We start from the raw sequence: 71,004 nt of genomic DNA on the forward strand, positions 1-71,004 counted from the left end.
AGCACAACCACCTTGAGAGAGGAACATGGTGGCGGCTCTTCACAGTCACCTGGTTAAGGGGCTCGGGTTTGGTCCTGACTCAGAGGGAAATACAACACTGAGAGGCGCCCCGCACAGCACCTGTACACTCACAGCCAAGCCTGGGTTTGGTCCCAGTGGACATAAGAGAAAAGATGACTGCCAGAGCCACCAAGAGGGTGGGAGGCTTGCTGTTGCCAGGTCCACCCACGTGGATCACAATGACTGCATGAGGTCATGGAATGTTGAAGATAAAATGAAAGTGGGTCCTAAGTCATAAAGTCGCAGGTGGGTGGGCATCCTTTCAACAGGGCTCCCAGGAATAGAGCTGTACCTCTCTCCCTGATGATCCCGGGAAGTAGATTCCTCTCCCAGACAGAGTTGGGGTCAAATCCAGGCATGTCCCACCAAAGCCCACTCTCCCCAGGGCTTGCTGGGATGGAAGGATAACTATAGCACCACCCCCAGCTCCCCACCCCCACCTAGGATCTGTCTAGGTGAGGGCAGTGTATGCAAAGCTTGAGACAGAGGTGAACAGATAGGTAGCCTCTTAAAGAAGCAGCAGAAAGGTGGCAAGAAGTTGGCAGCAGCCCCCGAGAGGGCCCTAGCACCATGGACAATGACGAACCTCTTGAGCCTGAGACTAAAGGTGAAAATGCATCCCATTTCTCACCACTCAGGCCCTTCTGCCTCAGTGTAATGCCTAGTGACCCTGTAGACCCAGAAGCCCCCTTCCCTCCTCTCCTGGGACCCTCTAGAATCGGGATGATATGTGACATTGACTTCAGGGCTTGCCAAGCAGGGAGTGAGAAAGTTGAATGCAACACTGTGCTGGAACTGGTTCATATCAGCTCTGGCTGACTTTCATTTTCATTCTGTGAGCTGGTTGATGTCATGTTGGTAGTTGGAAATGAGCATGTTGGGAACATTTACACCACCTGGTTGGCTAACACTACAAATTGTTTTTCTAGAGAGCCAGTTAAACAGTTACCAACATTCCACTGGTTGGATAGAATTCTAAAATTGTTTATCTAATGAGGAAATGAAGACGTCATCCCTTTTTGATGGCTACATTTGATGGCTAAGCTGCTATATGTCTTCTAAGTGTCAGACCACTGCTACCTCCACCCCTTGTCACACAGACCTTGTCTTATAGGCTGGGAAATAAATGTTGGAGCTTGGGTCTATGGACAAGGGCTGAGAAAGACACAGACCTGCATGGAATCGTTAGGAACCCCACTATCTTAGCACCTGGGTGGTCAAAACTTGGGATCCCTGCCACAGATGCTCAGCCCACCGAAAGGGAAGGTTGGTTTCATTCTGAAAGGCCACCGGTGGTGCAGCCTGGCTTCCCCAAACCATTGCATCATGCCCATGTGGGAAGACTAGCCCTGGACTTTGTGTGGCTTTCAGGAGCCCAGGGTTGGTTCCAGATCAGTGGCCCAATGGCAGAAAAATCACATCTAGCAAGAGCAGGGGACTGGTGTGAGGGAAGCCCAGGGTATGTGTATTTAATCCCAGCAATTGGTTTCAATCCCAGGGAGATTTGCAAGCCCTTCCTCCTGCGTGGTCATACATTTGGATTGGAAGGAAGAGACGCTAGGTCCAATCCTTAGGAATCAAGTTATCCCTCTCACTCTCTGGAGCTGCTTCTGTTCCGTTTTATTTTACATTTGGCCCAAGTCACCTGCCCTGCCCCTTCCCCTCCCAGCATCATCTGTGCCTGCCAAGGAGGAAGTCTTGGCATCAGCACACGCCCCTTCCCTGAAAGAGCAAAGCAAATCCTGAACCCCACCCAAACCAATAAGAAGCAAAAGAGGGAGCGAGCAGCCAACGTCTAAGGCTGGCCCAGCCCAGGGGATGGGACGGGAGCAAGTCGCCAGAGAGCACGAAGAGCGTTTAGCACAGACGATTCAGCCAGGAGGCAGCTCTGTGTTGGGGAAGGAGGGCTCGTAGAGTGGAGCCCCCCGGTAGAGCCGAAAGCATGAGGTAGTCCCTTGGCACCTTTTTTTTTAATTGAAGTGTCGTTGATTCACAGTGTTGTGGTCATTACTGCTGTACAACAAAGCAATTCAGTTGTATACATATATATATATTCTTTTTTCATCCTGGTTTATCATAGGATATTGAATACAGTTCTCTGAGCTACACAGTATTGCATTATTGTTTATCCGTCCTCTATATAAAAACTTACCTCTGCTGACCCCAACCTCCCTGCAGTTCCTTGGCACCTTGATCCACGTGAACCTGGGGGACAGAGGCTGCAGCCAGGACCCGGGTGGCAGATGAGTGAAACAGAGGTGCAGAGAGGCCAGTGGTGGGCTCCACCTGAAAGGCCGGTGGGTTTTGTTTCCAGAATCAAGACGACGAGTTTTTCTTCCAGATGAGAGTGACGCTGTGTCAGTCTCGCAGAGCAGTGATGAAACACTCTACTGTGAGGCTGAACCCCCCACGGCTGTGGAAAAAGAGAAACCAGCCCGGGAGAGCTCAGAAACAGACCTTGAGATTGAAGGTGAACGCGGGTGGGCCTTTGGGGGATGGGGCGTGGCTCGCCTCCTTCCTCGGAAGCTGGAGATATCGGTTTCCCCAGTCGGCCAAGGCTTTGCCCGATGGGACGTGCTATGGAGGGAATCTGGCAGAAACACCTGTGCTCAGATTTATGCCACTTCCTCCTCGAGGCTGGCCCATGCTCGTGGCCAGCCTCGCGAGCAGAGGGAGTCCATCAGCTTGTTGAAAGCTGGACCAGTAAATGAACAGGGGTTTCTGGTGTTGGGAATGATTCCACATGTGGCATCTTATGTCACCTTTGCAATAGTCTCAGGAGGTGAGCATTATCACCTGCCCCTTACAGAGGAGGAAACTGAGGTTTGGAAAGATGGTTTGAGTTGCCCAGGGCCCACTGAGTTTGCCAATGTCTGTGGATCCCATGTTCGCCCCACCTTGTGGATCTACCATCCCTTTTCCATATTCCCGGGTCCCCTGAAGGATTTATGGCCCACCTTGCATCCTGGCAACTGTCCTCTGCTCACATTACAGTTCTTGTATCCGCTGCTTGAGAGCCCCGTGTTTTCCCTCAACAAGGCCAAGCGTTGTCTGGTTACGGGGAGAGGGTGATGGATGATCTGGAGCAAAGACTCCATGACTACAAACAGCACCTCCACCCTCTTCTCCTTTCCAGTTTCCCCAAGGAGGGAAGAGCCAAAAAGGACTCGGGAAGCAGGGCCAGAACAGTGCTGGCCCCACCCGATGGGCTGGCCTCAAACTTCCCAGGCTGAGGCCGACCCAGTGGTCCTTTCCCTCCCGTGTTCCGGCGCTGGGTGGTGGGCCGTGATCGGTGGCAGCAGAGATGGAGGGGAGGCAGTTGTGCCAGATTCGGCTGTGTTGCTCCTCTACGCAGTCACCTCCCCGCCCTGGTCAACACACAACTTCGCCCTCAGCACAGACCTCCTCCCTGTGACCTCCCAGGGATCCCGTTGTTGCTTTTCACTTTTTTTTCCCCACTTCAAGGCTGCAGCTGGTATTGCTGGCAACACTGAATTTTACCTGGTTGGAGGGGTGGCGGATAGAAACCCGGGTTGCTGTGTCCCAGGCTCCAGCTTCTATCTCATTCCCCCTCCCCACCTCCGCTCCCCCAAGTGAAAACACTGTTGCAACCTGCCTCTAAAATAGGCCCGCAGCGAATACAGCTAAAGGGGTCAGCAGAATCCATCCCAGCAGAATTAGTGCCAAGGACAAAGCTGGGGGTTACCTCCTCTGCTTTGGCAAACAGGAACCTCTAATGACTGACCCTGGCACCACAGCTCTGTGATGGACGGAAACTGAGGGCTCAGCTCCTGCAGCGTCTGGTGCCCCTGCAGCTGGTGCTGAGATGCCCGGAATGGGGCAGGAAGGGCTTCCTGGGATGGCCTGAGTCATGAGCCCAGGCAGGAATAGCCAGCTGGTTGCCATCACACGCTGCTCTTCCTGTACAGCAGACGATTTTGCATGCCAGGGGACCGTTGGCAAACGAGGGGTGGGGTAGAGGTGGGGGGATGCTACTGGAATCTCATAGGTAGAGGCCAGGAATCCTGCTAAATATCTTACACTGCCTGGAACGGCCCCTCACAGAGAATTATCCAACTCAAAATGCCCACAGGGCCGAGGCTGAAAAACCCTGGTCTACAACCACCCGGAAAAGAAGGCCAGCTTGTAGCTGTGCCTGCAAAATCAACTTCCTTGCAAAGACGTTGCCCTTTCACCAACAATGCTTTCATTGTCGGTCTTAGAAATGTTTGGGGTGGGTTGGCCAAAGGCCCTGGGATCTGAAGGAAAAACAGATGCCAGCTTAGACCCCAGCTGGCCATGGGAAGCCCTGCGTCAACAGAACTTGCTTAATGAGGACAGTGCTGTGGGGCGTCCAGAATCCAGGGAGGCACGTGGCCCACTGACCACAAGCCAGGCTGGTCTAAAGCCCAAGGAACAAAGGCCCCCAAGAGGTTAGAGGGGAGAGGAGCAGCCCCCATTCTGTTCACTGGTTTAAGCACTGATCAGCTAGCTGTGTGTGATCTGGGGCTGCATCTGTCATTGGTAAAGTAGGGATGACCGTCCTTTTTGTGAGGAAAAATGACATGCAAATCTGAAAGAAGCAAACTCACTCAAATGCAGGTTTATTTGCTCATTTCCGACGGATTTGGGGGTCTCTCCGTTTTGTACTGATCTGCCACTGTGTCCTACTTGGGCTTTTTCTAGTTGGTACTTCTGTAATTCTTTAGTAAAACTTTGTTTGTGGCTCACATTTTAACAGTGGTAGTGAAACTACAATTGCAGTGGAGACTCCCTCAACCATCCCAGATCATCAGCTTTTTGTCTGGTTGGCCTTTTAAAGCTACCCTGAGGTGGGCGAGGAGGTACTCACACATCCTTACACTCGGTCACTGGAGGCAGCCAACCTGGAGGGTGGGGGTGGAGCCTATTGTTCCTCCCGGGTAGCTTGGGACCTGAAACCAGGGGTCTTCTCTCTTACCCAAAGGGAGCTGTCCATGTGGGGGCTTTCTGGAGTTCGGGTCTCCTACCACCGCCCGACTTTCTAATTGGAGCTGGGACATACACGCATCGGGACAGACCCTCAGGCAGAGGGGACACCCGTCAGAATCACGTGGTGTGGGCTAGCAGGGAGACAAGGCAAAAGTAGAAGAGAAACTCTGCTTCATCCACTTGCATGTTTTTTTTTGCAGATACCGAAAAATTTTCCACCACTGGACAAAGGGAGTTGTACCTGGAGGCCTGCAAACTGGTGGGCGTAGTGCCCATCTCCTACTTCATCCGGAACATGGAGGAGTCCTGCGTGAACCTCAGTCATCATGGGCTGGGCCCCAAGGGTACCAAGGCTATTGCTATAGCCCTGGTGGTGAGCATGCCAGTGGGGGACACGTGAAGCCTAGCACCTGAAACCCAGCAGAGGTGGGGGCTTGACAGGGTGGTGGGCCCAAGAGTCAGAGAGCCCCCTGCCCTATGGAACCCTGAATTGCAACCTCTATGCCCACCTTGCCCTAGGCTCTGCTTGACTGTCAGTTGATTCCCCCAACAGGCATGAGTGCCCGTTAGCTCCTAGGAAGGAGGCTGCTAGAGACCTCGGCCTTGGAAGTCTGTGCTCTTTCCTATTCAGGAAGCAAAGGCACCAGGCTATGGGTCCCAGAAAAGTGACTGGTCTGGATTAGAGCCCAAATGCTAATGCAAAGACGCAATACGAAATGTCAGCCAGATCTCAATTCCAAAGTTCACTTTTGCGATAAATGAGTTCACTACTGAGTCATTCCATTCCATGTCTGCCTTTTGCAATATTATATGTAATTCTTCAAGATCACACTGTAGAATGGATCATGTTTTCCCACAGGAATAATGTTCTCTCTTGACTTGGCATGAGTGAACAAGGACTTGACCTTGAACTCATCATAGCTTTTAATATTATATTTGATGATGTGCAAAACTGACTCCATCCCAGGAAAACAGAAAATGTAACAGGTGTATGTCAGCACAACACTGTTTGTTCACAAAGGACAGTAAAGAAAAAGTTTGATTTTTTCTTTTAGAAAAGACCACTGATTTTTGGAACTATAACGACATTGGCACTTAGCTCATTCCCATTAAGAAGTCACGTGATGTGAGATTGGGCCTCTCTCTGGGGAGGGGGAGGCATGGGAGGGGAGAGCAGAGAAAGAACAAAGCCATCTTGAAATTCATGGAGTGTTGAAAGGCTGATTAATGAAGTGTTAGGAATACACCGTTACCTCATGAGCTTCACGGAAAAAAATGGATAATAATGAAATCCACTCAGGACTTGGGCCACTTGTCTCTCAAAAACAGCAGTTTCTGTTCAGGGGGAGTTTTTCTTCTCTGATTCTCTGTATCACCCATTTGACAATTAATCATTACGACATTCCAATGGACTGAACTTTTATTTATCTTCGGCACTGTTTAACTTCTCACATGCGGTATTTCCCTGGCTTAGATGAAAAGCGTTCTGTTACGAGGGGTCATTTTCATACTTCTTTGGGTCTGTCCCTCCTTCGCCCATCTCCATGCCCTTGGACCTGGTGGGCTATGGGTCCCTGGAGAGGAGGGATGGTATCTGTTTATCCCTCTTTCCTCAGCAGTTAGCACAGAGGGTGACAAAGAGACCCTCGCCCATGTGAAATGAATGTGGATGGACTTGGTGGTCAGGCCACCTGCCGCTCCACACACTGTGCTGGTCCCCGGGATGACTCGGGAGGTGGTCCTTCAGCCCCTGTTTCTGCTAAGTGACACCTAGACTGGGAGGTCCCCTGAGCCATCTCAACTGCCTTTGAGCACAGCTGAATTTTGCCACCTCCCAGAGAGCCAAGGCCGGGAGACACTTCACGAAGGCCCTGGGGGGCCATTCTGCGTCACAGTAATTCACATCAGCACACCTTCCCTTTGCCTGCAGCCAGAGCTCCTACCACTTGCTGCTTCTCCCGCTGCTTTGTTTTGTGTGCTTTGAAAACCCTCAACTCCAAAGACAGGTCTGTTCGCTGTGACTTTCTGCACAGGGAAGGAGGTGAGGAAGGGAAGGACCAAAGCTCTGCTTAGAACTAACCCCAGTCCCTCATGCTGCAATGCCAGTCATTTCCATCAGTCTTGCTCCATGTGGGGATGTAGGTATTTATTTAAGATTAAATTCCAGCTCTTTCTAAACAGCCTTGAGGCGACATCCTGACCCTCAGAGAGTACAAGACGAGCCTTAAGCCTAAACTAGAAGAAAGGCCTCTGAGGGATGTAGGCACAGTGAACGCGTTATACTTAAATATCCTTATTAAATGTATCACGTTCTCCTTAATCTTGGAGTAAGTCACAGGCCTCCCCCCTTAAGGCTAAATAGTTAAACTCTGTTCTGCTCACCCTTGTAGCTCATCCTTTTCAGGACTTTGTTTTAATGTTCCTCTTCTAAATCCCCCTTGGAAATTATTTTGGGGAGGAAGGTGCCCAGCATAAGCATGTCATCCTAGCAAAACTCATCGGGGTGGCTTGTCCCCTGCACTATTCTCCTGTTTCTAGCCACTCCTCCAGAAGCGCTAGCCTGCATGTCTGTGCCCTCTGACCTGGCCAGGATGTTCAAGGGGGGTCATGGGTTCTGGGCGAGGGCAGGGAACTGACTAGATCACCAACCACCTCTGTCTCTCTCCCCCGCCCCTTGGGGTGGCTGAAGTCCAACACGACTGTCCTCACGCTGGAACTGGCAGACAACTGTATCATGGAGGAGGGGATCTTGAGCCTGGTGGAGATGCTACAGGAGAACTACTACCTGCAGGAGATGGTACTGTGCGCTGTTCTGCCAGATCCTACCTCCACACTTAAAAGTCTCAGAACCCACTCGAGACAAGCCACAGGCCCCCGCCCGAGCCCAGGCCAGCCTCCAGGCTTCCTGCAATCAGTATGGGGGCTCCTCTCCCTTGGAAGTGACTTCTCAGAGGAAGTTCCACACATGAGAGCCTAGCTTAAGGGCACTGTGCTCCCCATGGCCATAGGAAACCCCGAGAAACCATTTGTCTGGATCTTGTAAGCCTCTAAATGGACAAACTTACTTCTTTAGAGTTGCCTTAAAGTGAACTTTCTTAAGGAAAATAAAGTCATGAAATAGTTTCATAAAATACAATGTGCCTGGAGACAGATGGTGGTGATGGTTGCACAGCAATGTGAATGTACTTCAGCCCAGTGAACTGTACACTTAAAAATGCTTAGGATGGTAAATGTGTTACATCTATTTTAACACAATTTTAAAAATTGGAAAAAGAAGGGGAAAGAACAATTCAGATGATAATGACTGGTTTATATATAGTCCCTCCCACTTGCCTGAAAGGGCGATGTGCATTTATACCCCTCCTTTTTCTGAGTACAGTGATTCATGCCTTGTGAACCAGTGAAGGGGAGTACAGTGAGGGCTTACTCTAAATTCATTTTTCAGTTGTTTCATGCTAAACCCTCCAAATAAAGTTGCATTTAAAAAAAAAAAAGTACAATGTGCTTGTCTAAAATACCGGAGCTAATTGGGGAGGTGGGGAGTCACTGAGGTCAATTTCAGAGAACTGAGACCTGTCCCAGGGCCTCACAGTGAAGCGTTAGAAAAGCCAGGGGTCCTTTCTTCCTCCTCCTCCCCTTTGCACCATCCAAACCCTTCCCATCCTTTCACCCCAGCCGTGCTCTCCCCACCCCACCCCTACTGCCTCAGTGCAGGCCTCACGTAAGCCCTCACCCCATCATTTGTTACTGAGGGCCATTCGGTGGGATTTTTACATACTTAGGTGTTCTCTTGCCTTTTAGAATATTTCCGACAATGATCTTGGCTTGCAGGGGGCCAGAATCCTCTCTGAATTCCTCCATAATAACACCTCTTCGCTCTCTAGTCTTCAGCTTTCAGGTGAGCCCGTGAAGGAGGAAGGGGAGGACATTGGGAATGTAATGGAGAGAAGGGTCAGCGCAGAGCCGTCCAGGGTCTAACTGAACCAGACCAGGTCCTGCTGATTTCAGAGGCCAGAGCACTGCGTCCACACCCTGCTAGATTCTTCCAACCATCCTCACCCCTCTCCATAGCCACACTGGCTTCACAGCTGTCCTGGGCAAGCGACTTCAGATCCACTTTGCAATATTCCCGCCTCTGCTTGAAAGTCTCCACCCCAGGTAACATGCACGGCTCCCACTCCCCGCTCATTCCCGTTTCTGCTCACCGGTCTTCTCCTGAGAGGGACTTCTCTGACCTATCAAAGCAGCACCTCTCCATCACCATCACTCTCTAACTTGTTTCTCTTCCTGGTTTTTCTTAACAGCACTTATTACTACATGAGCCCCTGTAGTATAATTAATTTTTAATTAGTTTATTATCAGTCTCTCTCACAGAAAAAAAGTGACTTGAGAATCTTAGTACCCACGGACTTGCCTTCACTCAGGTTTATGGTTTGAACTTATACTATCTGCAGGCTCCTGGAATCCCTATGGCAGGAAATGAACATGAAAAGTGGTCCTATGCTGGTAATACCTTGGGGTACTTAACAGAAACAAACATAAACCTCTTTGCAGAAACAACCCCTCCACCCCGGCTCCAGGCTGTTTGGGATTCCCATAGACAAAGTTCCGCTAAGGATGAACTCACAGTCCAAAGTTGCAAAACAAGGAAACAAAGCACCATGAGAGTTGTCAGACTCAAAAAGTGGTAGCATGGGACCCTCGAGAACTTTCAGGAAATAGCATTATCCTATGTGGACTATAAATTGAGTGACCATAGAATTTATCCTTCAAACTGCACAGCAACATTATCAATTAATTGAAACTTCTAGGAAGCAGATATCTTGCACCCAACTATAAATCAAGTTTGATATGATTAAGAACATAAAACACACGAGAACAAATCACTATTTTTAAATAGACCCTCCCCCATAATAGAACGTCTACAGATGAAAAATATGTAATTATTGAAATTAAAGACTCAATGGATAAATTCAACAGATACAGTGAATATAATTAGTTTCCTGGAAAATAGATAAAAGGATATTTTATCTATCTTTGCAGTATAGAAAGATAAAGATATAGAGAGTATGAAAGATAAAAATACAAAAGAAAGAATAGACTCAATGTAGCTAACAGGCGGTCCAGAAGAAGAGAATGGATGAACAACAATATATGAACAAATAATAGCTGACATGTTTCCTGAACTGATGAATTATCAGATACAGGAATCCTAGTGAGTCCTAAGTACAGTAAGTAAAAAGAAATCCACACCTGAGTATATCATAGTAAAAGCGCCTAAGATAAAAAGATCTTAAAAGTATCCAGAGAGAAAATAGAGAAACAGAGGTTATATATTTGTTAATGTAAGTGTTATTACATGTTAAATATTATTCTCCAATTTTCCTTTTTTCCCTCTAAAGTTATCTTGGATTTCTTTCTATGGCAGAACCAATAGATTTATCTCATTGTTTGGACTCGTGGGTAGTATTTCATGGTATGGATATAGCATAATTTATCTAACATCCCACTATTTGAAGAGGAGTGCATTTAGGTCATTTCCAGTTTTTTAATCTTCCAGATAATTTTTAAAGAATTTTCTTATCCATGCATCTTTGAGCACATGTTCTAGTATTTCTGGACAGACACCCAGGAGCAGAATTACTCAATATAAGGTATACCCATTTTTCTGAAGTTAAAAATAAATTTCCCTTAAGAAGACTGTACCAGATTTTTGTTGCACCAGTGGAATATCTGTTTCCCCTATATCTTCACCAGAAGGGTTATTACTAAGTTGTGTGTGAACCAGATAGTTGTGTGTTGAAGTCACAGTATTTGGGTTCAAATCCCAGCTTTGACACTAGGCAAGTTATTTAACCTTCTGTGACTCACTTTTCTCATCTATAAACTAGGGACAATTATATTACCTACCTCAGACAGTGGTTGTGAGGATTAATTAAAATCTGAAACACCTAGAACCGTAAACTAGGACATAAGGATTCAGTAAGTGTTCACCACTGTTATTATCTTTATTACATTTCCACTTTACTGTTGAAATAGAACATCTTTTCAGATGCTTATTTTCATTTTAATTTCTTCTTCTAAGAAATGGTCAATCGTTATATGGGATTGATTGTGTTATTAAGTGTTAGGCACTCTTTATATACTGCAGATACACATACTTGAATATTACACATGGCTGTATGGTGTTTTCTCATATGAAAGTTTGTGTATTTACTGTTTCAAGTTCATTGGTCTTTTCTGGATTTGATTGTTGTAGTCTTGCTTAAAAAACTCTTTCCTACTTCAGATTTAGAAAATTTTTCCTTTACTTTCTTCAAATATTTTTGTAATTTTGTTTTTTTCCATGTAGATCTTCAACATATCTGAAACTTATGTTTGTTCGTGGCATTAGGTAGGAATCAAACATTCTGTTTTCAAAACTCATAGCCAGGTGCCCCAGCATCATGAATGGAATAATCTATCTTTACTGACTGATTTGAATGTCATCTTACCATATATTAAATTCCCGTGTAAATATAGATTCCTTTCTAGAGTCTCTATTCCATCTCATTAATCTATTTCTATGTCAACACTGCACTGTTTTAGTGTTTGTTTAGAATATTAAAATTATAATATGCTATATGTTATAATACAGTAATTAGTTGTAATTAATGAAATATATTAAGTATGTAATATTTGATATATTAGTTTATAGTTATATGATATGCTGTAATATGTCTTATATCTGACCTTCTTTTTCAAAGTAATCTTGGCTATTCTTGTGCAGTTTTTCCTCCAGATGAATTTTAGAACCATTTTGTTAAGTTCCATTAAAAAAAAAAAACTTATTGGGATTTTGGTTGGGGTTATATTTAATATTCTAGGCTAATTCAAGAAAGAATCGACATTCAAAATATTGAATATCTTCATTTAAAGAACATGGTTTCTTCAGGTCTTTTTTTACGTTCTTCAATAAATTTTTATAGTTTTATTTCATTGTAAGTCATGCATATTTCATATTAACTTTATGTCTAGGTCTTTTATCATTTGATTCTTATGAGAATAGAATGCTTTTTCTATCACATTTTCTAATTAGTTATTACTGGTATGTTTGAGAGCTATTAATTTTTGTACCTTGAGCCTATTACCAATCCCTTTATTGAATTATTTTACTAGTTCTAACATTCTGTTAATTTTCTTGGATTATTTAGGTAGGTGATCATGTCTGCAAACAACAGAAGTTTTCATCTCTTCTTTCCACTATTTATAGCTCCTAGAGAGTTTTCTGGTTGTATTGGCTCAGACCTCTAATATAACACCAATACAGAAAGCTCTTTGCAAACATACAAATTTCCCAGCCCTATCCCAGGCTGCTGAATCAGAATCTTTAGGGGGAGGGGTCTAAGATTTCTTACAGCCGATGCACTGTTGGTAACCAATGGTGTAAACACAACAATTTGAATAACAGATTACCTAATTTTATACATTGACTAGATTATCTCATTTTATTGCACTGGTACCAGAAACAACCAAAAAAGTATTTGTGTTTCAGTGGATTCATTCATTCAGTAAGGATTTATTGAGCACGTGTAATATGCCAAGCATTTTTTAGGTGCTAGAGACATAGAGTTTATTAAGGTTTCAAAACAGAAATTGAGGATAAGAGTTTGTGTCATTTATTCTCCAGAAGTCACCAATGTTTTAGATTGCTTAGCAGGGCTGGGGCTAGGGTAAGATAAGGGAGGCACTCCCCTTGGCCACAAAACTTAAGTAACCAAGTAAATAGTATCATAAAGCAATAATTTTAAAAGCCAAAATTAATGTAAAAAAAAAATCCATGATCAAAAAAATATCAACAGTTTAAATAAAAAACAGGATCCAACAGGGACAGATTGAGGTGAGGTGAGTGAGGTCTGGCCATACACATACAGGGTCAGATCTTGCTTTTATTTAAAATTTGATTCATCATAGATTTTTTGCGTTGATTGGATTTTGAAATATTAAGATATTATTCATTGTGATTACTGAGATTTTCAGCACCTCTTAGATTTTACACATATGGCAAGTGCCTCAATCATCCCTCTAGTCCCAGTCGTGCTGCTCAGACTTGAATTAGCATTTTTATAACGTTACAGATTTTAGGCGCTAGGCTAGGGTTGGTGTTGTCAATGGATGTACAGGGTACGGTGTATTAACTCCTGGAACTCCCTGGACAGTCATGGCAGAGAGAGAAGGGAAGGAACATTAAAGAGATGGTAACTGGTTGCCTTTTTTTTCCCTCTGTTCTTCTGTGCCCAAACATTTGCTTTAAGCACTTGCCACCTTTTCTATGTCTGATTGTTCCAAAGGCAAGAGGCTGGCAGGGCTAGGATATGGAGGGTAAAGGAGGCTTAGTCCGGAGAACATCGCTAATGCCCACCCCCCTTCACTACAGGGAATAACTTCAAGGAAGAATCCGCAGAGCTGTTTTGCCAAGCCCTGTTGGTAAGAAGCAAGGGATGGGTACAGCCAGCCATGTGACAGATGCCCCTGGGAGATGGGTGGCTCTGAGCATAGGGAGGTGAGGCTAATTGCCTAGTTTAGGGAGCCCGTGAGTGTTTAGATTCCGCCAATCCTATCAAAAGCCTCAGCAAGTGATAGAACTGTTTGAATGGTGCTAAATTCTCCCAGTAGTCATCAACAGTTCAGCAGGAAATAAGAAATTGTCCCCGTTCTAAGGACACTAGCCTACTTAATGGTTGGCATATGGGGGCCCCCGTCACACTGTTCTGAGATAAGTGAGGTATTTGCAGTACATAGAAGACAAAAATCACCTCTCTCTCCACTGTTTCCTTCTCTAGACCAACTATAGAATTAAGTCGCTGGATCTCAGTCACAACCAATTCTCTGACAAGGCAGGAGAGTACCTGGGACAGATGCTGGGTGAGTCTTCCACGGAGGGAGGGGCCCGCAAAAGAGAGGGACGTGGGGTATGATGGCTTGTCAGAGCTACATCTCTTGCTTTTTATTGCTATCAGACGTTCTGATTATAAAGAGTGATGTAAACCACACCCGAAACACATTTGGAATGGAGCAAGCACCTGAATGTGGGAAGTAAAACTTTAAAAGGATTAGAAGAACGTAGAGAGAAGTAACTTGCTGACTTTAGGGAGGCTATAGATTATTAAAGGGAAATGGGCAGAAACTGTAGCAAAAACGATTCATGTGTTTGACAACAGTACGTTTAAAACTTGCATGTGATGAAAGACATTATGGGGCAATGATAGAAAACAAGCAATAGTTAGTAGAAATGTGCAGCATTTGTATACTATACAAGATTACTGTTCAGAATATTGATAAAAAATCCTGTAGTTCCATTAGGCGGTGATAAATACTTCCAATAAAACAATGGTCAGGGTCATGGACAGTGACCAAAGAAAGCCAAGCACCCACACTCTTTAGTAATTAGAAACATGCAAAATAAAACAACAAGATCTCCTTTGTCATCTAGCAGAGCTGTAAACATCTCCCATCAGAGAATACCAAGGGCAGTGAATACAAGCGAGAAATGGGAACACTCACAAGTCTGCTAGGTAAAGGCACTTTGGAGAGCGATTTGACAGTGTTTAGTAGCATTGAAAATGTATGTATTCTATGACGCAGTTCGCCTCTATACGCGTCTCAGAGAAGCCCTCCCATATACACACAAAGGGATGTATGAGGAGGTTCACTTCAGAAGTGTTATAAAAAAAAAAAACCACCTAAATGCTCATTCCTGGGGGAGTGAGTAGAAACGGGGAGGACTCCTAGCAGTGGGGGCAGGGCACTAATCTGGATGGGGCTCCTGGCCCACGGAAGCCCCACAGGGAAGGCGGCTCTTGGTTGAAACCTGAATATCAAAGAAGAAACAGCCGTGCCAGGGTCCGGACGCACAGCGTTCCGATGCGGGCAGGAAGAATGGAGCCGTGGCCTGTCCGAGGACCTGGGGGGAGAGCGTGGCTGGAGCAGAGGGGACAGGGGAGGAGAACGGAGGGAGAAGCGGTCACGCAGGCGGCCTGCAGCCCCTCACCTTGCGCTGTTCGAGCCATGACCTCCACGGAGCCTGGGTTTCATTCAGCGCACGATGAGGCGTCATGCAGGATGTGAGCGTGGGGACGACACGGTACACCTTGTAGGTTTAGACCTGCTGTGTGAAGCCTGCAGCTGAGGACGGCAGGCATGGAAGAGCGAGGCTGGTCTGGAGGTTGGTGTGGTGGTCCAGCGTGAGCTCAGGGAGGAGGTGGTTCTCGAGGAGTGGATGGATTCCGAATATATTTTGGAAGTAAAGCCAAAAGGACTTGCTGATGTGAAGGAGGAGGAGAGGGAGAGAGAAAGGTAGACTTACAATTCTTTGTTCAGGTACTGGTGAAAGGCAGGTGTCGTTTACTTAGAGGGAAAAATCCAGGGATTAACAGTATGGAGGCGCAGGGGTTAGGAGTCAAGGTTTCCGTTTTGGCCACGGAGGGCTTTCGATGCCCATTTGACACCTCCACGGAGATGTCAAGCAGGTGGTTTGCTGTGTGAGTTTAGAGCTCGGTGAACAGGTCGGAAATGGAAACATGCATTTGGGAGTCATCGGTATAGGGATGTATTTAAAGCCATGTGTCAAGACAAGGTCATCCAGGTAAGGAGTGCAGATAGAGTTGAGTAGGTGGCCATCCCACTGGCCCCTGGGTCACTCCAACATTTTTAGGGGTTGCAGAGGGGGAGGAGGAACTGGAGAAGGAGTGGTGAGTCAAATAGGAGGAAAAGTGGGATACAAAGAAGCCATGCGAGGGAGTATTTTCAAGAAGGGGAAGGTGGTCAACTGGGTCAAGTACTGGTTAGAGGTCAAAGAAGATGAGGACAGAAAAGTGACCACAGGACTTCACAACATGGAAATAATTGGTGACCTTGACAGTGCCATGTTCGTGAAGTGGGTGAATATGGAAACCCAACTGCAGTGGGTTGAGTTGAAAAGGGGATGCAAAGACATGTAAATGGCCACATAAGCAACTCTAGATGCTCCACTGAGACAAGGCTGGAACAGAAAGAACGGTGGCACAGAGTCCAGGAAGGTTTTTAAGGATGGAAAGTGCTGATCGGAGGAAAAGAAGAAACTGATGTTGCAGTAGAAGGAGATGATTAGAGGAGCAAAGTCCTTGGAAAGGCTGGAGGCAATGCCATGTAGAACAAAAACGGAGGGGTCACCTCTGAGAGCAGTGGGGACTAATCACTGACTGAAAGAAGAAGGAGGCAAGAGTGGGTGCGGAGGCAGGGGGGCTGGTAGATTGAACGTCAGAGGATGAAGCTCTCTCATTCCATTGCTGCTGTTTTCGCTATGAAGTATGAGGCAAGATCTTCAGCTGAGAGTGGGAGGAGGGCAAGAGTAAAGTGTAAAAGAATTGTTGGGCAGTTTGAGTCTCCGTTTGAAAACCAACTGTCAAACATTTTAAAATTAAATTTTAAAACAAATTTAAAATGACAGACTACATTCCGTTTTAATATGGTTATGCTCATAATATATACACAGCTTTAAAAAAAAACTTTATTATTATTAAAGCTACCAAATATAAGATGATTACTATGTGACAGGCATCATGCTAGGCTTTTTACTTCAATCCTCACAAAAAACCGTACAGGTTAACATCTCAATTCTATGCATAAGAACCTGTTTAAGGTCACGTAGCTAGTAAGTGCTGAGAACAGCATTAAAATTTTAATTTTGTAGTCATTTAAAAGAGGCAGGCGCGCAAGGTATGACTTAAGTGAGGGACATGGCACTGAAGAGGAAAGAAGGGTAGGAAGAGAATGAGGGAGACAGGCAGGGAGAGAAAATGAAGGCAGGAGAAAAGTTTGTTCTCAATATAATAGAAGGTATTGGGCACTTTGCTGAAAGTCTGTCCTGGTGGTTGACACAAGAGAGGGACACAATCAGTACAGAGCCCGTAAAAAATAAAACAGAATAACACATTTTGCCTGGGACTGAAGGTGATTCCTCCCACTCAGTAATCCTTCGAGAGCACTTTAGTCTCTCCTTCCAATGGTGTCCTCAGCACATCTGCCCTCTCCAAATAAAAATAACAATGATGAAGTGTTTAAATAGGATGCTTTCCCAACCCTATGTAGCATGTGAGCAAAAGCAACTTTAAGTTAAAAAAATGTGCAATTTCTGTGCAAACCCAACTTCTAGACAAGCCTGATGCTTTCCCACTTCCACCTGACTATAACCCTAAAGCTCTCCTGGATGGAAATCCTGGGGCCACCACTGCTCCCATAGGTCTTCATAAAAAAGATATCACGTGATATATATGGCACCGCCATGCCCATCGCAGTCGCCCTATGTAAATACAACCCCTGTTTCCCATGCTCTCTCCATCTATTTTAATGGTTGTGTAATTTTCCACCAGATGGATATTTATGTTTTGCTTTACCCTTGCCCTGTGAGTCACAAACCTTACTTTTATAAGTGATGCCATGGTAAACATCTATAAGCATGTCGCTCTTCTTAAATCCTGTACTGTCTCCTTAGGAAGAGTCTCAGGGGTGATGTTGCTGTGAGACAGAGAAAACAGGTTTTCATAGGAAAATGTCCGTGACCTGATAGTATCTACCAGAGTACATCATTTGCTTGCAATACCTGCAATGTATGAGTATTTTACTACATCATTGCCAGTATTGGGAATCATCTTATAATTTTGTGTTTAAACGAATAACTGACAAATTATCCCCTCCGTGATTCGCTTTGCGTGAGGATTGAGTGATCCTTATCCCCAATGTCATGGACCTCTGCCAACTCTGAGACTGGGTTCTCTGGGATGTGGGGGACGCTGAGATGACTCCCTCCCTCCAACAGCCATCAACGTAGGGCTCCAGTCGCTGGATTTGAGCTGGAACAGCCTCTGCCTCCGGGGAGCGGTGGCCTTGAGCAACGGTCTCCAGGTAAGCACTCTGGGAGTGGTGTGTTGAGCCTGGGTGAGGATGGCCAAGCCCTCCCGTCTGCTACCTTGAGCCTCTTCCCCATGGTCACCATGGAGGAGGGCATACTGAGCTCTCCTCAAGTGCTCTTCACACTGTTAGTTTTGCCTCCCACAACTCCTGGACGCATGCTATTCTTTAGTATAAATCCCTTCTAGGTAAATTCACCCTGCAGCAACCTAGCTGGCATCTTTGGAGGTACTTCAAGGGGACAGTTTAACTAGTGGGTAGGGAATGACCTCAGCCCAAAGGGAATGAGCCTGAAGAGTCCTTGCGCCTCTGAGCCCAGCTAGGAGGGATCTGGAGAGATGTGGCTCATCTCTCTCCCCGGGGACCACTGAGCGCCCTGTCTGGATGCCAGCAGGGGACAACAATTGGGGCCCGTTAGCTGGATGAGTTGCACGCAGCCTTGATACTGGTGCTATTCTCCTTTCTCCCTGCAGGCTAATGTGTCCCTGAGGAAACTGGATCTCTCCATGAACAGCTTTGGGAACGAGGGGGCTGCAGCCCTAGGGGAGGTCCTCAGACTCAACAACTGCCTGGTCTACATAGACCTCAGCAGCAACAACATCAGCAACGAAGGGCTGTCCAACATCAGCAGAGGACTGGAGTTGAACGAAAGCCTCAAAGTTCTGAAGGTAGTCTTTACCCGCGCTGGGAACGGGACATCCTGTGTGTGCGTTCCTGTGTGTGTGTGTGTGTGTGTGTGTGTGTGTGTGTGTGTGTGTGTGTCTGTGTCCGTGCGTCCATGCATGCGTCCATGTGTGTATATCTGTGAGTATCTGTGCATCAGTGTGTGTGTGTCTGTGTCCGTGTGTCCATGCGTGCGTCCATGTGTGTATATCTGTGAGTATCTGTGCATCAGCATGTGTGTCTGTATACGTGTCCCTTCATCTGTGTGCCCGTGTGTGTGCATCTGTGTATGTGTCTGTGTGTTGGGGTGGGGGCAGCAGGACGATGGAGCTGGATGTCGCTGGAGAGAAAATCTACCCTGTGCTTCACGTGTGTGTATGTTCTTGGCTGTCTCTCTGCTATAAACCCAGCGCCACCCTCCACTCTCACCTGGCACAGGGTAGTCGTCTCCTAACCCATCTTCCTTCCTCCCACCTGGGTCTCCTTCAGTTTTTTTTAATTTTTCTTCGCCAAGAGACTTGCAGGATCTTAGTTCCCTGACCGGGGATTAAACCTCAGCCCTGGCAGTGAAAGCGCTGCATCCTAACCACTAGACCACCAGGGAATTCCCTCCAATTTTTCTCTGCATTGTGGCCAGAGTGTGCGTTTTGAGCGTAAATCTGACTTCCACCCCACCCCCACCGACCCTCCTCCAGCTTAGCCCTCTCCATGGCCTCCATTGCTCCAATCCAGTTCTCACAGCCCGTGTGCCTCTGCAGCCTCAGTTTACCCTCCACTCTCCCCTGAGCTCCAGCCGTGGCCTCAAGGTCTTTTCTTCACCTCCCTTCTTGCAGGGCTTGCCTTGCTGCTTCCTCCGTCTGCAGTGCTCCCTCCACTGGCCTCAACGGCTGTGCTGTCTCCGAGCACAGCTAGAGCAGCAATTCCCCAGGGACCCTGCGGGAAGCCTCAGATCCTCTTTACCTGTTTACCCTTTCACGCAGAACTCGCCGGAGTTTCTCCTTCTATTCTCATTTGAGTGACTATTTGACTGTCACCCGCTAGTACGAAAGCTTCCTGAGGACAAAGACGTGTTTGGCTTCACCCATTAGTAATATCCCCTGTACCTAGCAGGGTCCTGGGCATATAGTAGATGCCCCATGAATATTTATTAAGTAAATCAATGCATATTTCATTTTAAATTAATTTGCTTATAGATGCTAATTTATAACAGAGAAGCTCCTGGGGAGTTGGGAACTGATGAAAAATGAGGAGTTCTGTTAATAGGTCCTCTTTCTGGGGCTCCTACCACAAGCCAGCTTCCGTATCAAGTGATTTGCCTCCTTATTCCTGGCCCAGCCCTATCAAGTGGGCTCTAGTAGCCCCACTTGTCAGATGAAAAGACTGAGGCTCTGTGACTTGCAGGCTGTGTAGCTAGCAAGAGGCAGAGGGAAGTCAGCTCTACCTGACTTTCTACTGCAGCTCCAACTCCCGCAAGGTGTGGGGGTGATTTAGGGGGACCACAGACATGGGGGGGCTGGTGGAAGAAGAATGCGAGTTAGGAATCAGTGAAGATGAGTCGCCAACCGAGAGGACAGCCACCTTAGAGCTGCTCAGGTGACAAGAGGGAGCCAGATTCCCACCAGTGAGGGGAGCATGGTGACCGCTCACCAGACCAGGTGGCCATCTAGTGACTGCAGGAGCTGAGAGGCCGCCTGGCTGGAGGGGCACCCAGTGTGACTCAGAGAAGAGGGACTGACCCAGCCTGCAAAGGACTCTCCTTCAGTGGCCAATGAAGCCAAGGGAAGTTCAGAGAATCTGAATTTTAAAAGACTCAAAACCTGCCTCAGCAAAATGGCAACAGGGATTTACTCTGGTTAGTGGGATATAGGCAATTTTAACATTTTTTTCTCCTGCTTTTGAAAGTTTTTCTATAATGACCGAATATTTTATTTTAATTTTAAAAATTGGTTTGAATTCTTTTTTTTTATTGGAATATAATTGCTTTACACTCTTGTACCAGTTTTTGAGGTACACCAAAGTGAATCAGCTGTATTTATACGCATATCCCCATATTCCCTCCCTTCCTCGACTCCCCCCCACCCTCCCCCTCCCAGTCCTCTAAGGCATCACCCATCATCAAGTTGACCTCCCTTTGTTATACAGCAACTTCCCACTGGCTATCTATTATATATAAAAATTGTTTCAAAAATGAAAGACAAAAAGCTTAAAATATAACTTGTAGTAGGCCCATAGGCGGAGGCCACATCAGTTTTGCCACTGGAATTCTCTGTAGCTCTCCACAGCCAGCCCCAGCCCTCCTTTCCTTAATCTTGAAAAAATAAAGAATCCTCCCTGGAAGTGAGTCAAAGGAAAGAGTCTAGATGCTAAGCCCTATGAGGGCAGCACTCCAGGCTGTCTTCTCACTGGAGCACGGCAGAGCCCAAGAACCCCCTGACATCCAGCTTTAGTTGGCCTGGTCAGGAAACCATCAGCTGAAAGCCTTCAGGGACCATACGTAATATTCACGGGCTGCTTGCTCTGAGCCGTGCACTCATTTGAATGCTTTGCTTGAAGTTATGTATTGACGCTTCAGAGCAGCCCTAGGTGATAGGTACGCAGTGGTCAGGGAATTAACACAAGCCCAGAAAGCTAGTTAAGCAGAGCCACTGGGCTCTGTGCGCCCCACTGTTAATCTACACACCACGCTTCAGTGGCTCCCAGCACCGTGGGGATGAAGCCCTGAGTACCTAGCTAAGCCCCAGAGGTCCTGTGCAATCTGACCCACTACAGCTCTGGTCCTGCTCATAAAATGTTTGCTGTTGCCCAGACACCTCTGTGTCTTTGCACCTGCCTTCCCTTGTCTTCTTTGGTGCATCTTATTCCCTCCTCTGGTCCGGTCTGCCTTCTTCATCCATAGCTAATCCCCATCAGTGCTGCAAGGCTTAGCTGGTGTCCCCTCCACCATACTGGATGCCCCTTTCCTTGCTTCTGCAGTACCTGTGGGTACCTCTGTCACTACCATCATTGCACTTCTGATGTCCTTTGTTTGTTTGCCTATGTCTCTCTCTAGCATGTAAACTACCTGAGGGCAGAGATCTTATGTCTGCCTGTGCATCCCTCACTGCTTAACCCAGTCACTGGCACATGGCAGGCCCCCAGTAGATGTTTGCTGGGTGAACAGATGGATGGATGGATGGATGGATGGATGGATGGATGGATGGATGGATGAGCAACGAGATGGACAGGTGAATGGATGACAGACAGGGAGGTGGGTGCTTACAGAGAAGTCTGGGAAGAGGACAGAGATTGTGATTTGATGGGAATAAATGAAAACAGTGCTCTGAGCCAGCCTCTTCTGTCCCCATCTCTGCCTCCTTCTGCCTCTCCCTTCCTCCCACAGCTTTACCTGAACCCTATAAGTATGGATGGGGCTGTGTTACTTATCCTGGCCATCAAGAGGAACCCCAAATCCAAGATGGAGGATATTGACATTTCCGTAAGTGATCAAATGATTTGCCCGCACTAGGAAGCAAGCCAGTTAGCATAGCCACTGTGTCAGGTGCCAACAGCCCTAGCCCTCAGGGCCCTCACAGAAATGCCCCATGAAAAGGCCACTCCTTTTGGAGCACAACTCTGCCCTTTCCAGGGGTCTTTTCCATAGCAGTGCCTCAGTCAATACCATCATGGTGTGAAATTATTTACCAGATCCTGGGAACCCAGGACCTGCACCCCCAAGAGTGGGCCTGAGGGCAGAGAGGAGGAGCACCGGAAGCAAAGGCAGGGGGACCCCAGAACAGACTTGTCTACTGTCAGCCCTATCGATGGATGGCCTTGGGGCTTAGAATGCTTCCAGAATCACAGGATTTTTAGAATCTGAGTATTAAAACATGTGCAAACCTGGGTTTTCATTTCATGACTCAGCCTACTCAGAGTAGTATGTGAGTGTAAAAAAAAAAAAACCTTGGTGGAGGAGGGAAGCCTGAGGAGGTGACTTCACTCTGCCGGGTACTCCCGCCTGAATCACCCTAGAGGTGGGAGCTGGTGCCAACAATACCCTATACTTGTCTACTATTCTATACTCTTTCTTTTAGCCCCAAAGTCATTTTATAGATGCCAGCTCATTTAGTCCTACCCTGGGAGATAGGTAGAGTGTATCCATGACCTAGGGCTGCCATGGCAAAGTACACAAACCAAGTGGCTTAAATGATAGAAATTTATTGTCTCACAGTTCTGAAGGCTAGGAGTCCAAGATCAAGGTGTTGGTAGGGTTGGTTCCACCAGAGGGCTGTGAAGAAGAATCTATTCCCTGCTTCTCTCCTAGCTTCTTGTAGTTTGCTGGCAATCTTTGCTGTTCCTTGGCTTATAGAAACATCATCCTAATCTCTGACTTCAGCCTCAGATGGTGTTCTTCCTGTGTGCTTGTCTGTCTCTGTATCCCAGGGTTCCCTTTTTATAAGGACACCAGTCATAGCAGATTAGGGCCCACCCTAATGACCTCATTTTAACTTGATCACCTGCAAAGACTCTATTTCCCAATAAGGGCATATTCACAAGTACTGGGGGTTAGGATTTCAACATCTTTTTTGGGGGGGGGATATCATTCAACCCATAACAAGGACTTTTCCTCATTTTCCCATTTTACATGTAAGGAAATTGAAACAGAGAGGTTAGGTCACTTGCCCAGGACCACACAGCAAGTGAGAAACACAACAAGGAGTAAACCCAGGGCTTCTGCCTCCTACTCTAGAGTTCTGTGAAGGTACAGTGTTAAAGTCCTTTTACATTTGTTTAATGCCACACTAATATGATGTTTCGTTAAGATTCTAATACTTTACAGTTCTCTTTTTTTTAATAAATTTATTTATTTATTTATTTATTTTTGGCTGCGTTGGGTCTTCATTGCTGCACGTGGCCTTTCTCTAGTTGTGGCAAGCAGGGGCTACTCTTTTGTTGCGGAGCACTGGCTCTGGGCGCGAGGGCTTCAGTAGTTGTAGCTCGCGGGCATAGTTGCTCCGAGGCATGTGGGATCTTCCCGGACCAGGGCTTGAACCCACGTACCCTGCATTGGTAGGCGGATTCTTAACCACTGTGCCACCAGGGAAGCCCAATACCTTACAATTCTATCAGTGATGATATTTTGCATTTGATACCCAAGCTTTTTGGAACTGGATAGTAAGTAAAATTTGGGTTTATAGTTGCCACAGATTATAAAACGTTATAAAACATGCCTGCTTTTCTTTTCACTTTGCTCCTTCGCCCCTTCCTCCCTGCGCCAGGCTCCTTCCTGTGCTCACGGGTCTTCCTCCTCAGAGGCCCTCTCTACCCTCATCCTACAGCTCTGACCTGCACCTGTGATGCGGCCTCTGCGCCTCAGCCACAGGGCCAGAGTTTGTTAGCACTTGGCTCGCTCCACCGCCCCCTACAGGTTGTAGGTGCAGGTTGTACGCTAGGAACCCCAGCACTGCCTTGGGGTGTCTGAGGAAATGTTAGAAATGGTGCTGCTTGGGCCCCAAGACGGCATATAAACCCATGAGCTGGGATCTCACTGTCGCTGCACAGGCCTTCCAGAACAAATAGGTCTGAACTGGCCTTTTGCTTCCCTTTTGTCAACGATGCTGTCTTAACTCTAAGTGGTGTTGGAATCCCTTCATCGTAGCGGCTTCTAGAATTTTCTCTAGAATAACTACAAAGGGGAGGGAGTAAGTCTTCAGCCCTTAAGCTTGGACTTAATTCTTCAAAAAGGCAAAAGATACGGAGAACCCCGTCTGAGGAATGAAGCAGGTTGATCACTCTGAGGGAGGCCAGGTTTGATCAAACTCCATCTCACAGAACATATGTTCTCCTGTGGTCTCTAACCCGGCTCAGAAGCCACTTCCACGAGGGGGGTTCCCAGTGCATTTTGAGCCGTGACAGGATGGTTGGAATGAGGGATGCTCTCTGCCACGGCACCTGCTCTGAAGACCAACACTGGTGTAGAAATGGGCTTTTCAGGGCCTTTATTTGGGGACCAATCTGTAACCCCACAGCTGCGTCTCATCAGTCACACACAGACACTAATGCTCACCTTCTGAGAGCAGAGTGAGTTGACAGTATGTGACAGGCCACCAGCACCCAACTAGTACATCCGATCAATATCACATGGGAAACTTACACTTCAAACCCCAGGTTCTATAAAAGGTGCTCCCAGTCTAGGAGCAGCACTGCAGAACCAAGTAGAAAAGACAACATACTGACTTTGCTTGGGGGAGCCTGCTGGGCTGGGAGATGGCACGATGGCAGAGCCCTCCCCGTGACGGGTCCCCTCTCCCCTGCTTCAGAATGTGCTGGTGTCCGAGCAGTTCGTGAAAATATTGGATGGGGTGTGTGCCGTCCACCCCCAGCTGGACGTGATATACAAGGCAGTGCGAGGCATCTCTAACAAGAAAACCCTCTTCACGTGGACAAGCCCCGTGAAACTGATCCAGGTGAGCCCTGCCGTCCTCCAAGAGCCCACAGGGACCCCTGGAGAGAGCTGACCTTTGGCTCAGCTTCCCAGAGTTTCTCCTCCCCCAGAGCGTCTGCACAGTCCTCTCTGACGAGGAATGTCTCTGCTGTGGAATATTCCCTTTGGCTCCCAGAGGAAGGGAAGGACTGAGAACTGGCTGAAGTGGGAGGAGCTTGGAAAGGATGGTTTCTACTAGCCAGGCTCCTCCATTGCAACCAAAGACAAGTCACTGAAGTGCTCTGTGCCTCAGTCGCTTCATCTGTAAAATGGGCACAACAATAATACCCACCCCAGCAGGGCTGCTGTGAAGATTAAATTCTACATGTGACTTAGAGCAATGCTTGGCACGTAATAAGCACACAATTCATGCAGGCTCTTTCCAATAGCTGGTAAGGATGCCAAGACGTGCTAACCCTGTGATCAGGACAGCTATTTGATGGCTTCAGCTAACAAGGAACCCTCAAGTCTTTTGTACCTTGTGGTCCCCTGGCCCTGGCTCGAGTCTTAGATTGTGTCTGGCAGTCACAGGAGGCAGAGGTAACAATGGAAACAAAAACTCAGAGAACGTTAGAGCTGGAAGGGTTGTTATAGCTCCTCTGGTCTGACGACCTCACAGAGCAGTGGGGTTTCTACTGCCAGCTCTCACCTGGACGTGCAGGTGAGGGGCCTGCTGCTGGGCGCAGGGCCGTCACCACCTGGGGCGGGAGGAGCTAGGGTGGTGCCCTGCAAGTGCGGGTTCCGCATGGTGTGTGCCGCTGGAGCTGCTTCCTGCCCCTGGATGGTCTGCTCTGTGCCTTAGTTTCCAGAACCAAAGAGGAGAGCTCTTGCATGAAAAATGATCGTTGTGTGAAAAGTTCTAGAAGGCAAAGCAGTATCAAGTATCTTTGTATCTTTTCAAGGAAGATGATATCAGGTGGAACTGAGGGGAAACCTGTTTTGCAAGAAGAGTGGGAATGCAGTTATCTGATGCAACATGGGGGCCTTGCTCCTTGTTTTAAAACAGTATAGAAAGGGAATCCCAGAGGAGAGACCCAACCATTCATACGATGTAAACCACAGTCCTTCCCCTCGGGGGCCCAACAATCTGGTTGGGAAGATGGGACAGATACAGTCATTTCTAATAGAAACTGTCATATGATGAATGATAAACAAGTGACAGGGTAGCAAATACAATCCAAACTAGAGGTCACTGCAGGACTGGGCACACAGAAAAGGATGCTTCCTGGCAGAGGGGCTGGGCACGGGCCTGGAGGAGCAGCAGAGAGAGGGAGGGAGGAGGATTCCCACCCGCAGAGGAGCAGAGCAGGAGTCACTCGCGGTGTGTCCGGGGTGCGGGGTGGGGTGGGAACCAGACCGCGTGGCTCTGGTCTCATAGGGGAGCCTGGGCATCAAGGCTGCAAAGGGAGGCTGGGGCTGGATGCAGCGGTCCTCAGATTCTAGGCTCAGAGTTGGGTCTGAGTCCACAGGGAGCAGGAAGCCAGTTCGAGTTATTGAGCAGAAGGTGTGATATGAATCCAGTGGGCTGAGGGGTAATTTCTCTGGCAACGGGGAGGGAAATGAACTGAGGGGGTAAATATGATAATGGGACAACCAGGCAAGACACTATCATGGTATTCTAGCTATAGAAAGGGAACTTGGCTGAAAATGACAGTGGGAGTCGGGGGACAGGGGCAGGAGATATCTTTATGGAGCATCTCCAGGACTTGGTGAGTGGTTGTGTGTGTGTGTGTGTGTGTGTGTGTGTGTGTGTGTGTGTGTGTGTGTGTGTGTTGGGAGAAGGGAGGTCTGTGGGGAGAGGAGAGAGCCAAAGACAACCCCCAAATTTTAAGCCCACTGGACTAAAAGAACAATGGTAACATTGCCAGAAGTAGGGAAGTCCTGTGGGGAAATGGAGCTGCCCCCTGGCCCCGCCTCCCTCTGTGGCCTCATCCCTCCCATCCTCCCCACTCTCCTCCACATTTCAGCCCCACTGGATTTCTCTCCATTCCTTTCTGCATCAGTTCTCTCTTAACATCAACTCTGAGTCCCTCTCTGCCTGGAACACCTTCCTCCTGCCCTCTGTGTCTCACTCACTCCTCCTCACTCTCCAGGTCTGCACTCGAGTATCATTTCCAGGGGCAGCCCTTCTCAGATTCCCTGGTCAAGAGTAAACGCTCTTGCTAAACGTTCCCGCGGCCCTCTGCTTCACCCTTTCATTGCAAGACTCTGAACTCCTCCAGGGCAGGAGCTACACTGGGTCTTATCAAAAGCACCTGCCAAAGTAACAGGCCCTCATGCCCCTCAAGGTTCTTAGTTGCTGGCCACAGAATCCACTCCGCTGCATTAAGCAGAGAGGGATCTATTACCAGAGCCAGACCCCGGAGACACCAACAGGACTGCAGAAATAGACTCTAAGCTGAGATTCCAGAAATGGCTCCCCAGACACCCCGACTGGGCTGCCAGGATGGCTGCTGCTTCTACCTTGGTCAGGAAGCCGCCCAATCGGGAATCGCCTGCCGAATGGGGAAGCCACCCCCACAGCCGCCTGCTCTCTTCAAATCACATGGGTCACACACACGTCTCGCCCAGGTGCTTGGTGAAACCCATCCCATTCCAACCCATTCTGACCCATAGCTTCAAGGGAGCTTGGGGAACGCTGGTTTTTCCTTTTCCAGGCTCTGTGTTAGAGAGAGGCTGGCTATAAAGGCACCAGAGTGGGTGTCAGGGGCCCATCCATGGTCCCTGCCGCAGCCCTCAGTAACAGATCGCAGATTTCAGCTGACTGAGGTTCGCTCTAGATATGCTGGATTGAGGTGTCAGTGGGGTTCTGCTGGGCATGCAGAGCTGGAAATGTATGTTTGGGATTCACCCCAGCAGTGGGGGTGGGGGGGGAAGTGTGGGGAAGAGGAGAGCAGGGACCAGGCACTGATCCCCCAGGAATTCCTCTGCGAGCAGGGCGTCTGCAGAAATACCTATCGATACAGCTGAGCCTTGCCTGTGGTCTTTTGAGAGTTGGAGAGGAAAAGAAAAAGATACTAAAAAAGGACCCAAAAGAATATTTTAATGATATGGGAAAGGAGTTCACAGTGTATTAATACAGTGCATTTTATAAAATAGTATGTAAAATAGAAAGACAGATAGACAGACAGGTAGATGAAAAAGTATATATCAAGATGTTACCTCTGGGTGGTGGGATTAGATTTATTGGTTATTTTTCATTTTCTTCTCTTAATTTAAAATCACCTTAAAATGTGAGTAGGTAATATCTTTGAATTGAAAGCAATGAAATATTATTTTTAAAATATTCTAACACAGTACATCTCCATATAAGCATTTGTATAAAGCAATGAGAATTCTATGAATTCCAGGAGCCTGTCCTGCCCCTCACACTGCATGGTTCTGGCTTGGTCTTTTCTGGTCTCTGAGCTGACGACAGGCCACCCACACCCACAGAGCTCCATCTTCACTAGTCTTAGCAGGGGCAACTTCAAAACTAAATAACACATGTAAATATGATCGCCACCCTATTCCCCCCAAATTGTGGGAGCTCAACAGTGTCGGCTCCAATCCTTCCCGCTTTGGAACGTGGAGCCGCAGGAGAGCCTGCTCCGCGCGGCGTGGGGGCACGCACACAGGAACCGTCGTGGGCTGTGGTGCTGCCCGACCTCGGTCTGGGCGGGCGGCGGCGGGAGGCGGGGGTTGGTACAGGTGTTACAAGGCTCCTGGTGTCTCCTGCTTCTCTCAGAGCTATGCAGACCAACACAAAATCTCAGTCCTGGACTTCTTCAGGAGCCTGAACCCTAGTGGAGAGACGAAGATGCCTGTGGGCGAGTTCCGGAAAGCTATGATACAGGTGTGCGGATTCCTAGTGGGCGCGGGCGCTGGCGCTGTGTGTGTGTGTGTGTGTGTGTGTGTGTGTGTGTGTGTGAGAGAGAGAGAGAGAGAGAGAGAGAGAGAGAGAGAGAGAGAGAGAGATGGAGGAGGTCTGGGGGCAGGCTGGCAGCAGAGAGCTCTATTGACCCCGAATGTTCTCTCTGCCTCCTCAGCAGAACAAGGTCCCTGTAAACCGGTACCAAGTCAGGGAGCTGATAAAGATGCTGGGTCAGAAGACAGACATGGTGGACTTCAGGTTAGCCCGGCCCCGCCACCTGGCCGCATCTGGGCTGCCCTTCTGCCCGGGGCAGGCCTCCCGTTCCCTCTAAGGTGCCCTGGCTCCTGGGGCCACCCTGGAGCAGATAGGAGGTGACACAGGGAGCAAATGTTTAGGCTCCAGCATGGTGAAAGAGGCAGTGGAGGCGTGTACAGGTACCACAGTGGCCCCAAAAGGAGGCATCACTGGGAGGGAGGGGGTGTCACACAGACAGACAAAAGGACAGAGGACGGCAAGTACCAAGCCCAAAGTGTGGGCCAGCTTGGTGCACTGGGGAGCCGCAGGTCATTCAATTCCGCTGGAGCTCAGGCAGCCAGGCAGCTTGTGACTTAGGCTGAACTCCTTGAAGAGATCAGAAAGGACCATGATAATGGTCATAATGGAAACCAACATCCATGAGCCTTCACCACGTGCCAAGTACTTCGCCAGTCCCCAGACAGGTGCCTGAATCCTCACAGCGCCCAACAGGCACTAAGGTCACCCCCACGCTGTGAGTGGTGAAACCGAGCTTTACAGAAGGAAAGCACAGAGCCAAGTGCTTGCGGCCAGAAAGGGGCAGCTGTGGCCTTAGAACTCCGGTCTGAGTGGTTCCAGAACCCACTCCACCATGCTAGACCTCCTTGCCGAGGCTGTAGGATCCCGCTGGTCTGCAGGTTGGTCCACAGGGCCCTGCGGCTCTGTGTCTCCTGGAATCCCTAAGGAGCCCGTCAGAGGAGGCCCCCATCTGGTCCTGCCCCACAGTCTTCTCCCAATACCTCTGTCCTTGCCTCCATCAGCATCTCCACGTGGAGAAGCCACCGCAGAGACTGACCCAGCTGCAACCCTGCTCTAGCCAGTAAGGGCAAGGCCGTGCACAGGGCTCTCAGTCTCCAAGTCTCTAGAATGGGGTGAAAACCACAGCACCCGAGAGAGTTTCATAAGAACCACGCGGAGACAGTGCATGTGAGGGGCTGGGACGTGACGCTGTTACTCAGGAGCGACATCAGCACACAGCAGGCGCGCCCACCTCCATCCCCACAGGCTGGCTCAGGATTGCACACCACCCTGGGCCCCCCACTCAGTGCCTGGAACTCCCCACCTGCCCTCCCTAAAGTGCTTCTCCTGTTCCTTGGGATGCTGATGGGAGAGAGCACCGGGCAGAGGTCAGGAGACCAGGTCTAGGTCCAGCAGCCCTCCAGCTTTGCAGATGAGATCACGTGGCCATGGAGAGGCAGAGCTGGGGTCTCAGGACCCAAATGGGGAGCTCTTGTGGGCACCTCAAATTCCCCTCAGGTCACACACGGCAGCTCTGTTGGTCCTGAGTGAAGAGCAGGGTTGTCATTTTTACTGTTGCATGAATTTTTCATTTTCATTTTTTGTTACAAACAATATCTACTTGTAAAAATTCAGAATCCACAGAAGTATAGTAGGGAGAAAGTGAAGGTCCTCTTTTACCTGCCCCCACAGTTCCCGCAGCCTCCCCGAGTGCACTTGTGAACAATCCCAGGTGCACGTTTCCATAGCTTTTCCCATGTACTTGTGATCAAGTGTGTGTGTATGTGTGTGTGTGTGTGTGTTCTCTAAGTGTTAAAAACATGGACTTTGGGACAAGGCCACCTGGGTTCCAATCCCAGCTCCACTCCTGTGGAATCTTGGGCAATTTACCCAGCCTCCCCGTGCCTCAGTTTCCCCATATGTATATGGGGCTAATACTAGTACCTATGGTGCTGAGAGCTTTTAAGGATTAAATGAGTTAATGCCTATAAAGCACTTAGAAGACTACCTGGCAGGTGGTAGGCTCAGAGTATACATGTGTTTTACTGTATATCATTTTATCCTCATACACACACACACACACACACACACACATAGAGTTTCTTATTTATCATAAGCAGAATCATACTGTCACATTCCTCTGAACTTGCTTTGGCTTACAATATGTCTTGGTGAACTGTCCGTATTGGTATGTTTAGATCTATCTCAGGCTTTTTAACTGCCACATGGTATTTCACAGTGCAGGAAGAAGTCTCATAGTGCAGAAAGAGACTCTCCTTTTATGGACATTTAAGTTATTCCCAATGTTTTGCTGCTACAATAGTCACCCATATTCTTTTGTGTGTCGAGTTTGCACACACGTGTTTCTCTGTCATGGGCTGGGTGGCTCAGACCCGGGATGAGCGTGTGCACATTCTAAATGTAAATCTGCTGCCAAAGCCCTGCCAGCAAGGTAAACCCACCCCCACTCCTGTGCCGAGGCTGCACCTCACCACGTTCAAGGCTCTGCCAAGGTGAGAGCTGGGTTCACAAGTGGCCTCGCTCGGACTCGAGCCTGTCTATACGCTCCCGTCAACCAGCCACGAGGCAGCGGTGGCGCTCAGCTTTATCCCCTTATCTTTCAAACCAGTTTCTTGAAAATGGTGAAGCCATAGCAACACGTCTGGTCTGGAAAGAGGTCTCAGCGACAGAGAACACCTGGCACGTCGGCTGGCGGCCGGGAGGAGGCGGAGAGCTGGCCGAAACCTCGGCAGAAAGACACCAAGGCCAGGGCTGCGAGCCAATAAAGTCTGGCTTGGGCCTCCCGGCTACTGGTGGCGTGCCCTTCCCCCGGGGAGCACCCTTCGGTTTTAGGGGGCACGTCCTTGGTGGCCTCATTAAGAGCCACAAAGAACAAATTGGGAGCACGTGGGGTTTCTAGGCGGTGGGAAGAGAGTAGTGGGGAGAAGGTCAGTGCACCAAAGCAGTCATCACAGTGCTTGTAAACTGTGTCAAGGGGAGATTGCTGAGATTCGGGAGGCAGTGGCAGAGGGAACAGATGCTCGGGAAATGAGGACAAGGGCCTTTAGAAGCAAATGCCGGGGGGTCACGTGGAGAGAGCCCAGAGAGAGCTGGGGAGACAGAGAGAGCTGGCATCTAGCAGTGGCCCGGCATGACCTGGCCATCTGAACTTGGAGCCTCATGTTTCCACCTGAAAAGTGGGACAGCTGAAAAAAAAGGATCCCCATCTGTTCTAGGGATCTGCCGTTTGGCATTTCTTTATAAAATTCCTTGGGAAACTGGGGAGGCATGAGGAGCTTCGCAAAAGAAAAGCAGGTTTAGCCAAGAACAGCATCCACTGAGTGGGTGGGGGGAATGGGTACCTTCAAGCGTTTTGATTAACCTCGCCCATCATCTTTGGGACAGATAAGGGCAGGAACTATCTTGTGTGCCTCCTTTGCACCTGCACAGTGCCTGCTCATAGTAGGTGCTCAATAAAAAATACCTGTGAAATGAAAAACCTCATTCACTTGGCAATTGTTTTGAGCAAGTGGTGGAAAGCTGGGAGATTTTTGGGGGGGGTGCCGGGAACCCACACTTTGGAGCACCAGTGAAATGCTGGAACGGCATCTGGGAATCAAGGCACCAGCCCCTCAGGTTTCACTTTGGTTCTTCATGGAGAGTGGAGGTGATGCTAAGCCTTCTCTGCACACGTGGCAGAATCATTATTCGAAATAATCTGTGTCTGCTTCCCCACAGCATATTTTCCTCCCCTTCCCTTATTCGAAGTCTTAGCCTGAAGTTGAATTTTCATTCACTGGACGGTTGTATGGACTCAGAGTCAAAATTGGGATGACGAAAAGAAAACAAAGAAATGCAATAAGGAGTTTGTGAGCTGAAACTCAGGTCCACCCTGCCCATCAGGGAATGTAGATGTCTTTGCTCTGACTCCCCAAATAAATCAGATCCCCTTGAAGTCAAGGAGCCTGTCTTTTAAGTCTATTATAATCTATAAAATTCTCCATCAAGTCCATGCTTGTAATTGAGCATCCAATAATTACTGGTGTCTGGGTAGAACTCTGAGGATTATGAGGCTGTGAAGCATAAAAATTTGTTATGGACTGTAGATTAGAGATCCATAAAAACATAGTTTCGTCAAGATGCTTTTATTCATCTTTAATAGAAAATAGAAAAAGCAGCACATTTTCTTATAAGATGTTAGTTTTTGTTTGGGTAGCTTTAGGGGAATGATGGAGATATGGGGAAGCCGCCCACCATCTCCAACCCTCCAGGCCATCTTTGGCACTTGCCACGCCCATCAGGTAGGCCCAGCCAAAACCCGGCCTGCAGCAGCCCTGGAACCCGCCCAACTGTGGCATAGTTCCTACTTGTCGCCACTAGGTGTCACGTCAGCTCCAAAAGTCCACCTGAGGGCTGTGCTCCCATCAGGCTGCTTTGCAGTCCTTCTTGTGCACATTCCCTGATCTCCCAAACTTCTGCCCCCGAGGAGCCTGACATGAAATCAGAGCCTCAAAGGGTGCAGCAGCCCGACGCCTGGGTATACCTGTCCAAGGCTTGGTGTCCTGCTACCTCACACCTGTGTTATGAGGAAGAAAATCTGGTGCTCAGTACAAGCTCCTTGAACATTCAGTCCCGTCCCCAAGCCAGCCCACCCTGGGGCTGGGCAAGACCACAGAGGAGCCCTGCTCTGTTTAGGGAGCACTGAAAAAGGAACACGCCCACGGACAAGGGGCTGACTTGTGTTTTGCAGCTTGCCATGTCAGGAAGCTGCAGGCAGGAGGACCCCAGCAGGAGCTGAAGACCAAGTGGAGGGAGAGGGGCCTTGCAGGAGTAAGAGAGGCTGTCCGGTCAAAGATGGCCCAGAGGTGCTGGCCCACAAGCCCAGCACCAAAGGGGATCAACTGCAGTGCGGGAAATGGACCCTGGGCGCATCCTCCTTCCATGCCTAGCTCAGTTGGGCTGTGTTCACTAACTGTTTTGTTTTAATTTTTAGAGGAATATAGTTGATTTACAGTGTTAGTGTTAGTTTTAGGTGGGCCGCAAAGTGAATCAGTTACACATACACATATATCCACTCTTTTTTAGATTCTTTTCCCATATAGGGCATTACAGAGTAGATTTCCCTGTGCTATACAGTAAGTCCTTATTAGTTATCTATTTTATATATAGTAGTGTGTATATGTCAGTCCCAATCTCCCAATTTATCCCTCTCCACCTCTTTCTCCCCTGGTAACCATAAGTTTGTTTTCTACACCTGTAACTCTATTTCTGTTTTGTAAATAAGTTCATTTGTACCATTTTTTAAAAAAGATTCCACATATAAGTGATATCATATATTTGTCTTTTTCTGTCTGACTTACTTCACTTTGATGACAATCTCTATGTCCATGTTACTGCAAAGAACATTATTTTGTTCTTTTTTATGGCTAAGTAATATTCCATTATATATATAAAATGTGTGTGTGTGTGTACATACCATAACTTCTTCATCCACTCCTCTGTCGATGAACATTTAGGTCGCTTCCATGTCTTTGAACATGGAAGTGCTGCAATGAACATTAGGGTGCATGTATCTTTTCAAATTATGGTTTTCTCCAATATATGTGCACTACCTCTTTGTATCCTCAAAGAGGTGCTGCAATGAACATTAGGGTGCATGTATCTTTTCAAATTATGGTTTTCTCCAATATATGTGCACTACCTCTTTGTATCCTCACAGGGACCCTGTGCAGTGAGGTCTGTCATCACCCCCATTTTACAGCTGGGGAAATGCAGGCAGGGAGAAGTTAAGCATCTTGCCCACAGTCTTCTGCTAGTAAGCAGCAAGGCTGAGATTCAGACCCAGGTAATATGACCCTGGCTCCCTGAGGTCTGAACCACTGTGCTTCCCTGCCCCTCTGTGGCTTCTGCACAGCTCTGTATCTACAGGAAGAAGTTTAAATACACTTTCTCTGTTGACATCCTTTCTGCAACAAACAGAGGAATGACCCAGTTGATACGCAAGCATAAGCTCTCGGCCAGGCTGGACCGGTCATTGGGAGGGAAGCAAAGGCAGAGATGATGATGCTCTACTGTGAGTAAATTCTCAAGGTCAGGTTGATGTGCCCTCCCTGCCCCCTGCGTTGCTTAGAAATTGCACCCGAGGAGGTAAGATGGGAGATGAGAAGTGTGGACTAGCTCCGTGTGCCAGAACCGGAAAGTGGTTAAGCATGTAAAGTCTGGGAGGGAGGCAGAGCTTCTGTGCCCTCCCCCTGTGCAGTCTGGGCAAGCCACCTCCCAGGAATCTCCTCTGAGCCCTGATGACATGGAAGCGACCTAAATGTTCATCGACAGAAGAGTGGATGAAGAAGCTATGGTATATACACACACACACACATTTTATATATATAATGAAATATTACTTAGCCATAAAAAAGTGGCTAGCAGCAAAGTGGGGATAGTCTGTGGAGGACCGAGCCCTTAATCTGTGGAGTCTGATGCTAACTCTGGGAGGTTAGCATCAGAAGGGCATTGCAACAGACCCCAGGTGGTGTGACCCCAGGTGTGATGGAAATGGAACCCCTGTACACAAAAGCATGCTCACATTTGAATTATAGGACATGGTGTGTGTATTTGAATGTGTCTGTGCCCAACAGGAGGGGCTTGCCTGTGTACTAATCCCCAGGCCCGCCTGCTTTCTTGCAAGAATCCTAACAGCGGTGTTTCAGTGCAGCCGCTCCCGGCATGTACCGCTCTCCCGGCTGTACCTCTATTTTGCCAGCAGAGGGCGCTCCAATCCCACACGTCCCCTGAATCCGCACAGAGGCCTCCGCTCTAAGGCAGGATTGGTGGAAGCACAGAAAAAGAAAATAGGACTCCAAACTGGCTCAGGGAAATCAAATTATTAGGTGCCTGAAAAAAGGCAACAAAGCAGCTGACTTCAGTGACACAGGTCACACGGAGGGAGCCCGAGCCAGAACCCTCAATCTGCCCCCTTAGGGGCTGATGCAGGCTCTTGGAGCCTGAGCTTATACAATCTGGGGACCCTCTTTAAAACAATACAAATTTACAAACATAATGTTAGGTATAGAAAGTATATTTAGAATGAAGAAAAAATATCACAATAAATGACTCATTTTAAAATGCTGCAATGGCATAAACATCAAATCTGCCCCGAGGCCTTGAAATGGGGCCCCACTGAGTAGCTTCTGCACGTGGTTCAGCAGAGACCAGACACCTTGCTGATGAGGAGTCCAGTTCACTCCCAGAGCCCATCCTGCCAGGAAAATGGGCTGGAGGACTCAACTGCAAGGATTCACCCTGTCTGGTCCTCACCACTGTCCTTGGAGAAATCACCTGTGGTCATGCCATGAATGTGTGTGGGGAGCTGTCTTTTTTCTCTCTATGTTGCGCCCAGGAGGCTGCCACCTCCACCCCTTTTGGGAGGCCTGAGGCAGTTCTCCTGGCTTCTCCTCCCTTGAGTCCTGGCTCCACTGGGGATCCTCCATCCACTCGGCGTTATTTCGAGACTGCTAAACTCACAGCCCCCAAAATACTTTTCCTGAGGGCACTGTGACGCAGGGGAAGAAACCCTTCTTGAATTAGTGGGGAAAAACTTAGAATGCAAGGGGGAGGGAAACATGTACATTTATTTATACTAAAGTGTAAATGACTTCAATTAAATTCAAAAAAACACTTATTAAGGGCTTACTATGTGTCCAGTGCTGTTGTGGGTATGTTTGGGATACATCAATGAATTAAAATGACAAAACCCATCCTTTACACAGAGTTTACCTTCTAGCAGGAAGAGACTGACCACAAGTAATAAATATAATAAATAAGTGAATCGATACAAGTTAGAAGATAATAAGTGCTATGGGCGAAAAAAATAGAGCCGGGGAAGGAGGTTCAGGAGGGTCATTGCTGGGCGTGAGGGGTAGGGAAGGAATGATTTTAAATGGGTGAGGAGTGATATTTGAGCAACAACTTGAAGGCAGTGAGGGAGAGCCATGTGGTCTGGGGGAAGAGCTTTTCAGGCTGAGCACAGGCCCCACGACAGGAGCCAGCCTGGTGCATCTGAGGATCAGTAAGGCAGCCCAAGGCTGGAGCAGAGAGGGAAGCAGAGCATGGTGGAAGGTGAGGTCGCAGGGAGCAGGGCCAGATTGCGTGGAGCCTTGAGGGCCATCAGCAACAAGGGTATGAGTGAGATGGGCCCTTGCAGGGTCTGGGGCAGAGGAGGGCCGTATGACATCTTTGGAAAGGGTGTTCTGGCTGCTGTGTTAAGGGATTTAAAGGCAGGATTTAAAGGCAGGATCAGGAAAGCCCATTGAGAGGCGATTGCAATAATGGAATCAAGAGCTGAAGGAGGAAGCAGTGGGGCGGTGGGTGAGGACAGACCCTGGATGTGTCTAAAGGTGGCACCAACAATACCTGCCATCAGGTGGGGTACTGGCTGTGTGAGAAACAGAGGCATCACCATGACCCCAAGTCTTGGGCCCCAAGCAGCTGGAGGAATGAAGTCTCGTCACTGAGATGGGTGGGGGGATCCCTGCTGGAGCAGATTTGGGTTTGGGGGGGTGGAAAGAGAGAAAACTGGGGATTAGTTTAGGGATGTCTATTAGAAATTGCAGAGGGGAGGTATTGGAGGTGTTGGAGTCCAAGCATGGGCTTGGAGGAGGGGTCTGGACAGGGGTGTGTTTGCAAGACATAGATGTTATATAGATAATACTGAATGTCACAAGACCAGATGAGGTCCCTGAGGGTCTGAGTGCAGATGGAAGTGAAAAATCAAGGCCTGAGTCCTTGGGGGCTCCAGAACCCCTAGCGAGGTCTGCAAGAAGAGGAAGAACCAGCAGAGGGAGAGACCAGTGAGGAGGAGGGGGCCCCAGAGTGGGGGGTTCTGGAAGGCAGTTGGGAAAAATGGCCAGGCCAAAAAGACTCACCCCCCAAGCCTTTCCAAGAACAGTATGGGGAGATGGGCAGGACAAGGAGAGGACAGGTGGGCTGAGGGCAAAGGTGACAGAAAGAAGAAAGGGATGGGGGACCTTCCCAGGTGGTGCCGTGGTTAAGAATCCGCCTGCCAATGCAGGGGACATGGGTTCGAGCGCTGGTCAAGGAAGATTCCACATGCCGAGGGGCAACTAAGCCCGCGAGCCACAACTACTGAGCCCGTGTGCCACAACGACTGAAGCCTGCACGCCTAGAGCCTGTGCTCCGCAACAAGAGAAGCCACCACATTGAGCAGCCTGTGCGCCGCAATGAAGCGTAGCCCCCACTCTCTGCAACTATTGAAAGCCCATGCGCAGCAAAGAAGACCCAAAAGCAGCCAAAAATAAAAGTAAATAAATAAATAAATAAATAAATAAATAAATTTTAAAAAGTAAAAAGAAAGGGATGGGGGAGGAGCCAGTAAATATCAAACCTCCCAGCAGGGCCCCACCCTCTGAGTTCTGTGTAGCCCCAAGCCTCCTAGGAAGTACTGGCCACCCCCCAGCTTCCCTGTGCTTGCCATCACCCTGCAGGTCCACTGGTGCCACATGGCCTCCCTGACTGCACCGTCAGCCCCGAGTCTGGGCTGAGCTGTCCACGCGCGGATCGCCACGTTCAGCACCGTGCCTGGGGCAGAGGGGGGATCTCAGAGATATGCATGGGTATAGTCAAAGGATGGGGGAAGGCGTGAATGGATCCCTACTCTCAGCGGCCCAGCTGTGGGGTTTCCCAAGAGCTGTTCCAGCAGACAGGCCGCCCGGCAGCCGGGCAGTGCCTGCTGCAGACACATCTGGGGTGAATGCCCACAAGATGCTCCAGACGCCAGGCGTACGGGCCCCAAGGCTGCGGCTCCAGCCAAACTATGGAAGCAGATGTTCCGAGGGCACCGGGAAAGCTGATTGGGCGATCCACACAGGTGTTTCTTCCAGAAGAGGTCTCCCTGGTGATACACTCCCTGCCACCCAACCACGCGCGGAAGGGCTCTCCCGGCTGCCACGGCCCCCACCTCACAGGGCTGGGGAGGCAGTAAATCAGCCAGGAATCAGCTGGACCAGTGGCACCTCCTCCCTGGAGCCTCAGGGGTGAGGACCGGTGATGGGGCGGGGACTCCTTTCCTGGAGCACACACACGCCGTCCCGCCACCTTTCCCAGCCTGGCGCGATGCGGGGCCCCACCTGGCACCTACGATGGTGCAGTCCTGACTCAACCCCCTCTTTCCTTCCTTCCTTCCCTTGTTCTTTATGGGGGTCTTTGTGCCCGGCCCTGCATGTGCCGTGGGCCAGATGGAATTCAAAGGACAGTGCTACTCAATGACGTGGAGCTTAAGTCCGATCAGGGAGGTGCACATTGAACAGACGGCCATGCAAACACTGCCACCATGATGACATCCACAAAGGAAGAGCGGCACAGGGGACAAGGTGGCAGCCCTGTGACCCGGAACCAGCTTCTCAGTTAATCTGACTCTCACTATTGTAATAATAGGACCTACCTCCTATGGCTTCTGTGAGAATAAATGGAACCCTGCACACGGACCGCTTGGGTCCCTCGCCAAGCCCTCAGGGCTCCCTAACTGGAGGGTGGTGGGCTTTCTGGTCCCTGAGGCTGGTGGGGGCCTGGGGAGGAGGCTGCAGGCAGGAGCGTCTCGCCCAGGCTGCAGCCTGAGGGGCTGCCAGGGCAGAGCAGCGGTCCCTCTCGACCTGGCCTTTCCCTGCCGCTGGAGGGGTGGCTTCCTGCCTGCTCTCCCTGACCTCAGCCCGGCTGCTGCCGCCAGAGTCCAGCACAATTCCTGGACCCAGCACACTCCTGGACCCAGGCCCCACCATCCCCGAAGGCAGCCACCCTCCCTGCCAGGTGGTGGCTGAGCCAGCCGCTGTGCGGTGGAGACAAAGAACAAAGCAAGCAGGCTTGGCTGTGCAGAGCGGATGCCTGGTCTGGAGCCGGCAAAGCAGCCCCAAACGCCCTGCTCCTGCCCGCCCCTCCAGGAGGACGGCACTGATGGGGAACAGAAGGCCAGGGCGGGCACTTCTGCACCACCGAGCCCCCCTATCCCCCCCAGAGCCCCGGGGTTGGCACGTGATGGGCAGCTGAGGGGAGCCTGGGACTCAGCTGCCACCACCGTCCCTCCCCACCATCCTCTGGGATGGGTGGTATGACGCAGGATGGGGAGTCCCCAGGCCTTCCTGCTGCCTCAGTTTCCCTGGGAGGATGGTCAAGGTGGGGCATCAGACATTGCCACTGAGAACTGTGTCAGACGTGAAGAAGCAGAGCCGGGGCACGTCCACTCACACCTGCCTTCCAGCCGAGGTCTAAAGACGTGGTCCAGGGAAGAGATGGGGTGGGGCGGAGGAAGGGCAAGGATTTTCTGGAAGCAGGGCTGGTTTTTTGGGTGCAGCCCGTCCTGAGAAGGGCCTGGGGCTTGGTTTCATGCTCTGTCATCCCTGTCTTAAAATTCTTAATAATTTTTTAACAAACAGCCCCACAGACTGTATGGCTGGTCCTGTCGGAGGGAGAGGGTGTTTGCACACAAAGGGCCTTTCCCGCCTGGGGGACAGAACTGGAGGTTTTGGAGCAGACAACCCATTACCTCCCCGCCAACTCCAATGAAGATGAAGAGACTAGAGGCCTCCTCTTGACTTGGGCTGGATGGAATCTGTGATTCTGGAAGCAAGGAGAAATAAAGAACTGCCCTGACCTCAACAGGTTGCGGCGGGCCAGGGTCAGAGGAGGACGTGCCCCTCCCCTTAGGCCCTGGTTGCCCCCCCACAATAGGGGGTGGGGAGCCAGGACCACCCATTCGATGGTCAGCTGGAGTTCTCGCCGTCGCCATCATAGGACCCCAAGGTTCGGTTTGGGGGCAGGCAGAGATGGGCGGGCGGTGCTGAGGCCTCAGCGCCAGGAGGAAGTGTCTTCAGGGGCCTCAGCCAGCAGGGCCAGCCCAGGCCCGCCTCCGGCCTCTGGTCTCCAGCCAGTTGGTAATTCAGAAATTCCTCCAGAATGCTGCCCTGCCGGCTCGCCTGGCTGCCCCCCGCCTGAGCCAGCCTGCCCGGACCAGCCCCAGCGGACCAGCCCCAGCCGACTCCTGGTTTCCGCCTCCCAGAGGCCGGCCGGCTGCTCCAGAGGCCTCCAGAGGCCTCCCCTGCGTCCCCCTCGCTCACAGCTGGTCCAGGGTCAGACGGTGCCGGGAAACGAGCTGGCAGGAGGGCAGCTGGCCCTGGGTCCCGGACAGGGCCAGGCTCCACAGTAGAGGGTGGAGAGGAGGCCCAGCCCTGTGTGTGTTGTGGGGAAAAGAGGCGAGACTGAGCCTTGGGGATCTGCCTGAGGCCCAGCCTGGAGCCTGGCCCAATTCTCAGAAGCCAGCCCAGCGGAGTCTGCCCTCCCTGGCAGAGCCGGCCAGGCATGAGCCAGGAGCCTCGGGCGGGGCCTGCCCCAGCACCCCCATCTTCTGTCCCCGAGGCTGAGAACTGGGCCACCACCGGAGACTCCTTCCCCGGCATTTCCCAGGATCCCAGGCCGCTAATCCCCTCTCAATTAAGATGCAAATTTTCTCAGGAGGCCAGGAGAGGCCAGGACTCAGGGCAGCCTTTCCGTCTTCACGTTGTTGGTGAGAAGCTATGGCCAGCTAACCTCAAGTAAAACCCAGAGAAAGGGGTGAAGGAGGGAATTCGGTCACACTGCTGGCAGCGAGACTTGCTTCTGCAGGGGAGGAAGAAAGGCGGCAAAAAGAGTAGGTGAACTTACCAGTTTCTAAACCGTGTCCTGGGCTTGCTTTGCTACAGGGCCGCCAGCTTGACGAGGCCCATCCTGGACAGAGCGCCAACTGCACAAAGCAGGCCAGAGCTCTGGAGTCAGAGCCCAGCTTTGCCACTGACTGGCCACAGGACCCTGGGCAGAACGTGACATCTGCCAGCTGCAGCTTCCTCCACTGTGAAGGGGGAGCTGATCGCCCCCTCCCAGGGTCCCTGTGAACGCAGAAGCCACTAGGGATTCTGAGGGGCCGGCGCTGTGCCTGTCACTGCCCTTTTCCACGGTGTTAACTCTGCCCACCCCTGGCCCCAGCTGCATCCCCCACATTCCCACGGCCCAGAGGCTATTCCAGGCCTGGTCCGCAGACTCAGGGTGTTAGCAAGCTGGATGTGGACGCACCCTGGGAAGAGCTCCCCAGGCCCCCACTGGAGTGCTGGCCTCCAGCACGGTGGAGCCAGTCTTCCCCTCTCGCCTTTCTCGGTACCACATCCAGCACCACATCCCCAGATGCCAGGTGAACCTTCTCTGAAGGACCCTGATTCCAGTTGCCTAACGTTGTCAAAAGCATCCAGGGGGACTTCCCTGGTGGCGCAGTGGTTAACAATCCGCCTGCCAATTCAGGGGACACAGGTTCGAGCCCTGGTCTGGGAAGATCCCGCATGCTGTGGAGCAGCTAAGCTCGTGAGCCACAACTACTGAGCCCGAATGCTGCAACTACAGAAGCCCGTGTGCCTAGAGCCCGTGCTCCGCAACAAAATAAGCCACCACAATGAGAAGCCCACATGCTGCAACAAAGACCCAATGCAGACAAAAATAATAAATAAATAAATAAATAGTAAATCTTAATTTTAAAAAAAAGCATCCATTTAAAATCTTAATTTTAAAAAAAAGGAAAACTCTGACACCTCCAGGTTTACCAAGTCTACAAAACTGCAGAACACACATCTTCACTCTTCATCTCCTTGAAGAATAAGAGGGTCCCCCAGAAGGGCCTCTACATCCACAGGGCCTTTAAGGTATGAAAGCCAAGCACAGTCCCCTCTGCCTTCCCTGGAGGGTGACTCTACCTGCCACTCCCACATGACCAGAAGACCCTCCGCCCTCCACTGCCCTCCCACTGCCTGCTTCTCAGAAACCCCTGACTCAATTTCCCCTGAGCAGAGCTTACCCCCAATTGTACTCCCCTCCTGTCCTGACCTCTGTTCCTGTCTGAGGCCTGACCCTTGGCCCCAGACCTTCAGCCATGAGCTCTACACCTCTAACGGCTGACCACTCCCACCTGTCACCTGGTCTCCCTGACCCCAGCCAGCGCTAGTAGCTTTGTGTGCGAAGCTTGGAAACACCTGATAAAATTGGTGCTGTCATCCCCCTGGTGGTCATAGCATTCACATTTGGCTGCTGGAGGGTACAGAGTGACAGGGTGCTGGCTTCTCACTTCCCTGGCTCTACAGGGTCTCCCAGAGGCTGGGGGAGCGGGGAACCAGCTCAGCCTCTGAGGTCCCCCTAGGCTCTGCGAATCCTTGGAGTGGGGTGAGTCTACGGCCCTACAAAGGATGAGAGCACTGGGGGAATGACTGGGCAGGGAACTCTGACCCTGAGTGAGAGCTGAGGAAAGAGAGGGCAAGGTCTTTAGTGTCAGACCAACAGGGACAAATTTTAACACAGCTGGTCTGTGACCTTGACCTCATTGGTATTCGTTTCTTCCTCTGTAAACCAGGAACAATCACACCTCGAAGGTTGTGGTGAGGAGTGAGTGCTGTGTGAAGTCCTTGAGTGGCAGTGGGTTCATGTGTGGTCAGTTGCCAATTACGCTTCATCACTTTTATGTGCATGTGACATCTGTTCTCCGTGTGGAGTTGAGCTGATGTGTGCGTGTCTAACAAGGTGCGGAAACACAGTAGATGTTCAGTGTGTGTTAGATTTCCCTGCACTGGGTGCCATGAGGACATACATCCCTATGGGCTCATCTCTCTTTCCCCCAGAAGGAACAAGAAAGAACCCCCTGCACTTTGCAGGGAAAAGCCATGAGAGTGAATCTTAGGTTGTCACCCTGTAAGGTCCCTTTGCTTCAGGAGATCCATGGAGATCCCAGGGTGGTCATCCTGGGATGGGCAGGAAGGCTGAGCCTCCTGGGGTATCCTCAGGGCAGAAATTCCTGGGGAAGCCTGGACTCAGTTTTCCAGGAACATTATTCCACATCCCTTATACTCAGACATGCAAATATGTGTTTTCTCCTTCCCATTACTAAGCTTAATTTTTATCATAAGTCACATTCACCCAGCTATCATCTCAGATAACATAAAATTTAATTTGATAACTTCCAGATAAACTTAGTCACTGCAGTAGTTTCTAAATTGTTTCGTGGTTAAACTGCATTGAAATCAGGATTCCCCTCCTTATCCTCATCCTTTCCGGGGCTGATTCTAACTTTGGGGGTCCGGGCAGTTTCCCAGGCTTGGCGTATTGGGGTTCATGGCTTAATCTTGATCTACCCCGTGTGGTTCATACTCTGTCCTTTGGCCTGCCTCCCACATCAGGCCCCCTCAGCCCTTAGCCTCACCTCTGCATCATCCTTGCTCCTGCAGAAAGACCTAGGGGTGCATCCCATGGAGGGGTCTGGGGACTCCCAGTGGCGCTGCCCAGGACCCCATGGAGGCGTCACTGAATCCCTGGGACTGGCTGCCTACCCAGAGCTGCGTCCAGCAAGCAGGGTGCTGGTCCCTCTGCTCATAGTTGTTCAAAACATAACTGAGGCTTCTAGTGTCTGGCCTCCAAGGATGCAGCCTAGCCAGTGGGGAGGTGAGAAGATCCACAACAAGTTCCCCACCCCGTGCCCAGCCTCCTTCCTCCGTGACCAGGAGACCTTCTCTGCCCTGGCGGTGATGGAAAAAGGGGGCAGAGGAAGGCGGGGATTAGTCTTGCCTGATCATAATTCCCATCTTTAACCTTTCAAACAATGTAAAATCCTCGGGTCTGCATCCACATTCATCCTAGTGCTCAGCGGTCAGCTAGTACTGGCCTGTTATCTCACAGCCCCAGTGAGAGGGCGGAGTCTGTACCCGCCCCGCCCCCCACCCCACCCCCAGGAGCCGGTGCTGAGGTCACAACCTGCAGTGTCCTCTGCTGTGAGCTGGGGCCCAGAACTGTGCACAGAAGAGCCTGAGAGCTGCCTCCTCCCTCTTCCAAGGAAACAGAGAAGATGATGGTTGCTCTCAACCCCAGCCTCTCCCCATAGACCGTAAAGAGCTGCCTTGCAGCCTGGCTTTCTTCACTGTCCTCGGCCCAGCTCCTTTCAGAGAAACTCACCTCCAAGCCTGCTCTGGCTCTTCCTCCTCCCTGCTCACTCCAGGCCTCCACGCCCTGGTCCAGGATGTGAGCTTAGAGTCAGATAGACTTGGCTTTACCTGCTTCTACCATCGACCACCTATGTGACTTCAGCAGGCCACTTAAAACCTTCGGCCTCAGCTTGCTTGTCTGTAAAATGGGAATAATACTCAGCCTGCCCTCTGAGGAATGTGAGAATTAGGTGAGAGGATGGGCGTCAAGTGATGAGCTCAGCGCCTGGTTCAGAGTCAAGAGAGGGTAGTTAGTTTTATTCTTACTATCATTGCCCCCTCATAGCAAGGAAACAATACACTGCTCCCTAACAGAGCCAGTTACGGGAGGCCTGCCAGTCAACTGTCCAGGTACTAACTCGGGAGGAGGCTCAAAGGCTGGGTGTTACAACATCACTGGCCTTATAATGGGACTGGATAGCTGTGTTCTCCAGCACTTCCCAGGAAGGGGACCCACGTTGACAAGCTGCTTGGGGGCTGGACAGAGACCCTTGCCAAGGAACATGTGCAGTACAAGAGCTGTTTACTAAAGCCCCTTCCGAAGAGGACAGGCTGGTCCCTGGCAGGGTGATAGCTGGTGGAGACGGGTCAGCAACTCGGCGCAGGGCCAGATTTCCCCGGAGAGCAAAAGAGAACCAGGATGCCGCCAGCCTCCCCTCCTCCACTCTGCACCCCCCACTCAGGGCTCTGCCTCTCCTTCAAACTAACATCAAACAAATATTCAAATAACACAGTGTAAAGGCATTCTGAATTATTCACAGGCTGGGATGCCACACATCCCTGCCTGGGCCTCCTGTCTCCCCAGGGGCTGCTCTCAGCAGAAGAGTGTAGTCAGAGAAAATGTTGGGGCAGAAACCTGGAAGTGGTAGGGTCGGGGTGGGGGCTGGGAAGCCACGTCCTCAAGGCCCCACCCGGCGGCCATCTTCTCTGAAGGTTTCCCCCTCTTGCCCCGTGAGACTCTCTCTGGAGCAGGGCTGCTCAAAGTGCCATCGGGGGCCCTTCTGCAAACCGCTTGCTCAGATCCAGGATGGAACAAGTACAGAAAGTGTCTGCAAGCATTAGATACTCTCCTAGCAATTTGGCAGAGTTAATTTATGTCAGTTGAATCTAATAAAAAAAAAATTGACTTGTATTTCTTGTTCATTTCATTTTTTGTGTTACATTTTACAAAAGAAGACGGCGTCATTTTTTTTAAATTTTATTGAAGAATAGTTGATTTACAATGTTGTGCTTAATTTCTGCTGTACAGCAAAGTGATGCAGTTATACGTATATGTTCTTTTTCATGTTCTTTTCCATTATGGTTTATCACAGGACACTGAATATAATTCCCTGTGCTATTCAGTAGGACCTTGCTGTTTATTCATCCTATACAGGACAGTTTGCATCTGTTAATCCCAAACTCCCAGTTCTTCCCTCCCCCACCCCCTTGGCAACCACTAGTCTGTTCTCTATATCAGTAAGTCTGTTTTTGTTTCGTAGATATGTTCACTTCTGTCGTATTTTAGATTCCACATATAAAGGGAATATCACGTGATATTTGTTGTTCTCTGTCTGACTTACTTCACTTAGAATGATAATCTACAGGTCCATCCATGTCACTGCAAATGGCATTATTTCATTCTTTTTTATGGCTGAGTAATATTGCATTGTATATATGTACCACATCTTCTTTATGCAGTCATCTGTTGATGGACTTTGAGGTTGTTTCCATGTCTTGGCTATTGTGAATAGTGCTGCTATGAACATAGGGGTGCATGAATCCTTTTGAATTATAGTTTTGTCTGGATATATGCACAGGAGTAGGATTGCTGGATGATAGGGCAACTCTATTTTTAGGTTTTGAGGAACCTCTATACTGTTCTCCATAGTGGCTGCACCAATTTACATTCCCACCAACAGCTTTGGAGGGTTCCCTTTTCGCCACACCCTCTCCAGCATTTATTAGATGTAGACTTTTAAATGATGGCCGTTCTGACAGGGGCCTGTCATTGATTAGCAAGTACAAAGAAAACAATAGGCCCTTGACCACAGAGAACTGGAGAAGCGCTGCTCCAGATGTCTTCTCATCTTGGTCTTAGCAACCTTCACATCAACATATTACGTTAAAATGAGCCACTTAGAAAGACAGTGCACAGGAGGCGCCAAATGCCCCCTTCCCTGGTGAGCTCCCCGACCTTAGCTGTCCAGCTCGGAACCTCCCTCCTCCATCAGGCCCTCCCTGCCACCCAGTTCACCGCTCTCTCTCCTCCTCTGGAACCCATAGGACTTTCTGTCTCCACCACTCGTTTGGCACTTTAATAAAAGTAATAATTGAGTGCAAGGCTTTGTGTTGTCACATTAAACACGCACCTCCGTTGCTGTGTTGCCTCTTGGGGCTACTTTTCAGCCTCTGTTGCGGACACTTGACTGCTGTGTGAATCCTCCGCTCCCAGCTTTGAGCTCCCAGGCCCCAAGCCCACCGCCCACCTTTCTCAGGGCCCCCGCCCCCGCTGGCCACAGGGCACCACTGCAGGCGGCAGATAGACAAATACATAAATAGACAAATACACAATAGACCCAGCAGCAGAACTGCCGCAGGGGAACTGGCAGTGGGCGGGGGGAAGGAACGCCTTTCTCTTTCTTCAACGTTTATTTCCAAGAACCAGCGCTTTTTTCTTTTTGTTTTAAAACATACTGATTTTTTATAAAGTCATACATGCACAAGGTAAAAAATGCGAAACCTGCAGAAAGTAGACAACCAATAGGGCGTGTGCCACCCACCAGCCCTAGGACCCCCCCTTCAGAGACAACCACTCCTCCCTTCCCTTCAAAGATGTCTCTGCACCTGCGGGTATTTTGTGTCCATCTCTTCCATCGTTTGCATGCCTGTGAGAGCACACCACACACTCCTCTGGCACTTAGCTTCTTCTGTTTTAACAGCAGATCTGCAGCCAGCCACTGTCCTCATGGACTCCTCTCAGAATCTTCTTTCTCGTAGATCCAGAGCTGGAAGGTTCCTTAGACACCTGCTTTTCCAGAGAGGCCGAGATGGGGACTCAGGTGCGGGTGCCTGTCTGCTAGGTCAGAGTCACCTGACACATGGCCACACCTTGGCAGGGGTTAGTGGGAGGGCACCTGGGAATCAGTATTTCTTTAAATAAGTTGAATAAATTCAGCTTGGGAAACTCAGGTGAGCCTTGTGACCTGGCAGTTTGTTTACTGCTTTCTAGTTACAAGTGAGAAAACTGAGGCTCAGGGAAGGGAAATGATTGCCCGGGTCACAGAAGAAGTGAGTGGCAGGGAAACTCCCAGCCTGGCGGGGACGTGCATTTCCCACTGCATCAGGCCTAGGGCCTGTATTAGTTTCCAAGCACTGCCCTAACTAGTTACCAACTGGGTGGCTTAGGACAACAGAAATTTATTCTTTCCAAGTGCAGGAAGCCAGAAGTCTGTAATCAAGCTGCCCACAGGGCCCCACTCCTTCTGAAGGCTCCAGGGGAGGATCTTTCCTTGCCTCTTCCAGCTTCTGGAGGCTCCTAGTGTTCCTTGCCTTGTAGACACAACCCTCCAATCTCTGCCTGCATCATCACAGGGCCTTCTGCCCCGTGTGTCTCTGTGTGTCCTCTCCTCTTCTTATAAGGACACTAGTCATTGGATTTAGGGCCCACCCTAAATCTAGGATAATTATACCTTGATATCCTTAACTTACTGCATCTGCAAAGACCCTATTTCTAAATAAGGTCACATTTTCAGGTTCCAGGTGGACATGAGTGGGGCAGGTGGTTTTTCAACCCACTACAAAGCCTTCCTTCATAAACAGCCCCATGGGCAGCCTGGAGGCCTGCTTTGGGCTCCCAACCCCCAGCCTCGGAGGTTTCAGGCAGCCTTAGACCTCTGGGCCAGTGGACCCAGAGGGGCAGCTTCAGGCCGGGAGCTGCACATCCCAGTTGCTGGGCATCGTGCCCTAGCTCCCCTGGGCCAGGCCGGCGCCCAGCCCCAGCTGCTGTGAGTGTGAGTTGCTCCCATATGAATCCTTCTTCTGAGACCTGCCCCAGCCTACTGGAGCTGCCTGGCCGGAAATGCTAGTTGTTTCCAGACAGAAGCAACGATTGAATGATACTGGGATACAACAGGCCAGTCTCCGTGCTTCAGGAAGGGACAAACTTTGTGGTGTAGTCATACTGCAGAGCGCCTCACGGGACCAGCTGAGGCAAGACCTCTGCTGGACACACCGGTCTGCCAAGAATCCTCCCCTCCCTGCCCCCTCCTGCTTCCCTCACTCCCTTACAATTGCACCTGACAGCCCTCCTTCAAAACCTCCCTTGCACAGGAATCCCTGCCTCAGGCTCTGCTTCTAGGTAACCTGACCCAAAATAGAGGGGGAGTGAGGCCGTGTGTGACAGGTGGGGAAACAGACACGGGGACTCTCCTGCCTGAGCCAGCAAACCACCCGGCCCTCCCCCTCACTCAGCCCTCTCTCGCATTCCCTCGGGGAGGAGGGGGTGGCGTGCGCGTGGCAGAGGAGGAAGGGATAAAATAAATAGGTATCACCATGGAGCTTGTATTATGGAAATAAGATGCACAGGCATGAGCCGGCTTGAGAGCAATTACAAAGGGACGTGTCAGCAATGCCAAAACCAGCCAGCAGCTCTTGGTTACCTCAGGGGCAAGTCATAAAGGATTTCTGAGCAGGAATTCATCTCTAGGTACCTTTACTCCCCCCACCCCCGACTTGGGCATATTCTCTTGGCTAAAATACCAGAAGGTGAAGGTCAACAGGGCCAACTAGAGTCCATCAGCCACAGACTCCAAGCACTGGCAGGACTCAGGACCCACAAGTGCCTAAGCCATTCTTGTTAGTTAACTGGTTGGTTGGTTGGTTGGTTGGTTGGTTGGTTAGCTAGCTAGATAAAGAAAGAGAAAAACTGGGGGCTACTCAGGCAGAGAGAACATGGACTAGGGCTAAAGAGAGCATGGCTTGGTTAAGGAAGTGCTATATGAAGGAGGGTGAAGAAGATTGCTGGAAATGGAGCCTGGGAGCTGGGGCGGAGAGACCACAGAGACTCGGAGGGCCTTGTGCACTAAGCACAGGCGTTAGGGCTTTACTTTGGAACTTGTGGGTAGCCACAGAAGGATTTTAAAAGGAAAATTACTTGATCTGATTTTCATTTTCGAAAGATTACTTTGACAGTGGTTTAGAGGGTAATTTGGGAAGTGGTGTATTCGTTATTTACTGCTGCATAATATATCACTCTAAAACTTAGCAGCTTAAAACAACGAACATTTATTATCTGACATGGTTTCTGAGGGTCAGGAATCTGGGAGCAGCCTAAGGGGTGGTTCTTGGACCAGGGTCTCTCCTGAGGTGACAGTCAAGCTGTCTGAAGGCTTGACTGGGGCTGGGAGACCTGCTTCCCGATGCCTCATTCACATGGTGCTGGCGGGAGGCCTCTGTCCCTCCTCACATGGGCCTCTCCCTGGGGCTGTTCACAACGTGGCAGCCAACATCAGAGGCGGAGACCCAAGAGAGGATGAAAAGGAAGCCGAAGGGACTTAATCACGTAAGTCACTTCTGCCATATTCTATCTGTTAGGGATCAGTAAGACCCGCTCAAGGGGCGGGGAGGGGGGAGGCAATTAGCCTCCACCTTTTGGAAGGAGGACTATCAAAGATTTGCAGACAGCTTTGAAAACTGCCATAGGTGGTTGGTTAGCCTATAGGCCGAGAGAGCACTTAGGAGACTATAGGAGTATCCCAGGGAAGAAACGTCAAGGCCTGAACCAAGGCAGGGCAGCAGGGATGCAGAGCAGGGATGGCTTATGTAGTGCAGGGAACTGTGATGGGTCAGGAGTCAGCCGGCAGGAGCTGGAACACCGGACCCCTGGCACACAGGGACAGCTTGGACTGCTTCCACCTGCAAATAGGAAGAGAGTGGTGGGCAACTAACAGCCTCCAAGAGTGTTTGGATGGTAGTAGGTTTCTGTAGCAGCTTGAGGGATGGAACCAACACTACTCAGGCTGATAGCTTCCTGGAGCCCAGTGGTGAGAGTCTTTTGAATCTACCCCTCCAGAATAAGGTCAGGATGAGAGCAGCTCCACCCCTTATGGAAGACAGAAGCCACAGGTGGACAATGATAACGGCAGAGCAACACGCTCTGAGTCAGTGTGTCGAGTACTACAACTTCACCAACCGTCCTGAACGTGGCGAGCATTTGTTCATTCAGCAACGTCTGCTGAATAGCACCATGTCCCAGGCATTCTGCTAGGCCCTGCAGAGAGAAACCAGGAATTAAAATGGCATCAGACTTCTCAACAGTGACACAGTGTCTTCTGGAAGCTAGAAGACATAGAAGCAATGCTTTCAAAGTTTTGAAAGCAAATTATGTCCAACCTGAATTCTCTATCCAACCAAACTATCAATCAGTGTGTGGCGAGAATGCAAATGTTTCAGACAAGCAAGGCCTCAAAATGTTTATTTCTAATGCACACTTTCTCAGGAAGATATGGAAGGTTTGTGCCACCAAAAAGAGAGAGAGAGAGAACGAATTCCCAGGATAATGGAGGGAAGGAACATTCCAGGATGACAGCAGAGACAACAAGTTCAGTTTGAAGCAGAAGCAAGATAGGGCTCCAGGAGAGAGGGAGGGAGGGAGAGAGGGAGGGAGGGAGGGAGGGAAGAGGGAGGGAGAGAGGGAAAATTAGTAACTCCAAGTAGTATAACTCCAAATGTAACCATAGTACACTATAGGGCTCCTCTACAAACAAGTTTTACATACACACAATAATCTAAACACTAAATAATGGTTTAACCAAAAATGGACAAGTGTATAGGAAATGTGTTTGGATGAGGAATAGGGTATGTGGTTAGAGAGCTAAATCCTAAGATTCCACTGATAGGAAACCATTTGATAATATCTAAAATTATATATGTATAATAAGATTTCTAACATTTAGAAATATGCAGGTAAATAGCTAAAAATTTTAAATGCAGTTGCCTCTGGGGAGGAGAAATTGGGGTAGGGAAATTACATTATAAGCCTTCTAATATATTTCATTTTTTAAAACACATGCACATATTACTTCGATTAAAACAATAAAAGTAAGTAAATAAAAGCACAATGGCAGACTTACTAGGTGGCCAATGGTTAAGAATCTGCCTGCCAATGCAAGGGACCCGGGTTCAAGCCCTGTTCTGGCAAGATCCCACATGCCACAGAGCAACTAAGCCTGTGGGCCACAACTATTGAGCCTGTGTGCCGCAACTACTGAAGCCCATGCACCTAGAGCCCGTGCTCCACAACAAGAGAGGCCACTGCAATGAGGAGCCTGTGCACCACAATGAAGAGTAGCCCCCACTCACCGCAACTAGACAAAGCCAGTGTGCTGCAACGAAGACCCAATGCAACAAATAAACAAATTAAATAAATAAATAAATAAATTTTTTTTTTTTAAAGCAGACTGGCTAGTTGGTGAGAGAAGTGGAGCTACGGTATGTAGGCAACTCTGTCCTTCCCCATGAAGGGAACAGAGAGGTAGTGGTCTCCAGAACCTGGTGAGTGGACTTGAAGTGGATGGCACAGTAAGAACCCCTATTGGCTGAGTCACAACGAATCCAGGTGTCAAAATTCCTAGCCCCTAGGAGCAAAGGAAGCCTGGTAAGGATTTGGCAAAGCAGTAGCCAATCCCAACTGAATTGAATATTGAAGTTATAAGCTTTTACTTGGTAAGCTGAACTTAGGAGTTTATGCTTCCTAAAGAGTCCTAAAAAGGTCCCCCTTTTCTCCCTTAGATGTAGAACAGTCTTGGAAAGACTTAGATGGTTTTGACCATGTAAATGGGCACTCTCGTCAGCCAGAGAGTGAAAGGGGGAGCAGCACCCCTAAAGCAGAAAGAGTGTTTACTGTTTTAGCTGGTCCAACATCTAATTCTTCCTGGTGAGACTCCACCCCCTCTCTCTCAGTCCATGAAAGACTGAGCTGATCTGCCAGGCTCTATGGGGGAGCACACGACCCAGGTCTAACCAATGAGTGCACTGGGTGTCCTTGACCACCATGATTGGTCAGGAGTGGGCATGTGACCTAAGCTGAGCCAATGACAGCCCTCCTTAGCATTTTTGCTCACTGATTGGAGAAATAGTGCTATCTCACTGCATGGGTTACTATGGTGTAAGTCTGAGGTTGCTGATCCTATCTGGCCACCGCCAGGCAAAAATTGCTTGAGAATAAAATCTGCTCATGGATAAGCAGCAGGGAGAGAAGGAAGGAACAGGCTTCTAATGCCATCATCTGTGCGCCCGATCCAGTCACACCTGAAAACAGCAGCTCCTAAGACTTCTGGCTAATTGAGTCAAGAAACTCTGTTTTGCGGCTTTTATGCCACTTATAACTGAGAAACGTTTGAGTGATACACCTCTTGGGAGACAACAGGATAGAAGTGGGAGACCCGGAGGGAAAGGTAAAACGCAAAGTCAGTATAACCAGGTTGCCTAATCCAGCCATCTAATCACAGCCAACCTCTGTGATTCTCCTTCCGGGGCTAACTAACCCAGTGCTGGGCAGTTGTCTTATCAAGACAGTCTTACCTGTGCGTGTGGAAAAGGCACTGCACAATCCTGCAGCGCCTCATAGTTAGGAAGGTCACGTGATGGCATAGCTGAGCCTCTCACATGTTCAGATATGTAGACCTCATCTCGTTTAGCCCTTATCTGATCCAAACATGGTCCCTTCAGTCAGCACGGCTCAGGGCCATCAGTTTCTGCTGAAACTCCCGAGTGAGGACTGCCCCAACTCCCTGTCAACTTTTCCACTGAGGCCAAGAATCAAGAGCACAGCTCGAAGTTTCTTTCTCCATCTTGCTGAGCCAGTTTCTGTTTCTCTGAACCTTCCATAGTCCCTAGCGACACAGGAAAAGTCCAAACCCACTTCCAAAGACAGTCTTTCCAGCACGTAAGAAGAGCTACCATGTCCTGTTTTACTAACAGGGATTGAGTTCAACTGTGTGAAACAGAACCCACACTGCAGCAGCTTAAACGAATGCAGAGAGAGAGATTTCTACACATTACAATAGGGCTGTGCAGCCCAGAGCTGGTGTAACAACTCTGTGAGGTTCTCCATGTCCCCATTCTATCCCTCTGCTCCACCGCCCTTAATAAGTAGCTGTCATCGTCGCAGTGGCCTCACAGTTGCAAGACGGCTGCTGCATCTCCAGACCCCAATCCACACTCCAAGTAGGAAGGAAAAAAAAAAAAAAGGAACGCCACAAGAAAACAAAACTTTCCCAGAAATACCCAGCAGACATCAGCTTTTGTCACGCTGGCCAGCGTGTTGCATGGACTATGCTAGTTGCGAAGAAGTATAGGATATCTTTGGTTTATTTGTTGAAATCTGGACTTGTTGCTGCTTCAGGTAAAATGATGGTGCTGTATTATAGGTAAAGAAAAAAGTGAGGACGGGCATTGGGTAGGCAGCTAGCAGTTGCTTCAAAAGTTTCTCCAGACAAAATTCTTTTATAGAGAAGCAACACTGGAGCCAAGCTGACATCTTGACTTGAGGGGGTAGGGATCAGATAGACCCTAACTCCAAGTCCAGCCTCACCCCTTTGTTTCCTGTGTGACTCTAGGGGATATTGTTAAGCAATTTGAGCTCCTGTTTGCTTGTTTCTTAAAGAGGATAAATGGGCTTTTCTCAAGGGTTTCTGGAGTGATTAGAGCATCTTCACGTAAGATACGAGGGTCAAAAGTTATCCGCACTCTGGCTGTAGACAGGAGAACTTTTGATTCACCCTCGTATTTTAACGTTGAGACATTCAACAAATGGTAATTCTTCTCCCGATTCCTATAACTGCTCATCACATGACATGTTTCTGGTCCTTTCCTCCTAGACATGCTCCCAAGATCTGCTCTAATGTCTTTTTCAAAATGTAGCTCCAGGAGGGAACATGAAACTCCACTGTGTCTCCACATTGTGGAGGACAACGGGGATGTTTACCCTCCTTGCTCTGGGCATTGTACTTCTTTCTCACACCACCCAACATCTCTGGGTGTCTCGTGAGCACACGATAACAGCAGGTGTGGGGAACTCTACATTCACTTCTCCTCCCCTTGGGCTCTTGGCCCATCAAGAACAGACCAGAAGGAGCTAAGCAGGGACCTGCACTCAGCTTTATTAATGCAGAGCTGGATGCAGAATTAGCAGGACCTCCAACTCCCCTCCTCAAATCTAGACGCTGCACAATCTTGATGACACCTCCAGTCACAGCCGGAGAAACAGGAACGGGGGGAGCAAGGTCCTGGCTGGACCTGGCCGTGGAAGAAGGCCTGTCCAGTCTGCTTAGTCCAGCACAGCCACGTTGGAGCTGCTCCCCCACCACAGCTGAGCGTCGCCGGCCCCAGGAGTGTCCTGCCCTCCCCAGACTTTCCAGTCACATTGGAAGAGGGTGAGCACGGTGGTGACAGAGGCTTCAGGAAGCCAAATAATGCCCCCACCCACCCCCACCCCCGCAAGATGTCCATATCCTAATCCTTGGAACCTGTGCGTATGTTACCTCGTGTAGCAGAAGGGACTCTGTTGATGTGCTTAAGGATCTTGAGATGAGAAGAGCATCCTGGATGACCCAGGTGGGCCCTGTGTAATCACAAGGGTCCTTCTAAGAGGGAGACAAGAAGGTCAAAGGCTGAAGAAAGAAACTGGATGATGGAAGCAGAGGTTGGAGCGATGTGCTTTGAAGATAGAGGAAGAGGCCATGAGCCAAGGAATGCAAGTGGTCTCTAGAAGCTGGAAAAGGCAAGGGCACTATTCTCCCTGGCCAGATGGATTCTCCCCTTTGATTTTAGCCCCTTAAGATTCATTTTGGACTTCTGGCCTCCAGTACAGTAAGAGAACAATTTTGTGTTGTGTTAAGGCACTACATCGGTGGTAATTTGTTACAGCAGTGATAGAAAACCACTGTGGGGACTGAAAAGAGAGAGGACTGTAAGCAAAGGGGGAGAAGAAATCCTCCAAGGAAGGAGCATTTGCAATCACCCAGGATTCCAGGGCTTTCCACAAGCTCAGGCATGGGCTTCTTCACTGCGTCTGCCAGCCAGTTGCTTCCTCCATCCTTCAAGGCTCAGTTCAAACATCATTCCCTTGTGTAGCTCTCCGTGGTTAATCTGACCTGGCAGAGTTGGAGTGATGTTGTTTGAAGACAGAGGAAGGGGCCACGAGCCGAGGAATGCAGGTGGTCTCTAGCATGCACTCTGTCTACACCACTGTTCTGGACATCCCAACTCAGTATGCAGTTTTCTGTCTGTGTGTCTGTCTGACTTTCTCAGAGAGGGAGCTCCTTGGGGATTGAAGCTATAGTAATTTCTCCTAAAAGTATGTTGGATTGAGTAGAATGAATGCCCTCCCCATCCCAGACTTGCACTAGGAAATGTCTCTGCTTTCATTTCAACCCAGCCCAGCCATTCACAGCTCATCACCTCAAATAGCACTCCCTCTGCACCCTTGACAAGCTCTCTTCCAGCGTCTTGTCTTGGCCATCAGCATAAACATTACCATGGATACCTAGTGTTTTATTTGCATACCTACAATCCAAGTCCTTCCCAGGGAGTTTTGAATCAGAACCAAGAGTTTGCAGCCCAGACTGGTTGCTCCTTTGAATAGAGGGCATGTAAACCCGGCTGCAGTTGTTTTCACTGGACATTTTCTCCTCCCAAGTTCTGTACAGATGGGAAGGGAGAGGCAGGAAGCAGAGGGCAGAGAAGGGAGGAAAGATTCTCTGTACTTCCACGCTGCCCCGTCCCTGGTTTCAGTGCATCCTTGAGGTTTAACAGCAGGCCTGCTCCGGAATTCTTGAGATACCTCTGGGGTCTTTTCAATAGATTTCCTGTTGTGCTTAGCTCAGCCAGAGTTCATTTCCATTCCTCGCAACCAAAGAAGTCCTAAAAAGTTTGGAACAGAGTGAACAGAGTGTTGGCACATCATATATAGGGTACGTTCCCAAACCAAATATGGTAAAGCCTCACTTACCCAGATGTCACAAGTATGTCCCCTTGTCCCCTCAGAACACTATGGAAAATACAGGAGGAAGATAGAGCGCCTCTTGTTCTATCTGCCTGGCTGCAGGGCGAGGCCCAGAGGAGACAAATCATGGAGCAGAGTGGAGCCTGGAAGATGGCCATGGATTGGAACATTGGGAGCAGAAGCCAAAGATGCCAAGACCCAGTGGTCAAATAGAATAGGCAGAAACCAAAGAGGAGCAGGCCAGGGTCCAAGCAGATGAGAGGAAGCCGCCCTTTGGGCACCAGAGAGGCCTAATGAGTCTTGTCTGTGAATGGACATGCCTCCTAAAGGCCCAGGACCATTGTAGCTGGCATGTCCCATCTTTGCTAGAGCCATTGGGTCCTGAGGCCAGTTCCTGAGGCTCAGTCAAGCTTAAGCCAGGCTCGCGAAGCTCACGCACTGGTCATGAGCAGTCCATGGGGCTGGATTCCACACTTCTCTCTTATTGAGGAAGCAGTTTGATTACCCAGTTTCCCAGCCCATGATGGATCAGAAACCCCACGTTAGAAATGGAGAGAGATGCTATTAGGAACCACAATGACCGTGGCTGGAAACGATAAGCCACCACGGGGCTTTTCCAGCTCAGCACAAATAACATGTGGGGTCAGTTCCCTCTTCATTGCAGGGAGCGGTCCTGTGCATGGCGTGATGTTTACCAGCATCCTTCTGCCCACTAGTTGCCAGTAGCAATCCCTCTATGTGTGTCAAACAAAAATGTCCCCAACATTGCCACATGTCCCTGGGGTCCAATATCACACCAGGCAGACAACCATTGTGCTACAGGAAGAGAGTGAGAAACGGTTTAAAAATATTCACAACAACAACAAAAACCACAAGAGCCCAGGCCAGTTAGTTAAAGGAGCACCCATCCCTGGCCCTTAAAGGTGAGTCGTTTGTAGGAGAGTCACACCGTGCTCGCCACCAACCCAGAGTTTCCCTGGCCGGCTCTCCTGCCCCTCTACCACGCTGACGGAAACCCCTCCAAAGGGGTGCTGGCCGTCTCATTTAAGAAGGCCCCTTTTCAGAAAGAAAGTGAGGGGACATGTGCTCCCAGAGGGTGGCAGCACTTGCCTGGGGAGGATGGAACATGCGATTTTTCTCCTCTCTTTAGCATCCTCTGTCAGTCCCTGGCACGTAGCAGGCCCTCACTCAGTTGAGCTGAGTTAAATTCGATTTTAGAGGTTTCTGCACTGACTCCGTATTGTTTTGGGACTCACTGGAGGACAGGAGCGTCTCAGTTCTTGGAGGCCCATCTGCAATTCTGCTTCCCTGCCTGGGTCCTCTCTCCCATGACCCTTCCACCTCTCCCAGCACCTGGACACCCACCACCCCCTCCACCGGCCGGCCCCTCCCAGAGCTTATCCTGCAGGTCCAGAGGAGGTAAGAGCCTCTTAGCCTCATCAGAGCCCTGCCCATGGTGCAGACAGTCAGACACATGGGGTGTTCGAGGTGGGCAATGCAAGCCCCTTCTTCCTCCCCTCAAGGGATGTGGAGGATTGAGAGATGGTCCACGGAATCCTGATTTGTAGAGAAGTACTACCATCGGCGTCTGGGGTCTCTCAAATCCTACTCGCTTGTTCCTCAGAACGTCAAAAACCTGAGGTGAGTTGGATTAACTGCTGTCTGGCCTCTGCACAGGATGGTTGTGTGTGGACATGCGCGTGTGTGTGTGTGAAAATGTGTGAGTGACTGTGGGTGTGCTTGAGAGAGGGGGCGAGGGAGGGAGTGTGGGAGGATGTGGGCCCATGTTCGCGTGTGACACACTCAGGGCCCGAACACAAGGTTTCCACTGGGGGTTATTCAGAGCCTGCATTCGGTTGCTGGAAGCAGATACCTCGGCTCCAGGCCTCTTTCATCCCTGGGGCAGGGGCCTGGACATTTCCTTTTGCACTAGAAATGGGCTGGACAGTTGGGAGGCTGGGCTGGAGAACCAAGGCTCACCCTGCCCCCCCAGAGCTGGTCCAGGACCTCAGGGTCAGACCTTCATCAGGGACAGCCCAGGAAAGGACAGCCCACGGCAGGCATACAAGGCTCCTGGACCACGGCCGCTGGACAGGAGGGTCACATAGCTGGATTTCAAGGTGAAAGCACACAGCCCGGCAGGTGCTCCAGTACCTAAGCAGATCTTCACAGTCACCTTGGAAGAGATGCAGGGGCAGGGAGATTCATACCATGGGAGTTCCCAGATGCCCTGCCCTGAGAGATCCGATCTGAAATCCAGGGTCAGGCGCGGAAGAAGCTGGCCTGCTCAGGAGCCCAGTCCCCACTGGATGCTCATTTCCAGTGCAGAATCCATGACAAAATCTCCTTCCTGCAGCCAGAAGCCAGAGACACTGAGAATGACAGTTACAGGAAGACCCTGGGACAATCTTGCAGATTGGCCAAGATGAACTGGGAGCTCCAGAACAAGCGGAGGAAGGTGCGGCAGAGAAAGGGGTGAGGATTCATACTGAGAACACACTTTGGGGGATGTGTCCCAGGTGTTACCGACCAGGGTTCTGGGCCTTCCTCAGGCTATAGAAATTGACTAGAGGCCAGAACAAGAATTCAGGCAAGGCTTTATTGGGGCCCCAGCTGCAGCAGGGGGATTGAGAGCAAACAACAGGCTCCCTTGCTCGTGCCCTGGGGGGGTGGGCAGGGCAGGGAGACATTCTTGCCCTGGGGGGGGACGGGGGTGGGGGGGGGAGGCATTAGCTTCTTTCTTATATTGGGTGAGGATAGGGGTATGTCCAGGGGTCAGGCCAGAGGAGGGGCTTAGGTGTTTTACCCACCCCCTAGATGGTGGTGTGTGCAGGGGCCATGCGCAGTACCCTGCTTTTGCTCCCAGCACTTGTTTTTGCTCCAACTTCTTCAAAAGTGGCAGTTGGGGTTTTTTGGTCTCTTTGTATCTTTGGGGTCCAGAATTTGCCCCAACTGCACCTGCACGCAGTTATTTTTAGTCCCATACAGTTTCTTTGTATTTTGTTGCTGGAGGAGAGGTGTGTCCATGTGCAAGCATTGCAGCAAAGGGTCCCGGGTCCCAGCGAGTCTCACAGGCGCTGTGCCAAGCCATATACCAACTCTGGGATCCTCAAAGCAAGGCCCAAGGGCACTAGACGATTCCATTGACAGATGAGCAAGCCAAGGCTCAGAAAGAGGAGGTGATTTTCCTGATATCACACAGCCATTGAGTAGCAGAGCCAGCGTTCAAACAAGGTCAAGAATGAGGGACAAGATGTCCAGCGATCAATAGACTGGTTAAATAAATAATGGGTTATTTATGGAATACTGAGCAGCCATTGACATTTCTGGGCAGACAAATATTTAATGACCTGGAAAGATGTTCAAGATATATAGTTGAGTGGGGGGCAAAAAAAAAAGCAGGTTACAAAACAGCATGTGCAAATGGGTTGTTAAAAAATAAAACACAGGGGTGTGATTTCCAAAAAAAAAAAATCAAAATATAAGCAGAGACTGTTTCTGGATAACAGGAGTAGGTGTGATTTCTGTTCTGTGACTTTGTCCGTGTTTTCTTACAATGATCATTTTATAACAAGGGCAAACCTGACTAGAAGAGCCCAGGCTGTGTTGCTGGGGGGGTGGGGAGGCAAAGGGGAGGGGCTGGAGTCCAGGGCTGAGTGGACGGGAGAGTGTGGTAGGAAGCAAAACCCCTCCTCAGAGCACCTGGACTTTTTCTAAATCAGGCGGTAGGCGCAGGGCCGCGTGCCTGCCTCTGCTGGGGGTACCCCAGCCCAGCTCTGTGTACACACGTGATTGAGTTCCACTCCTCTGTCTGTACTTGCAGGACAGGTGGGGATGGGGACAGGGCAGTGCTGGACTGGATCTATCCTGGGGGGCCATGGAGGACGTGGGGAGAGCTGGGGAGAGCTGGGGAGAGCTGCTTAAATGTGTGCCTTTGGGGCTTCCTAGGTGGTGCAGTGGTTAAGAATCCGCCTGCTAATGCAGAGGTCACGGGTTTGATCCCAGCTCCAGGAAGATCCCACATGCCATGGAGCAACTAAGCCCGTGTGCCCAAAAAAAAAAAAATGTGTGCCTTTGGCCAAGTCTTCAGTTTTGGGGGGGGTTCACTCAAAAATCACAAGAGTGGCCATGTGAGCTCAGTCAGCTCAAACTTAGGTGCCCCGACAACACGCCTGAAAACACTTTAAAATCATTTGTAATACTTTAATAACCTGAAAATACATTTGTTGATAATATAACCTACCTACAGACATATTTTTTTAGTCAATCTGATGCCCTAACTGTATTAGAAAGGAAAAAAGTAGTTTCTAATAAAACAAGTATTTCAATATGTAAATGCTCAGGCAAGACTACAGTACAAGACAACATCCCCCTCACCTCCACCACCCCTAAAGGCACACACAGATTTCCAAAGCTCTCCCTAGGGGAGAGTCAACCCAGAGGGCCACTGATTAGAATAATAATCGCTGGCATATAGTGAAATGCTGTCTCAGAGCCAAGCACACACATACGCGCGCATACACACTCTCTCTCTCTCTCTCTCTCTCTATATATATATATATATATTTATATTTGTATAGTTATGTAATCTTCACAACCCTATGAGGTAGATGCTCTTTTTGGGGGGCTGTGTTTGGGTCTTTGTTGCTGCACGTGGGCTTTCTCTTGTTGTGGTGAGTGGGGCTCCTCTTCATTGCGGTGCGTGGGCTTCTCAGTGCGGTGGCTTCTCTTGTTGCAGAGCACAGGCTCTAGGTGCCTGAGTTTCAGTAGTTGTGGCACATGGGCTCTAGGGTACATGGGCTTCAGTAGTTGTGGCTCACGGGCTCTAGAGCGCAGGCTCAATAGTTGTGGCGCAAGGGCTTAGTTGCTCCGCGGCATGTGGGATCTTCCCGGACCAGGGCTCGAACCCATGTCCCCTGCATTGGCAGGTGGATTCTTAACCACTGTGTCACCAGGGAAGTCTGGTAGATGCTTTTATATGCCCCATTTTACAGATGAGAAACAAAGGCCCAGAGAGATTGAGTTACTTGCCAAAGGTTACACAGCTAGTAGCACCAGAGGTAGGGGGCTGAGATTTGAAACCAGGCAAACTGGCTTTCCTGGGGGACTCAGCCTGAGGGAATTGCGTTAAAGCTGAAGAGCACTGCCCCAGGCACTCTAACCTGCAGCGTTTCTTAACCTCAGCACAATATGGGCTGGAGAATTCTTTGGTGTGAGGGCCACCCTGTGCGAAGTGAGATGTTTAGCAGCATCCCTGGCTTCCACCCATTAGATGCCAGTAGCACCCCCTCCATCTGCAATAACCAAAATGTCTCCAGACATAGTTAAATGACCCCTGGGGGCAAAACTGGATTAGAGTAATCAAGGCAGACTCTAGAGAAGGCACAACCCAAGCTGGGTCTGCAGATATAGGAGAATTTCTGGAGCCAGAGAAAAGCCGGGCAGTGCTCTAGGGCAGGGGTGGGAGTGACACGGGTATGGCAGGAAGTGGGTGGTCATACGGAGGACATGTGAAAGCAGGTCTGGGTGGCCATGTGCACAGAGATAAAGAGAAAAGCTGAGATCATGTGGCCAGAAGGAGGGGCAGCTGCCTTCCTTCTTGGTTCCTCTCCCGACTTCACGTCCTGCCCTGAGAGAGCACCCCCTTATTAAGACAGCACCTGAAAATGATTTTGGTTGAGAATTCCACGCTGATCAGAATATACTAGGCTTTTCCAAGCCCACTGCATCCCCCTCTAAAGGTTTGCATGACTTTCCCACCCTCAGATGAATCACTCCCACACATGGAGATCCATCTCCCTGTTTTGCAACCTCCCCTCATTCTTAGCCAGTCTCCCAGCCACACCTTCTCGGGCCCTGAGAGCCATTTGCAGTCTCCTTGTCCTCAGCAGGCAGCAGGCGGAGAAGGGGTGGGGGAACCTGGCCTGTAACCCTGAGAACAGCAAGGAGCAGGGGAGGCAGATGCCCTAGGCTGATCAGTGAGGAGCCCCCTCCAAAACCCCCTTCACCTCTTGGCTCTCAGCTGAGCACCTCTGGGGAAAGAGGGGATTCTCAGACAACCCTTTGGCCACTGCTCTTGGCTGCTGACTAGAATAATTAGAGCTGGAGCCAGGAATGATGTCATGCCTCTGCGGGAAACTAGAGGATGACTTTGAGCAAGGCACTTACCGTGGGCTCCGCTCTCTTCTTTGTCTAGTGAACTGGGGTGGACTTGATAAGTTTTAACACTCTTGCGCTGATATTCGGATTTGAAGATGAAAGCCTGGGCAAATCCCTCTTGGAAGAGTGTGGCAGCCATGGCTTTACATACCTAACTCACTTCCCCTCCCCCTTCTTCTACTTTCCCTGCGAGCTTCTCTCCTTCCCCAGGTGGTACTGATGCGGCTGTCAATCATGGTGCCCCACCTTCTTCCAAGAGTGTAGGGGTGGGCGAGTGTCCTAGGCCACCCAGGCAGCGGACTCTCCCTATGTTGATTGGTTCATTAATGGACATGCTCCTGTGTGAGCCAGCTAAGACTCTGCCCTGGGATATGGAAGACAGAAATGATGTTTCTAGGGACTGATTAGGCTAGACAGATGTGAATCTAAGGCTATCAGCTGTCATCTTCAGATGACAGATAAAGCCTTGATGACATTGTTTGAATCCCTGGATCAAACTGTACCTGAAAGTGATGCCCAGTTGTGAGTTAATTCCTTTTTTGCTTAAGCTAGTTTAATTTGGGTTTCTGTAACTTACAACTGAAATAGTCCTACTACAGTTCTTCAGCAGTAGGGCTATGAGAGGGGATATTAAGCATATGGAGGGGTAGAATCTGCCAGCTTATACCTCCAGCCCGAGGCAACCAACGTCAGAACCACCCCGCACATCTCTCCTGCCATATGCTATGACAGTCCCTCAGCTTCCGCTTACGGAGGGGCACTCTTCTAACCCAACCCATGACCCAATGCCACCAGGCATGCTTTTCAATCCCCAATTTGATAGCAACCTTGAAAAAGGATGTCTTTGACCCAAGCCTCATAGCACCCAGGTAAACAGGCAAGTGGAATCTGTAATGCACAGTTTACAGCAGTGGATTCACCCCAGGTTGGAGAGATGGGGAGCAGGGGTTCTTGGGGTGTAGTACACATCAGCATGGCCTCTGCACTCAATACTTGTCCCCATCAGGAGACGTCTACCCCCACCCCTGGCATAATCCCTGGGGGGATTACAGGGACCTAGGGCTTAGAACAGTGCATCCGACCTGGTTGATACCTAGCAGGTTGGAATTTTCCTTCTTACTGCTGCAAGCTGCTGACTGGGAAAACCAGCCCCGGCCACACGCCAGTACAGGTCTGAGTCTTTGTGTCACTGGTTGGTATGGCCACAGCACCTGGGTTCTCGGAGCAGTGTTCCACTCTGCTATGGACTGAATTGTTTCCTCTCAAAATTCATCTGTTGAAGCCCTAACCCCCAATATGACTGTATTTGGAGACAAGGCTTTTAGGAAGCGATTAAGATTAAATGAGGTGATAAGGGGGGGTCCTGACCCCTAGACTTGGTGTCCTTTTAAGAAGAGGAAAAGAGAAATCTCTCTCTAAGCATGGGCTCCAAGGAAAGGCCACATGAGCACAAAGCCAGCAGGCAGCCGTCTGCTCACCAGGAAGAGGACCCTCACCAGAACCTGACCATGCTGGAACCCTAATCTCAGACTTGCAACCTCCAGATCTATGAGAAAATAAATGCCTGCTGTTTAAGCCACCCAGTCTATGGTATTTTGTTATGACAGCCGGAGCTGACCAAGACACACTCCCCTCCACCCCCACCAGAAGGCCCCATGCCGGGGGGGGGGGGGGGGGGGGGGGGGGTTGGTGAAGAACTAATTCTTAGCCAAGAGTTCTCAGCAGTTACCACATGCCCGGCTGTCCTAAGCACTTTCCATACCTTAACTGACTGAGTCCTCATAAGGACCCTGCAAAGTAGCCGCATTACAGGTTCCCCTCGCTATCTGAAAGCAGAGCGTTCCTACGAAACCTTTTGTAAGCTGAAATGGCACAAAGCAAAGTAGTTACTTTAGGATGCATCTCGCTAATGGAGGCACAAAATAAAACAAGATGAAGCACAGATGCTCAGACACAGTTCAAAGCTATGGTGACTTGATGCTGAGATGCTGAGTGTAGTTCCTGGGAAGGAGCTTGGTTGGGGCCACCCTCACGGCTTGGGGTGTGAGCTGCCTCTATAATGCTTGCTGCAAAACTAGCACGGAATACTGTCTTCACTTTACGCCTTTTTTCATAAAAGCAAAAATCCTCTTTAGATTTCAGTTGGCGAAAACAGGTACTAATGTAGGTCTTTAAAAAAAAAGACCTACATTAGCCAAGTGGCATAAAGCAAACTTTCAAAAAGTGGGGGATACTTGTATAACCATTTTTCAGATGAGGCAACTGAGGCACAGAGAGTTCGGGAACCAAGGTCATGCGGTAATACTGTAAACCTGGACCCAACCCTGCAGTCTAAATCTAGCACTCCTCAACCCTGAGAAACTGAGGAAGGAGAGGAAGGCAAGACTGCCCACGACCTCCCGAGACAATCAGCAGGAATGGAAAGCCCTGCGTTCAGACACTGGGTAGTGTTGGGGAGGGGACCAACTCGGTTCCCAGCTTCACAGTGTCCACAGGAAGTGACCTGCCACTGTGTGCCCTCCAGGGAGGTGCCCTAAGGGCAGTTCTCCATTCAGTAGCCCTGTGACCTTGCTTAAGTCATGTGAAAAATAAGAGGCGGAGAGCTGGCAGCTCAAAGCCCTTCACATTCATTCTGTGGTTCTAAAAGCACACAGGTGTAGCCCCTTGGTGTGGGGGTTGCTGCCAGAGAAACTGTGTGGAATCAGATCACCCAGCGTGTCCCCACCAGGGTCTGTTAACTGTGGCTCAGGGCCTGGCACGGATTTCAATTCACCCCTGAGAGAAGCAGAATCTGCTTTGCCCCAAACATCCCCAAGCGCTGGAGTTGAGGGCATACTCCAGGCCCACTCCCTCTGAGACCTTTCTGGATGCCTCATCCAACCCTAGTGGCCAACTGTCAGGGCATCACGACCTGGCCAGCCCCGCCATGGGGCATTGAATCTGTCTAAGACATCTCCTTGTCTCCAGTGGTCCCCAGTGCCCAGGACTCTGAGCTGGGGAGAAATGGTGGGTTGCAGTCCCTTGCAGGAATGGACTGAGACCCCCACCCCCACCCCCCTCGCAACCCCAACCCTTTGTTCAGATGCCCTGTGGGATGCTGAAACCAGGAACTCAGCCCATAAAGGGCCTCTTGAGTCTCCTTGTAATGACGCCCAAGACCCACCAGGTGTCGCTGTGCAGCCGGCAGGGTGAAGGGTGATGGCGGGACGATTTTCTCCACTACCGACCCTAGGGGCTGGGGAAGCAAAGGCAGGAGGCCTGGGTGGAGCAGAGCGGTGGCCCTGTCCCCCGGCCTCAAGGCCAGCAGAAGCACCCATGCGAAGGCACAACTGTCGTGATTCATGAGGCTGGGAACAGCAGAGGTCTCCATGCAAGGCAGGGAATGACATAAGGGGGAGGTGGAAGAGCCATTTCCAATGTCTGCCAGGCCACGCCTCCCCATCCCAGCACCCCCACCCCACCCCACCCCCACTCCCCGGGACTGGAGGCCCCCTCCCACCCTCTCCCGGGGCTCCGCTCTGCTTCCTGGAGCCCTGCCTGGGGCTACCCCAGGCCCCACCAGTGGGCCATGTAGACTGCGTGCATCTCTTCAGCTCCAGAGAGTGGAGCCTCCGGCCTCACCCCCAAGAAGAGCTGGTTCAAAGTCAGGCAGGCCTGGGAGACTCGGACTGGAGACTTTCAGCCTAACCAGAGTCCCAAAAGCGTGTCACTCAGAAGCCAGCAGGCCCCAACACTGGCTTCCTTCCCATCCTCCTCGGGCCATGGAGGGAGACTGGAGGAGGCACGTGTTTTTGTCCTCCCCTATTCCAGACTCTAAACCCTGAGGCTACGTGCACTGGAGGCCCCGGGTATTGCAGTGGAAGGACTTGGAGCACTTTAATTTCCTTGGGTTCCACCCACCTGAGGGCCGAGGTAGGCTCACCCTGCAGCTCCCAGAGATAGGAGTTCTGACGCTTCTGATTCCCCAGGTGGGCCTCAAAGGAGGGACTGTCAAAATGAAGAGGGGTGAGTGACTTCCAGAGGCCTGGGGCTCAGCCCCTGCAGCTGCAAGTCCTTCTGTCTCTGACAGCCACACGAAAGCCTCCACCTAGCTCTTCCAAGGAAAATCAAAGGGGTTGAGCGAGAGGAAGGGGTTGAGTCAGTGAGTGACTCAAAGCCCCATGTGTGAGATGGAAAAGGAAGGCAGGGGCTGGGCAGGGGCCCAAGAAAAGCAGGGGATGCAGGCTGCACCCTCTGCAGGTGTTGGGAGGTAGAGGTGGGAGAGGCAAGTGAGGAGCCGGCTTAGATAGGGGGTTGAGGAGTTTGGTCTGGGTAGTGGCTACTGAAGGTATTACAGGGGTGGTAGATGCATCTAATTAAAAAAATTTGTTAGCATAAATCACCCACGGTCCTTCCTTTATCCATCAAAGCACAAATACAAACCGATCACCCACTGGAGGCTGCACTGGGCCAGGCAATATTGGGGAAGCATCCTGTTCCCAAAGGCATTACAGTCTAGGTCCAGGCAGGAAGACAAGACTTATGAACAGGAACACGTGTGTGTGTGTGTGTGTGTGTGTGTATGCATCGTGTGCAACATTGGCTGAGAAAGCTTGTGATGACTATACAAGTGTGTGAGACCCCAGCTATTAAATGTTTGCTTATAGCTGCTCCCTGATCATGCCTAGCATAAAAAATACAGCAAACATACAAGACTCCCAGAAGCCCTGCCTATTTTCCACAATGTCTGTTCAAGATTTTGCACCTATATGTGTCTGTGCATGTGTGCGTGCATGTGCGTGTGTTTGCCAGGCCTATTAGTAGCATCTGTAGCTTGGGAGCCCTAGAAGAAGGAGTTTCTAAGAATTGTTGCATGTCAGAGCAGCAAAGGAACCCAGAGGTCCCATAGGCCTTTCACTATACAGAAGGGGAGGAGGAAAGTCCAAGGGGCTGAATCATATGTCTCAGCAGTGAACAAGGTAATAAAATTGGCCATGAAGCTTATCTCAGGTGAGACTGATACGTGGGATCACCAGAGGGCAGAGGGGAAGCAGCTTTGGAAATGCATTACGGGAACACTTTTCTCTTCTGCCTATGGCAACAGTGGGAAAGTGGGGGCAGCTGGTGTCACTGTGCCAACCTGGGACACGACAGTCATGGGGAGACAATGAAGGGACGTGGTTAATGGCTGGGCTCTGGAGACAGACTTCTGTGGCTGGAATCCTGGCCCTATTACTTATTAGATGCTTCTTTCCACCTCTGCACCTCCGTTTCCTTATCTGGAAAATAGCCCTCCCACGCCGCCGCCTCCAGCCATGGGACAAAGCCGGCACCCAGCAACTGCCTGCTCTCCTTACTTTCACCAGGAGGTGGCTAGAGCTTCTCTCTGCGTTGTCAGGTTTGGGAATTACAAGGTAAATCAATGAAAAAGGAAGCTTATGAGCTGGGAAGCCCAGAGGGTGAACTCTGGGTTCCAGCGCTGTCTCTGGCAGCGGAGGCGGGGTGCTAGAATCCTGCTGGCCTGGAGCATCAGGCCACAGACTGATGCAACTCCTTTTAATTGTCATTTGCTTTACTCTCTTCATTTCCACCCCTGCCCTGCATCATCGCATGTCAAAATCAGCAGGAACTGTGGAGCCGGCCTTGTCTTCATTTTAGGACAGAGGACCCTGAGCTCAGACGAGAATATTTTTCCTGTGGCTGGTGGGAGCCTCGCCGAGCCTGCAGAATCCAGGCTGGCCGCAGCTCAACCCTCTAGGCCGGGTACCAGGTCTTCCTTAGCAACCGCCGCTGAATCACGGCAGAGAGCACTTGCTCGTGGGATCTGGCCCCCGGGGTGGGTCCCTGTAAAGAAGCCACACTTGAGCCTGAGCCCAGCAGAGCTGGCGAGAGGAAGCGCGTGGGCTCCGTGCTGGCACAGGGCCGCCTGCCCCTCCGCCCCTGCAAGAACCCGTGACAAACAACCTTGCCTGGTGCCCAAGTGCCTGCCAAGCCCTGTCGCAGTAAAACCCTGGCAGGCTCCGCACGGAGTCCAATTTCATCCCAGCGGGTGGGGAAACCAAGGCAGCAAGAGCCCAAGGTGACCAAGCTCACACACAGCGCTGGCAGCCGGAGGCCGGGCGTCCAGGGCTGCACGCTGACCCCTGAGCCCTTGGGCCACCCCAGCCAAGGCTCTGGGCCTGGCACAGAGCAGGAAAGAACCTTTCCCAGATTCCTGTCAGCAGCAGAGCCCAGAAAAAGACCCAGCGCTTTCCATCCAGGAGTCCTCCCTGCGGTCCCCTCTCTCCAGGGGTAACAGAGCCACTGGGGCCCCCCAGGAACCCCCTGGGGTGTCCGGTCCAGGCCAGGAATCCAGCTCTAGAGCATTCCAGCTCCCAGCTGAGTGCCTGAAACAGCAGACATCAAAAACCTGGCAGGCGGAGGGAGAAGGGACGATTAGATCATTACAGCAGAATGAAGGCAACCAAGAAACCCAGGGAGGGGAGGAGGGACAGAGGCCAAGAATGTGTTCAAGGCAACCTGAAAACTCCTTCAGATGAAAGCAGGCCCAGACACTGGCGGCTTCCCCACTGCCTGAGTTACTGGCCGAAGAAAACCTGGCGTGTCTCCGCCCTTCTAGGGGGCCGGGTGCTGGTCCACACGCGTGTGTGCGGTATCGGCACCTAACTGTCACCAGGGCAGTGGGAACGGAAAGCAGGTTCAGTGCTCCGTGTGCAGACGTGCCTTTGGGCACAAAACACACATGTGCAGGTATCCACAGGAGTAGGTGCGTGTATTCGCGTGCAGTCTACAAACATGTTTTCACCAAGCTCAAGGAGAAGCCATCAGTCATCTCCGAGGAATCTTAGCAACAGCCATCCCCAGAAAAGGCTCCTGCCAGCTGGAGCTGCGATGAGTCAGCAGAGGCGGCTGGGGGGGGGGGGGGGGGGGGGCGGGGAGGCGAGCTCTCGCCCTGGAGCCGGCCTCTCCCTTCTCCCAGCCTGGCCGCCTTGCCTGGGTCACTGCTTTGGCACCGATGTCCGGGAACACATTCCTGGAACTGGCCAGCACAGGCCGCGCAAGGGTTTTTCCCTCCTCCTCCCTCTCCTCTCCCCTCCCCACACCCGCCCTTTTATTTTTCCTTCTTGCTGCAAAACCAAAACACCACACTCACGAGTTCAGGAGCTGCGGCCAAATGGCAGGGGCTGGCAGCGGCGGAGTTGGGACACAGGAGCTGCCCAGGCCCGAGGAGGCCAGGGACTGAGGACACCTCCCGCCCTCCCGGCCGCAGACGGCCCTGCTGGGGACTGCTGAGTCCGGCTGAAGTCCTACGGGGCTAAAGTGTCATCGCCTGGGGCTCCAGAGAACAGGAGTTCCAGGTGGTGGCTCCCAGCGAAACTGGACTGTGTCTGCCTCTGCCCCATAGCAGAGCCTGAGGTTGCTACCACGGATGACGGGCGGGCGGTGAGCAGAGGAAGAGAGAGGCACCAGGATTAATCCGGGCTCTATTCATTTTATCTTCATAGTAACCCTCAGGGTGGTAGAATTATCTCCTTTTACACATGGGGAGACGGAGGTGTAGACAGGTAAAGGGATTTGGCCCAGGGTCATGCAGCTATTAGCAATGGAGCTGGATGGAATTGGAGCCGCCTCGGGGGTTTTAACCAATGGACCGCACAGCCTTTCTTCCTGGGCTGCGCCTACCCTGCGCATGCCCGGATCCCTGCACCTACATAAAATAAATACAATAAAACCCCCAAAGGCTAGTGCTATCCCCTGTCCCTCTCCCCTCCCGCAAGAGAACAGATCTGGGTGAAAAGCCATCTGCAGCCTCAGCAGCAGTGGCAGAGGCTGGGGTGAGAAGAGCCTGGCCCAGCCTGAATCCCTG

At 50.3% G+C, this 71,004-nt stretch overlaps 1 protein-coding gene across 1 annotated transcript; it reads left to right on the forward strand.

Annotated features, from left to right (window-relative positions):
• The first annotated feature begins 630 nt into the window (after positions 1-630).
• Positions 631-29,265, forward strand: LRRC74A (leucine rich repeat containing 74A). Its single transcript, XM_057732636.1, has 13 exons — positions 631-667; positions 2,402-2,530; positions 5,232-5,404; positions 7,721-7,828; positions 8,833-8,929; positions 13,448-13,497; positions 13,854-13,935; positions 17,867-17,952; positions 18,432-18,626; positions 22,001-22,096; positions 24,918-25,064; positions 28,809-28,916; positions 29,110-29,265. The coding sequence occupies exons 1-13, from the start codon at positions 631-633 to the stop codon at positions 29,263-29,265; spliced, it is 1,464 nt and encodes a 487-aa protein (XP_057588619.1).
• The last annotated feature ends 41,739 nt before the right edge of the window (positions 29,266-71,004 follow it).

Source organism: Hippopotamus amphibius, chromosome 4 (genome assembly GCF_030028045.1).
Source record: "Hippopotamus amphibius kiboko isolate mHipAmp2 chromosome 4, mHipAmp2.hap2, whole genome shotgun sequence".
In the NCBI taxonomy this organism is placed as follows: Eukaryota; Metazoa; Chordata; class Mammalia; order Artiodactyla; family Hippopotamidae; genus Hippopotamus; species Hippopotamus amphibius.

Bases quoted from the DNA above. Each gene is read 5' to 3' on its own strand.
- LRRC74A (XM_057732636.1), top strand. From the start codon at position 631: ATGGACAATGACGAACCTCTTGAGCCTGAGACTAAAG. The intron at 13,498-13,853 runs GTAAGAAGCAAG...TTCCTTCTCTAG, and splicing joins TGTTTTGCCAAGCCCTGTTG to ACCAACTATAGAATTAAGTC. The intron at 17,953-18,431 runs GTAAGCACTCTG...TTCTCCCTGCAG, and splicing joins CCTTGAGCAACGGTCTCCAG to GCTAATGTGTCCCTGAGGAA.